Genomic DNA, 69,397 nt, shown 5'->3' on the forward strand with positions numbered 1-69,397 from the left:
GAGATTTCAGAGCCCACATCAAGGAGACCCCTGGTGATGATTCCAATGGAATCAGCAGCATCTCCCCAGTGCCATAGGAGTCTAAGGCTAGTGAAAGAGACAAAGCTCCTTCAATTAATTATTATTGGCTCATTATTTACACTTGTATGCCACTTTGCCATATAAATATGCTCAAAGGTTCAAAACAGAACAACAGCAAAAAAAGCAAATCAATGCATCATTACAATAACAACCAAATACTAAATTACTGCAAAACAGAACACAAAGATCCAACAAATGACTCAGTTGGATTATATGAATGTGATAATATTTTAAAGTCATCATAAAAGCCAAACTGTCCATCATACAACAAATAAAATAAGCATCCCAATGTTGCAGCAGGCCAGCAATAATATAACCACCACCAATGCCTGGCAGTACGAGACCAAACACTACAAAAACTAACAAAGCATATGATCATTTTCAGAGAGGCTAAAATTTTAAAGTGCACACTGGTCCTGGCAGTTTGATCACACAAAGAACAAAGTGTTATGTACTGAAGTTCTCACCCTGGGCTAGCAGGGGGATACTGTAGATAGTTCAGGTCCACATATGCAAATAAGGGATCGAAAGTGACGTTCAGTGATTGCATAGTTACAGAAGGTTGTTACAGTTACGTTGTACTGGAGCTCTATATAAGCAGGCTGGCTGAACCCTTCAGTTCAGTTCTGTTCTCGGTCCAGTATATCTGAAGGAGCGTCTCCTCCCCCATCGTTCAGCCCGGACACTGAGGTCCAGCTCTGAGAGCCTTCTGGCGGTTCCCTCACTGCGAGAGGCCAATTTACAGGGAACCAGGCAGAGGGCCTTCTTGGTAGTGGCGCCCGCCCTGTGGAACGCCCTCCCATCAGATGTCAAAGGGATAAACAACTACCTGACATTCAGAAGACATCTGAAGGCAGCCCTGTTCAGGGAAGTTTTTCACATGTGACATTTTAGAGTATTTTTCATCTTTGTTGGAAGCCGCCCAGAGTGGCTGGGGAACAAATAATAAATTATTATTATTATTATTACTGTTCTGGCCTGTGAATAAACAAGAGCTGTTTGAAGAATCGCTGTGTCGTCTGATATGTTCACCGACAACTTAACACAAAGCATATAATAAATCTATACAGTGGTACCTTGGGTTACAGATGCTTCAGGTTACAGACTCCACTAACCCAGAAATAGTACCTCAGATTAAGAACTTTGCTTCAGGATAAGAACAGAAATCGCATGGTGGCTGCGTGGTGGCAGTGGGAAGCCCCATTAGCTAAAATGGTACCTCAGGTTAAGAACAGTTTCAGGTTAAGAACGGCTCTCCAGGACAAATTAAGTTCTTAACCCAAGGTACCACTGTACTATAAAGGGCAACAAGAATTTGCAGAGGCTAAAAGATAAAATGCACACATTTCCTACAGGAGCGTCTCCCACTTGGGGAAGTGGGGCATGTAGACCCAGGACACATGCAGGTGGTTGTTTAATTGTCAATGTGTACACAACATGCAACTGATAAATTAATAGCACACCTGAAGTGGATTAAGGTCACATTCACCCCATACATTTAAAATACCGTGATGCCACTTTAAACAGTCATGGCTGCCCCAGAGTTCCCGGGGAAGAGGGGTTGCTCATTCTAGCATTCTGGAAATTGTAGCTCTGTGAGGGGAGAAGGGGTCTCGTAACAACTCTCGGCACCCTTAAACAAACTATAGTTTCCAGAATTCTTTGAGGGAAGCCATGGCTGTGAGAGAGTGTGAAACAACAGAGCAAGCTCCTTCTCTTACCCATTTTTCATTTTTACAGTCTTAAAGTTGTTTACGTTCAGGTAGCTCTGCTAAACCTTGGCTCGTTTTCGCCCCCACAAAAACCACAACCTAAAAAGTGATGTCTTTAATATTATAGGAATCTGTAAATGATGTTATTGCAATGACGGGGTTGTGTCTCCCCCCCCCCCTTATTCTCACATGGGTGACCTTTTATTCCTCCTTAAACCTCGTCCTTCTATCCTCTTCAGAGATTTTAAAAATATCTTGACACCTTTTTGTTGGAGGTAAACCACCATTTAATAAGAATTTTTTAAAAAGCCACCTACAACCTGTCAGACTCCTGGCAAGTGTTGAGAGTTAAACTAGCAATTTCAACAACCTTTTCAGATTTTGATGCCTCAGCTAAATGTGCTGGTGGCTTTCTCCCTGGCCTGGCTCTGGGGGAAAAAATTAGGAGTCCTTAACAATCTGCCTCAGGGGGAAAAAAACAAAACAACAGTATTTATTTATTTATTTATTTAATGAATATCCTGCTTTTCCTCCTAAAAGGAACCAGGGCTGCAAATAACAAACAATAACATCTTTAAAAACAATTGCAATTCAGATGCACAGTGTGAAAGATCTCTAATCAAAAGACTTATTGGAAGAGGAAAGCTTTCGACAGGTGCTTTTCCAAAGCCCCAAACTAAAATCTCAGCTGGAGAAAAATCCTGGCTTCCCTCTTTGAGACAAGAACTCAATCTCTCATGGGTCACTAGACACAAAAATGGCATCCTGATGTGCAGTGCAATAGAGAGCCAGCACACCCTCTCATGAGAACTCCAGGTTACTGAGCAGGGAAAGATGATGGAGAAGGGGGAAACCTGCCTCTATCTCCTTCTCCATACACACTTTTCTTTCTTAACTTATCGGGGTACATCAGAGTGGATGGTGCAGGGTATACCCTCAGTGTGTGCCGTTCTGTTTCTGTAACCTGAGATGGGGAAGGACATGAACTTCAAACAAAATTATTGTGAGATGCTTCTTTTTATCAGATCTGCCAGGAAGGAAAAATAAATACACAACTTCCTTCAGAACAAAATTAAAACGTAGCTTCTCCCAAGAAAGCTGCAACATTGGCACACATATAACTGAAACAGCTTTTCTCGTAAAAGCCCTTGCCTCTTCTAGCCTAGGTACCTGGTCAATCCTTGCTGTGTAAACATGGTCCACCTTCTGCTTCAAGGTTGTCCACAATTCAGAACCATCGGTTTCAGTGGTGCTTGAGCTTGCAAATTGTGTTGGACCACCATGACTTCATCATTGTTTAATTAGTTTTCAATCTGGTGCTCCCATTCCACCTGGACTTCCCCTCCTGCCTCCCTTTACCCCTGCTCCCTATTAATCAGAATTTTGATTAATTGTTGCATCGTGGTTTTCTTTATTCTGCATATAGGCATACTCTGTGTGTGTGTGTGTGTGTGTGAGAGAGAGAGAGAGAGAGAGAGAGAGAGAGAGAGAGAGAGAGACTTGTTGACCACCTTGGAATAATTTCTATCTTGAAAGGCAGACTAGAAATACTTGCCACAAATGCATAAAATAAACATATTGCCATAATACAGGAGCCAACAGTTGTGGTAACCTTTCTAGTTTATTTATTATTATTTTTTCACTCCAAGTCCCTTTTGAGGGTGCTAGCTGAGGCTGATGGGAGTTGGAGTCCAACAGCATTCAGAAGGACTGTCCATGCCATAAAAGGATATAACATGGAACAGAGTATCATCCTAAAGAGGCATATTAGGGGTGAAGGAGTTGCCTAAGGCAAGCTGGACCCAATCTGAATAAGTCTCCAAAGCAGGCAGGGAGAACCTATGATGATATTGGACTCGAACTATCCCCATCCCTGACAACTGGCAATGCTGGCTGATGGGAGCTGAGGTCCAATAATCAGTCAGTTTGGGGTCCAATAATATCTGGAAGGCCACAAGTTTCCCTGTTTTAGAGCCCTGCATATTGATAGCTAATGCTGTTGCACTGGAACTGACCTGATAAATTAATCATCTCATATTAGTTAACGACCAAGCTATATAGTTCTACAATAGCTGCAAAACTCACAACAAGGCCTTTGCAAAAGTGGAAATAAATTTAATAAATTCTACAATTTAATAAACCCAGGGCAGTTTAGGAGAATTTCCAGAGCAGCTCTGGGCTCCAACTCTGTCTTCTTCTGCCAGTCCTGGGCCCGAAACTTGACCACAGCCATTCCCACCCTGCTTAGATGTTCATCAAGGAGCCTGTATTAACCACCCAGTTGTGTTATCAGGAAATTAGTCCTCAGCCAGTGGAAACGTGCGCTGCCAAGTATAACACTCTTAAGTAAATATGGAAACAGAGATCATTGTTTATAGTCCACCTATTCACCCATCCGAGTTACAATGCCTTGCGGCTTCCAAAATGCTGGGAAGCTGGAGGTTAAAAGTACAGAGATTATACTTTTTGTTGTTCTTGTTCTTTCTCCTCTCAAGAAAGCCACATGCTGGATCAAACTCTCATTGAACTCTGAGCATCTCTGCATGAACTTCACCAATCATGGCTGTACATTGTTGTTGTTGTTGTTGTTGTTATAATATTAAGATACCGGAACTCACTCAGGCCTTTCTGAAGGAAAGGTTGGGTTTGGGGGCTCTGGGTCGACTGCTCTCATTGGGAGGAAACTCGAAAACAAGGAGGACACTACAGTAAGAGTCAACCAACAGTCCAGATACCTTCTGGATGTGGAATGGAGAAGGTGTCATCTTGTCCTTTGCCTCAGGCAACAAAATATCTTGGGTCAGCCCTGCTTACCCTCCATCCTTTTAAAACTGCAGCTTCTTAAATATTGGAAAACTTTGATGAACTTAGACTGTCCAAAATGAATACACAAACCTGGAATTGATTTAGAGTCCCAACCTGAAAATATGTATGCAATGCAGGGCTCTCTGAGTGATCTTAGCAGGTGCGTACGAAGCAAATCAGTAAATCAGAGAAGCTTTGCAGCTCTCCGCTTGCCTGCCTGTCTTCATAAAGGTTTCACCAGCTTCTCTGCTTAGTCATTGATTTGCAGAGCCAAGAGTTTCAGAAAGACCATTAGCCATTTCCATGGAGTGGAAGCTCTATTTTAAACTTATCCTATGCACAGTGACTGAAAACAAATGGCACTTCATGTTGTTGTCTGGTTTTGGTCATATTCTGCCAAACCTCACTGAGTCTTCATTTGCTCCTATTTGAAAGCCATCCACACATATCCGCTCATGAGAAATTGTTATGAATGAGAAACTTGTGATCACTTAAGAGTGCATGGCACTTTTCCAAAATGAGCCAACCCAGCCAGCTGCAATCCTAGTTTATTTTCTGTTTGTTTATTTATTACATTGATTTCCTACATTTTCTCCAAGGATCTTAAGGGGGTGTGCATGGTTCCCATTCTGCCTGTGCATCTTCACAACAACCCTGTTAGGTAGCTTAGGCTGAGAGGTGATGATCTAATGAACTTACTCAATGAGGAAAGTTTTTTCCTGGTGCTTAAAAGTACAACCAGATTTAGTGCTGACTCGCTGCTGTCTAGTAAAACAATAGGGAGACAAAGTTTAGAAGATGGTTTGAATAAACCACTAATACTGTATTATGAAGGCACCCATCTCCATAAGCATTGACAGTGGTCAGTGATCAAGATGGAACGCGGAGGACATAATCGCTGGGATTCTGGCACACAAACATCCAGCTGCTTCTTTGAAGGAATGTTGTTATTTTTCCTGTATTGGAGCAGGAAGATGACTCACTGGAACAATTTCATTTCCAAGCTGCATAACTCCTGAGCATGGCAGACTTCCCTTCATAGACACCATCGTTCCTAAGATCCATGATGAGAGGAGGGAAAATTAAAAGCAGGAGAAATATAATTTGTTGAGTGGATAATATACAGGCTACAGCACTGTGCAAACAGCCATTGATTTTCCTGTAATCTCCTGGTTTGAATAGCTCATGGCTGCAATCCCCAAACAGTTGCTTGAACTACCTACCTACATTCTGCACAGAATTTGTTTTTTAAAAAAACAACAGAGTTGTTGTTGACATTTTCTGTGGATAAGCTGCCCCCATGTAAAAGGAGAGAGGCACAATCTATTATTAGAGTGGAGAGATGGCTCTAAAAACAAAGACGTAAAGATACAGCCCCAATGAATGGTTGATAAAATTACTGGACTTAGCTATTATGGCAAAGTTAACGTGTTTAATTAGAGAAAAATCATTACTAGCATTTATTAAGGATTGGAAACTTCTTATTGACTTTTTGGTGGAAGAGAAAATGAACTTGCAATATCTGGATTTGAAGACTGAAAAAATATTGTCTTATATAAAATAGAATAGTTGTATGTGTGTGTATGAATGAATAGTACATTTAGCTGCAGGACAAAGAACCGGAGGACTTTTGATCTTTTTCCATTTCTCTCCCCCCCCCTTCATTCCCCCCTCCCTCTCTTTCCCTTTTCCCATCTTTCTTTTTTTTTAAAGATATTTATTAAAATTTTCAAAAATAATACAGTAAGAATATAAAAAGTCAAAAAGAAAAAGAAAAAAATACGAAAAAACAGAAAAAAATACATAAAAATTAAAAACACATTAAGTTCACCAAAATTTACTTTCATTGACATATTTTCCCGACCTCCTCATACCTCCCCTTTTTGTATTCCAATTCAAGTTATTGATTCAGCAAATCCTTAACCATAATTCTTAACCTAATAAATTAACATGTTATTATTTTACTTTTACTCTTTCATCCATTTCCTCAATTTATTTTTGCTAACCTTATTTTCCTTTAATTTAGTTCATTTTTTTTAAAAAAAACCCAATTTTACCTTATCCAAACTTAAACATCAATACTTATACATCAATACATATTCTTAAAACATTCTTTCTAAAATCGACCCAAATTCCCTTCCACGAATTTCCTAAATTTCATAAACATTACAAAAACAAAAATAAAAGCAAAACACATTATACTTATGTACCCTTTGGATTCCCAAACCCCACCCCACCCTTTCCCGGTTCCAGTCCCCAACAAATGTCCATCAGTCTTAATCTAATATTTAGCCTGGAGATCTCACATCCGAGGCTCTTAATTCTCTCTCAATTCCTCTCTGCTGGTTTTTTTGATAGTCCTTAAAATTAAATACCAACTCTCGGAGAAGCTCTGGCCCTTCAGGATCCATGTTTCTTTCAACCAGTCCTCCATACTTAAAGGTGGAACCCAAATCTTGTTTCTTACTCCTTTCAAGTCCAAATGTCCCCAATGCAGTTAGGTATTGTTTGAGCTTGTGACGGGGGAGGGGAGATGTGGCCATCACCTGCCCCTCCAAGCTTAAGGGTATTCTGTTAAAGGAATCCAGGAGTGTTGATCTTGTCCGAAGCCCAGGGTGGGGCTAGGGCCATGACATGACCCCGACGGGAACACCAGAGGGAGCTTGAGTTGCTCTGCATCAACAGGGCTCCCCCTTCTGGTGGTTTACCCTTACCGGACTTCCTGCGCATCGGGCAGGAGTCAGATATAGTCGGGTCCATTCAATGCCTAAGATAATACCGCTCGCATTCTGTAATCAATAAAGTTGTGGCCAAAATTTGCCCAATAACATTAACCTAATATCTGTGTCCTTGTGTGTGTTATTTCTCAACGAAATTGTGGCTTCAGGGTCTCGGCACGCAACCATCACCCATCCATCCAGTAAGGTACTACGGTTGTTTGTGTGACCATCATGATATGTCAGCAACTCTATGCCAGGACAAATTGTTGTGGTTGCTGTGCAATAGGCATCCACTGAGCAAGAGTCAGGAGACATGTCCAGGAGAAGCCAGGGATGAAGGATTTGATGCAATGGATAAACTAGAAATAAAATACTCCCAAAGAAGTGTATTTTGGAGCAGACGAAGAAAGTGAGAATAAAATGTTTATTCTTGGGGGGGGGGGATCTCAGTGAACAAAATATAGCATTTTTCATTAAGAGTGGTTGTATATAATGTGATCACCTGTCTTTAACATCCAAGTCATTTTTTAAAAAAGAAACACACTTATTGGCACACAGGGGACTGCACGGCAGGGGACAGTGGCTAATTTGGACAGTGACAAAGAGCCCTTTGTATTTCTTGACTCAAGTGCTTTCACACCTTAATGAAAAGCTGCTTGTAATGGACAAAGCTTTGAACCAAGCCCTTGCGCATTTGCCAAGGATGTTTTCTTAGAAGTGTTGTAACAAAAAACAGGAATCTACATCTTATAAAACAGCTGTATTTGCAGGCTTAATGAAGTAATTTGTTGAGTCACCTCTTCCTTCCCTTTTTGTCTGTTTTCACTAGTGACCCTTACTAATTTGCATACTAATGTAAGGTACTCCTGGCAGCCATATTTTATGGACAAAGAAAGCAACACACACATATTTGATAAAGTTTGATTTTTCTCCCCCAAATGGTTGCAATATGACAGGTCTTCTTGAGCCTGGGAAATAATTATAAACTGTTTTTGCCTGGGGGTAAAATTTTGCTGCGTTTGCTAGGAGAAACAGCAAAGAAATTCACTACAGCCAAACATGAAAATGGATTCATATAGCTATTATCAAATTTCATCCTCCTTCCTGTACTTTAATCTCTCTTGCTTATTGATCCACTAATCATGATGTCACAGTGAGAAGCCTCTTCTCCCACCCCCACCCCCGCACTACCCCCCACTCTCCCTTCCTAGGCTGTTGCTAGAATTAGATCTACTACGTTGAGGTCTAGTGCCTGGTTTGCCTACTGGAACAGGGTTGATTATTTAAGGAACTTTCAGGTCTTCTCTGAGATCTTCTCTGATTGCCCATTTGCTTCCAGGCCAAGGTCAAGGCGTTACTATTAGTGTATAAATCCCTTAACGGTTTTGGGCCACTTTACTTGCTGGATTGCCCTACCCCTTATTTGTCCACTGGACACACACACACCCCATTTCCCTGATTTAATTTCCTACATAAACCAATGAGACATCTTTCATCCCTTCTGGAGAGGTGGGCGAACGCAGGTGGCGCTGTGGTCTAAACCACTGAGCCTCTTGGGCTTGCCGATCAGAAGGTCAGCTGAAATATACTCTATTTGCACAATGGGCCCCACATGATTGGCTAATTCCGGGATTCTCCTGTAGGCCAATCAGGTTGCGGATTCACTTCCACCTGGAGCTGGATTGGGTGGCTCCTGTGGACCAATCAGACTGCTGCATTCTGGGTCCTATTGTTCTAGGACCAATCAGACTGCTGCATTCTGAATCCTATTCAACTCAGTACATAACATCAGCGGTTCGAATCTCTGTGATGGGGTGAGCTCCTGTTGCTCTGTCCCAGCTCCTGCCAACCTAGCAGTTCAAAAGCACGCCAGTGCAAGTAGATAAATAGATACCATTGTGGCGAGAAGGTAAACAGTGTTTCCGTGCACTCTGGCTTCTGTCATGGTGTTCCATTGTGCCAGTAGCGGTTTAGTCATGCTGGTCACATGACCCAGAAAGCTGTCTGTGGACCAATGCTGGCTCCCTCAGCCTGAAAGCAAGATGTGCACCACACCCCATAGTCACCTTTGACTGGACTTAACCATCCAGGGGTCCTTTACTTTTTTACCTCTACCTTCTGGAGGGGTGGGGGAATGCAGGCAGTAGCCAGCTGCCTGTAATATTTATTAATACCAGCTCAGCAACACAACTCGGTAAAGTTTTGGTTCAAGCGTTTAAAATCATGATGCTAACTATATTTGTGGATACATCTCAATAGGAAAAGAAGGGTGTTGACCTTGCAGTTTGTTCAATTCTTTTAACTGTTTATTGTGGCAGGAGAAACAGCATATGTGTGACTCAGTTAATTCATTTAACACAGAAATCATTGCTAGCTTGGCTTTTCTACTGCATTAAACCTCTCTTTGGGGGCATCCATCCATCCATCCTTTGTTAACTCATAAGCTTGACATGCTCGATGGATGAAGCTATTATGGAAGCTTCCCCAGCTCTTGTAATGACACATGATAGGCTCAGGTCTGTAATGTACTGTTATCATACTTACCTGAATGGATTAAATTATCCGTCTTTCAGAGCACAAGACACCCAGTTTCTAAAAGCCCAGCAAGAAGAATGATTGCAGATTGCAGAGGAGAATGTTCATTTTTTTGCTAAAACAATGTGAACTGAATTCAGAGCAATTATGATCCCAGTGTTTTGATGTGATTAAAAAGCTTGTTTTCCTCAAAATTACACCTTCATAAACATAAGATTTCTAACCACTGCTCATGCAGATGTGTATTTATTCCCGGATTTTGCAGGTCTGTGAATTACCCAGTCTTGTGAGGCATGGTGTGAAGAAGTTGGACAGAGATGGGGGGTTTTCTCCCTCCCTCAAAATACTCTGCATTACCTTCAGGTAACATGCCTCTGAACACCAGCCACTGAGGAACAAAAGCGGGAGAGGACTTTTGCCCTTATGACCTACTTATAGACTTTCCAGAGGCATCTAAATCATTGGTCGATGTGATCCAACAGTGCTCTTCAAATAGTCTCATGAAAATCTCAGTTTTTTGTTTTGATTTCCGAATTTGGTACGGTGAATGTGCAGTCACAATTGAATAAATGTTATTGCTTGCAGTCATAGGTCATTCCTTACAGTACAGATAGAAGAAAAATGTCTGAAACACAGGCATACAGCATGACCAGTTAAGCTACCAGGACAAAGTACGACGAAAACAACAGCTTCCAAAAGCTTTCTCTTTGATCAAATTAGTGAATCGCTTTTACAGCCCACTGCCACTTTTTGCAAAAGGCCTGCAGGGATTTTCTTTGCTCAATAAGATTTATCTGAGTGTTGATAAACCACTGCACAACTTATATTGGCCATACTAGTGCGCAGGGACATCAAGAAAGTCCGCTGCAGACTTGGCCAATGCTCTCCATTCATGGATACACATAAAATGTCTGAGTAATATAAGGATGTAAAGGATTTACAGTGCAGGCCTTCTACAGGACTATAAAGAAGAGAGTCCCATGAGTTAAATGGGATTTAATCCCAGGTAAATGTGATGGATCCATAGTTTATCTAGAATTAGCTTCCATTTCCACAAAATGGAATGAAATAACTTGCCCTCTGATACTCGTTTGCCCAGACAGGCGCATTATGTGACCCATGAGAGCAGCAAAATAACCAGACTGTACAACGGTGATGGGATAAAATCAGGCCAAATCTCTATTGACAGCAGCAGGCAGGGCAAGGGTTGGCATGGCACTGGGTCCCAGGATCAGTTCATCATTCCACAAGCCCCATGTTGATGGAATGGATCCGCTGGGTTTGGAGCGCTCCAAACCTGTACGATGGGAGTCAGTCAGTGTTGAACCTTGCCAAGCAAGGAAGGTGTCAGGTTCCAACCAAGGTGCAGATTCCAACCAGGCAAATGCCAAACCCACGCTTGGACGTGCAATGGTCAATCATCCCCTCAGGCCCCTTTTTTGGGGGGGGTCCCTATACTATGTTGATCCTGTCCAATGCCATTTCTGCCCTCATACAAACAACATTCTTCTGCCTAACAGAGGAAAGCCATAATTTCACTGAGGGAAAGGCGAAAACGCCCCCCAACCAATTGCCAATCAGGTTGAGAGAGAAAAAATTCTTTTCCAGCCCTGTCAACCAATGACCCAAAATTGCTCTAACTTGAGGGTGGGTGGGTGGAAAACTCTCAAAGCTCCAGGGGAAGTAGCCTTACATAGGCTTTCCCTCCCTCTCTTCAGCAAGGGTTCATGGGACAGGCTATTCCCATGAGCCCATCACATAGAGGAGAGTATATCTGAAGGAACATCTCCACCCCCATCGTTCTACCCGGACACTGAGGTCCAGCGCCGAGGGCCTTCTGGCGGTTCCCTCACTGTGAGAAGTCAAGTTGCAGGGAACCAGGCAGAGGGCCTTCTTGGTAGTGGTGCCCGCCCTGTGGAACGCCCTCCCACCAGATGTCAAAGAGAACAACAACTACCAGACTTTTAGAAGACATCTGAAGGCAGCCCTCTTTAGGGAAGCTTTTAATGTTTGAATTACGGTATTTTAATATTTTGTTGGAAGCCGCCCAGAGTGGCTGGGGAAGCCCAGCCAGATGGGTGGGGTATAAATAATAATAATAATAATAATTATTATTATTATTATTATTGGCAAAATCTTCCTTCCTTCCTTCCTTCCTTCCTTCCTTCCTTCCTTCCTTCCTTCCTTCCTTCCTTGCTTCTTTTACCCAGTAGCTTAGTTTAAAGGTTGTCTTCCAACCCTGGCTAGTTAGAAATGCCACAACAACAGATGAGTGCATGCTAGAATATACTGTTACGATGAAAAGCCCAGCAGTGTAATAAATTACTATAAGTGTGCATGTGTGAAAAATCGTCTCTACTTTCAACCTTTCTATGGGTAATTTGAAATATTGGCTTTCAGCAAGTTGCCCTGAACACTTTTGATTTTCTGCTGGTTACTTTACTGGCACAATTGATGGCTTTCCGTGGCATGGAAAATATTTCATCCTGCTTTATATGTCTTATATAAATTGGAAAGTGGAAACACAGACAGCAAGGGTGGGGGGAGGTGGGGTGGGGGAGGGGAGGTGTGATAGCTGGAAGGAAGCAGATACAAAGCTGATCACCAAGCAGCTGTAGTATCTGGGGTGTATTTTTTGAACACCGACAGAACTTCTGCCTATTGCTGTTATGTTTTCTGGGCCGATTTCCACAGTCACCAGTGTGTGGTAACTGCTAGAAATTTGTGGAACCTGCTGAATTATTATTATTATTATTATTATTATTATTATTATTATTATTATTATTATTTTACTATGCATGGTAAATTAAAATATTCATCTCACACACATATACACATTCTTTCAATCTGAGGGCCAAACGAGACACGACAAGTGCATATTTGCATTTATATGCCTTTTTTTAAATGCAAATGACATCAGCTGAAGGGGTGTGTATGTGATAATGATGAGGACTGCAGCAGGCATATGGAGGAATGTAACCTTTTCCTTCCCTGCTGGAGTCCTAAGGAAAATCCCTCCTCTGAAACTTTGCACTGGGAAGAAATCTGTAAACCCCACCCAGCACTAATGGGGCACTTGCTCCCAAGGCTAACACTTCATAGGAGGGAATTTCCTCATGATTTTAGCAGGGGAATTGAAGGCTTCAGTTCCCCATACACAAACTGTTGCGGCCCTAATAATTGCCACATACATTTTTTAAATGTGAATTTCATTTGAATTAAAATGCACCTTGATAAAATTTAAAGAGACAGAACGGCAATTTCAGAAAATAAGCTACTTCTTGCTTGCTTGCTTCCCTCCCCGCCATACCATCCTAATGCTACCAAGGTGGACTAATGATATAAGTACTTAATGAGTAGACCTGGCATCCAAAGTAAATTATTATTATTATTATTTATTTATTTTTATTTTTTTTTAAATAAATTTTTATTAATTTTCCAACACATATTAAATAACAATACAAAACAATACAAAAACAAACAAACATATAAACATGTATAATTTCTTAATCTTCTTTTCCTTAAACCTTCTTTCAACGACTTCCCCATACCTCCTTTTTCTGCATCCTTGTTTTAAATTTTTCCAGCAACCCCTAATTTTATTTACTTATGACACTTCCTTTAAATCCTTTTTCCCATGTCCAATTGTTTATCGCTGCAATTCTATTTTGCATTACTCAAAACATTTTAGCACTCATTAATTTTACAATAGTTCTTAAGGTAAACTTTAAATTTCTTCCAGTCTTCTTCCACCGTCTCTTTCCCTTGGTCGCGGATTCTGCCGGTCATCTCAGCCAGTCCCATGTAGTCAATCACCTTCGTCTGCCATTCTTCCAGTGTGGGTAGTTCTTGTGTCTTCCAGTACTTTGCTAAAAGTACTCTTGCTGCTGTTGTCGCATACATAAAAAACATCCTATCTTTCTTTGACACCAATTGGCCTACCATGCCCAAGAGAAAGGCCTCTGGTTTCTTCACAAAAGTGCATTTAAGCACCTTTTTCATTTCATTATAGATCCTTTCCCAGAAAGCCTTAATCTTTGGGCATGTCCACCAAAGGTGATAAAAAGTACCTTCAGTTTCCTTACATTTCCAGCATTTGTTATTGGGCAAATGGTAGATTTTTGCAAGCTTGACTGGGGTCATGTACCACCTATAAATCATTTTCATAATATTCTCTCTTAAGGCATTACATGCCGTAAACTTTATACCGGTGGTCCATAACTGTTCCCAGTCAGCAAACATAATGTCATGTCCAATGTCCTGTGCCCATTTAATCATAGCTGATTTAACCAACTCATCCTGTGTATTCCATTTCAACAGCAAGTTATACATTCTTGACAGATTCTTAGTACTGGGTTCCAAAAGCTCTGTTTCTAATTTCGACCTTTCCACCTGAAAGCCAATTTTCCTGTCCTGTTTAAAAACTTCATTTATCTGGTAATAATGAAGCCAATCTCTTACTTTGGACTTCAATTTCTCATAACTCTGCATTATTATTATTATTTATACCCCACCCATCTGGCTGGGTTTCCCCAGCCACTCTGGGCGGCTTCCAACAAAACAGTAAAAATACATTAAACGACCAAGCTTTTTCAATAGGTAGACCAGGAGTCTGAAAATCCCAAAGCATCTTGTACATGTGTATTTTTAGGGAAGGGAAGCTTAGTGTCTCATGTTGGGCATTGGGATGGAAGAATATATATCTCTATCTATCATAACTGTTTCCAACACTTCCTCCAAGGAACACAAGATAGTCATACACGAGATTTTCCTTACATAACATCGTTTCATTCCCCCCCCCCCCAACAACCTTGTGAGGATCTTTAGGCTGCAAAATAGTGACTGGTCCAAAGCCATTGCCTCAACGGGAACTGGAATCTAGGTATCCCAAATCCAAATCCATGTTTTGTTCACTGCCGCACCATGGCTTAGTCTTTGAGGTTCCAGGATAACTAGACTCCTCCTTCAAGGGGGAGGCAAAACAGCTAGGAAGCAACAGTCCAGAGCTCCATCCCAGATGGTTGGCCAGCCAGCTGGCTGATGCCTCAAGCCATCCCTGAAGAGTGTGTACTGGAATCAGGAACTGCTAACTAACCCATATGGTGATGGGACACTTGTGGAGAGCCATTGTGGTGTGGTGTGGTGCTTGGACTAAAACCTGGGAGACTAGGATTCTAGATCCCATTCAGCCACCTCACTGGGTGACTTTGGGCTGTCACTGTCTCTCTGTCTAACCTACCTGGCAGGGTCGGTGTAAGGCTAAAATGAGGAGAGGTAGAACCCTGTACTTTGAGCACCTTGGGGGAAAAGATGGGGTATTAATAAAACATCAAGTCATGCCTACTGATTGAACTCTGTGAAGTGTGAGATTCAAGAGGGGGTTGTTGTTGTGTGTGAAAGAAGCAAAGGCAAGAGATCCAATGATGCAATGATTTGCAGCTGTGGAAAAACAATTTAAGCCACTATCAATGTAAGCCTGGTTTGTGCACCAAAATAAAGGAGAGACAGCTGATAGGCACTGCTAACAATGTTAAACTGAAGGAAGTTGTACCTCTTTATCTACATCGCTAAGGCCTCTGCTCTATGACATAAACTTGGCTTTGACGGGTTTTGGCCCAGGGAAGGTGTTGGCTGTATTCTGAAGTGGAAAGCTACACCCAGTGAACTGAAACAAACAAACAAACAAACAGGAGTCTGGGCACACACACACACACACACACACAAAATGGCATAGAAGTCATTGCAGCAATAGAATGCACAAACTGTCATCAGGTTGGCTTGCTTAAAAAGGCAGACTGAATAAATCCTAGTGTCCGCTGAGCTGGATGAAGACTAAGGCTGCTAAACCAGTGCTAGAGTATCTCAACTCACAGGAAGCCCCAGATAGCTGAGGGGCTGCATATAAACTCCGTAACAGCCCTACCTCAGAAATATTTAGAGTGGTTAAAGCAAGTCACCCTTGGGGTGACCCTTGGGTGTGTAAAAGGTGCTGTGGCCAGGAGTGCTTTTGCCCAGCTTTGGCTAGGATGCCCCAGTTGTGCCCCTTCCTGGAGAATACAGATCTGGCCACGGTGATACATGCTTCTCATTTCGATTTGTGCAATACACTCTCATGGAGCTACCCTGGAAGACTGTTTGTAAACTTGAGGGGTTGTAAAATGCAGCCACCAGATGGTTGTCTGACGTGTGCTTTATGAACTATTGAAGAATTATCTTTTATCCACTGCACTGGCTTCCAAGTTGCTCATTCTTGCCTATAAGGCCTTAAATGGATTGGGACCAAGAAAGACCACCTCCGTCTCTTGCGAGCATGCCTTAAATGTATGATCTTCATCAGAAGCCCTGTTGTATGTCCCACACTTAGGAGAAGCTAGGCTCATTGGTACCTGGGACAGGGCCTTTTTGGTTGCAGCATCCCTCCACACTGTGGAACTTCCTCTCTAGGAAGTTCGAGTTGGCCTGAACTTGCAAAACTTTCAGCAGGCTATAAAAACTTTTTTTCTTTTGCCTGGCCTTTGATTCAAAACAATCTGCCCTCCAGTTCTGTTTCAATAAAGGGGTTGTCCTGTTTAAGTGGTGTGTTTTTAAAAAAAATCTGTGTTGTTGTTTTTGATTATTGTATATTGCCAGGTTGCGGGGGCGGGGGCTGTGTTCTTGTGAGCCAGAAGGCAATAAATAATCAATCAACTGCTTAGGTGCTTACATAAAAACGACATCAACTATCTCTTATTTCCCAAAAGCCACAGCACTGTCATGATTTTGTGATTTTATTCCACCACCACAAGGGCTGAAATGTTTACAAGATAACTGAGTTATCATCGCCCATGTCCATTTAGCTTAAATATTTTTTCACCCAACCGGTCCATCCTCTCCTCCCCATTTCCATTCCTGTTTTCATGTCGCATGTCATTTGCATTAGGATGTGATTTGTACTTAGATAGATAGAGGTTGAGCTTGCACAGTCTTTTGGAAAATTGAGGCCTGGCCCCGACACACAGCTTCTGTTTTGCTTCGTGCGAGACAGCCAAGAGTATAATCAGAGCATGCATTTTGAATAACAAAAGATGCCAAGGAGACTGACTCACTGTTTCCGATTTAATTAGCTTGGATCAGGATGTGGGGCTCATAAACACATATTGGGAAGGGGGACTTTATACGACACAATTATTCACAGAATCCATGGGCCTCAGTTTTGCTTTGCCTTGTCTCAGACTTCCAATCTCCTAAGCATGATGTTTTGTCTGGCTGCAGCCAACCAATAACCTTTTCCTTAATGGTGTATCAGGTTTTGCTTCTGATGAGCTGCTAAAGATGAACAAATCAACCTATTCCCATGTCAGCTCTGCGTGCTTTCAGTCGTAAGTCTGCTCTGCCCCCTTTTTTCTTTTTAAAAGACACAACATTTAAAATGTGTGTTTTAATTGCATGGAGCTTTCCCTTACGTATGCACTTTCCCTTAAAATATACATTTCATATGCATTTCCCTCCCTAAAAATAAGCACCTTTGAATGCATTTTCTGGGAGGAGAGTAGGATGAGGTTATTTCCTTAACCAAAACTATATCGCAAACTTTGGAGCAGTGCACAAAGTTAATTAAGAAGTGCATTCTGATTTGCAGATAAGTCTAGGGACTGCAAATTAGCTAAAAGGTAAAGGTACCCCTGCCCGTACGGGCCGGTCTTGACAGACTCTAGGGTTGTGCGCCCATCTCACTCAAGAGGCCGGGGGCCAGCGCTGTCCGCAGACACTTCCGGGTCACATGGCCAGCGTGACAAAGCTGCATCTGGCGAGCCAGCGCAGCACACGGAAACGCCGTTTACCTTCCCGCCAGTAAGCGGTCCCTATTTATCTACTTGCACCCGGGGGTGCTTTCGAACTGCTAGGTTGGCAGGCGCTGGGACCGAGCAGCGGGAGCGCACCCCGCCACGGGGATTCGAACCGCCGACCTTTCGATCGGCAAGCCCTAGGCGCTGAGGCTTTTACCCACAGCGCCACCCGCGTGGGTAGCAAATTAGCTAGGTGAGCATTAAAATATGGACTAAACTAAATTCTCCTCCAAACCTTACACATTGCAATGCCAAGAATACTGCTCTTTGCCTGATCCAAAGATGGATATGGGCTGGCACTTTCTCTTTTCAACAATGCATAGCTGTCAACGTTTCGCTTTTCTTGCGAGGAATCCTATTTGGGATAAGGTAATTTCCCTTAAAAAAAGAGAAACATTGACAGCTATGCAACAATGTATTATTTACTTCCTTACTTACAGACTTCTAGTCTGCCTTTCACACACACCCCACAAGACACCTTACAGATAATTGTCATAAAAACTATAAATTCATCAATATGAGCAAAACAGTATAAATAAATAAATAAATAACAGCACATCTTAAAACAGAACAAGCCCGTTGGCACACAGAGAAATGAACAATAACACCCTTCTGGACTAAGGTCACGACTACACCATACATTTAAAGCACATTTAGAGTACATAGCTCCCCCAAAAGAATCCCAGGAACTGTAAGTTTACCCCTCACACAGCTACAATTTCCATAACCCTTACCAAATTGCAGTTCCCAGAATCCTTTAGGGAAAGCAGGGGGAAATGAAATTTTTGAAATTGAAAAGTATGCAATTGTTTTTTCCAGCGCCGTTAGAGATTGAAAAGCATTTTGTTACTTTAGTAACAAAGTATTATGTATAACTTGACTAGCCATTAAATTATTATGTTTGATATTTTAAAAATACAATTAATTCAGTCAATAATTAAACATTGAATTTACTTTTTTTACAAAAATTTAAAATGTTTTTTTTGTTTGTTTGATTGATTATACTCTGTCTTTCCCCCAACAGGATTTATTTCTAGCTTTAATTAGAAATCCAAGTTAGTCATGATGATTAACTTAAGTGGGCCTACTCTCTGAGTAGAGTTAGCACTGAATACCACGCAATGTCTCCTACAGTCCTCTAGAGCAGGCATCCCCAAACTCGGCCCTCCAGCTGCTTTGGGACTACAACTCCCATCATCCCTGACCACTGGTCCAGTTAGCTAGGGATGATGGGAGTTGTAGTCCCAAAACAGCTGGAGGGCCAAGTTTGGGGATGCCTGCTCTAGAGTGTCAAGCAGACATCAAGCACTCATTTCCACAAAAAGAGCCGTGAAAACAAGCCAAGATCCAATTAATACGACTTGAAATGTAATCAATCCATGTTGCAACACATACTTCCCTGCTACTAAATTTGCATCTGACAAGGGAAGGCAACTGAGCTTTGAGCTCTTCTTGCCCATGATGTAAATTATTGCCAAGAAGGAGGATCGGGAATGGGCTGCGTTGAGGATTATGTGGAAGGGCTAAGGGGTTTCAGCAAGGTGGGGAATTACTCAGTCATGGGAGTGAAAATACATCATATGCTTGTCACCCTAGGAGAGATGATTGAGGAAGAAATAGCGTTGTTTGTGGCAGGCCATGAAGACAACAATGACTGCAATAACCAGCCAATCAGTTGCTTTGGCTGAAGATCACCTTTACTTTCTCCTGTGAACCTCCTCCAGCTAATCCTTAGATTACAGTGGTACCTCGGGTTACATATGCTTCAGGTTACATACGCTTCCGGTTACACACTCCGCTAACCCAGAAATAGTGCTTCAGGTTAAGAACTTTGCTTCAGGATGAGAACAGAAATTGTGCTCCGGCGGCACGGCGGCAGCAGGAGGCCCCATTAGCTAAAGAGGTGCTTCAGGTTAAGAACAGTTTCAGGTTAAGAACGGACCTCCAGAACAAATTAAGTACTTAACCCAAGGTACCACTGTGTCTGGTTCTGAAACTACATTTGCTCCCCTCTTCTCTAACCTCTTGGTTCAGTCCTCAGGACAGGGACTAAGGAAAGGAAGATGAAAAATTTGTCTGAAGGCAGGAAAGCAAACTGATGGCTTGTCTTTCATCACTTTATTTCCAGAAGTGCTCAGCTTATTTCTTCCTCTCGGTTGCTTTAATAAGCTGTTCCCCCAAAATGATAAAAAATAATATGAGGAGTGAAGAAAAATCAATTTGAAATTGCATGTTACCTGAATGAGGACATACTGAAGGTGTGTTAGAGCATAGGTAAACAGAGATATAGCTATAACTATAGCTATAGCTATAGATGAGAGAGAGAGAGAGAGAGAGAGAGAGAGAGAGAGAGAGAGATTGTAGATATATAAAAACTGTGAATCTGGTCCTCTTCTCAAGCAAGATCTGCTCCCTTTGGAACCTTTCCTGACCTCTGAGGCTGAAGAAGAACAAACTAAAGTAGTAACAAAAACACGATTGCCTGCCAAGGAAAAGGAGTTCCTGCTAAAGGGCTGAAACAATAAATCTGAATTCCCAGAGGGAGTCTGTCGTATTTCCTCCTGTTCTTTATCAAGCTCCCAAAAATAAGCAGGACTGGGCAGTGGCCATTCATATGGGGAAAGAGTTTGGTGCTTTACTGCCTTTGGAAAAGGAATGCCTGCAGCACAGAGAACAAGCACTATGGAGCTGTTGGGAAGAGTCCTCCTCTCTGTGGCTTTGTTGACCCTCTGCTGTGTCCACGGTAATGGTACATTTTCTGGCTTGCTTGCTTGCTTGCTCGCTCAAAGCAGCTGGGGACAAGTAGAGGTTCCTGGCTAGGAAAAGGTGTGCCTGCTATACTGCTTTTTCTTGGGCTATACTAGAGAGTGCTTCATTGCCACACATGCATGGACTGGCTGATTGCATGACTAGAGAAGGAAGGAAGAAGGTTATTTCTTATGGATCTCAGTGTATTCAGAGAATAATATCTCTTGCTGGTCAGCTCTTCTGGAGCTCTAGTATTTGAGAGTGGGCAGAAAAATCTGATTTATTTAGCTATTGCATAAGGCCCTTAGGCATGATCACTTAGCCTAATTCACCACAACTGGTAGCTCCTTGAACACATCATACCTCCTGGAGATTAACCCCATCAGACCTTTTATTACAAGCAAAGAATAAGGCTGCATTTCTAAGCACACTTACTAGGAACTAAGCGTCTTTGAAGGTAGTAGAAATTGCTTCTGAATACACATGCAGATATTTGTACTGTTAAGAGTGGTAAGTATTGTTCAAAGGAGATTGAAACAGGTAGAGGAGTAAAACTGAGAGGGGAGTGTTGCATTATTGCAGTGTCATTTTCTAATTTTGTTCTTTTTTAATTTTGAAGGAAAAGGGACATGGAGAATAAGAAATAAATACACAGATTAACAGAGAGATATCATTGGGACTATGCAGATCTAGGGTTCTTTCTTATTTTAACTTTGGATTCTAACCATTGTATATCATTCAATCAGTTTTTGCAGTCTGTAGTACAGAATTGTTGTGTTTTTTACAGTCTACAGTATTCAGTTTTAAAGCAAAACAAAGGCTGATAACCAGAGAACAACTGGAGCTGTTATTTGAAAAGACAGTAATTCCATTTGACGCTAGGAAATGTTGTTTTTGCAGAAGGTGCTGTTTTGTGCAGTTGTCTCCTTTAAAAAGATGCAAAGTCTATACCCTATCACAGATATATTATAAATAGACCAGTTGATTGAATGGTTACTAACCATGTAGCCGAATGCCTGCTGCTAAGTAATCACAAGTATTGGATCAAAGTCTTTTCCTCAGCTTACTCATTAGAATGGAAATAAACAGAAGCTTAGTGTGGCATAACCCATGTTGTTGGGCAGGCTCGCTGCTGTTCAAAATGCTGACAAGGAGGTTGGCACCAATGGTACCATCATTGAAAGATCTGCTTTCAAACCCATGTCATGTCAGCATACACTCTGAAAATCCTCATTGGAGCCCAATTGGTGTCCCTCAGCATTTAGAAGAAGGAGCCCTGATGCCATGGTTAAACTTTGAAGGGGTTGTATGACTTCTGCAATTCAAGATGGAAAGGAGTCAATAGCAGCAGAAAGAGCTCGGTCTCCTGGTTATGAGAAAGCAGGGGTGGGGAAATTGGTCAATTTCAGTTCTTCCAGTCTTCAGCTTTCGACATTTCCTCATCAGTTTGCAAACTCTTTTTTAAAAAAAGCAAAAGTCAAAGCATCGCAAGAGGTGTTGAAATTTTGGGAGGTTGGATAGTTACAGTGGAATGGTCTTGAGGGTGGGGTGCATATTCTTATTTTTATTTATCATTATTACTTTGTTAAAAAAAAATCAAAAATCAAAAGCATTTTAGTGCAAATTTATGCCAATATACATGTGTTTATATGCAAGTTTGCCTAATCCAGTGGTACCTCAGGTTAAGTACTTAATTCGTTCCGGAGGTCTGTTCTTAACCTGAAACTGTTCTTAACCTGAAGCACCACTTTAACTAATGGGGCTGCCGCCGCGCCGCCAGAGCACAATTTCTGTTCTCATCCTGAAGCAAAGTTCTTAACCCGAGGTACTATTTCTGGGTTAGCGGAGTCTGTAACCTGAAGCATATGTAACCCAAGGTACCACTGTATACCATTTTTGCTGAGCAATTCCCCCCATTATATGCACTTTTGTACATGTTACTTGGCTGCAGAACTGCATTGCAAAATTCAGAGAAGCATGGCTTTTGAAAGATGACTTGTGTTGGTTCATGTATTGTTTCAGCAAGTGCAAAGATAGGTTTACCTTTAAACACAAATGAAATCTAATTCCCACCACCACCCACCACTGCAACCTGGAAAGTGCCCCCTGTTGGTTCTTGATGTCTCTCCCCTGTTGTGGCCATGCTTCATTTTCTACGTATCTCTCTTCCTTCCAAATCAATGGCTGCACCTTTCCCCCCCCTCCCAAAAGTGGTGAGTAATTACTACAGGTTGGGGAGGTATATTTCAGCCTGGGCAGGCCTTCTCCATTAGAGCTTCTTCCTAATTGAGTTCAGAGTGGAAGGGTAGCCAAATGACAACTTTGGATAGTGACTTAACCCAAACTGCCTAATGCTGAGTTTCATGACACCCCACATCCAAAACGAACAGCCTACGCCAAGGATGGAGAACTTGGAACTCTTCAGTTGTTGACGGACTACAACATCCACCATCCCTGACCTTTAACCATGCTGACTGGATCTGATGGGAGTTGTTGTTCAACAGCATCAGTAGGACAACCAGTTCCCCACCCCTGTGCTATTATTTGAATGGAGGGGATTGCAGTTTCAAGCCCCTTCCCCTTTGCAAATACATAAAGGTAAAGGGACCCCTGACCATTAGGTCCAGTCGTGACCAACTCTGGGGTTGCGGCACTCATCTCGCTTTATTGGCCAAGGGAGCCAGCGTACAGCTTCTGGGTCATGTGGCCAGCATGACTAAGCCACTTCTTGGTTTAACCCACAGCACTACCCGCGTCCCTTGCAAATACATACCCCATCCCTAATTGTACATAAAGATATCTAAATTGTGTGGACAATGCCCCTAGCAATTAGTAACCATTGTCCTCAGTTCTTCTCTTCCTTGTTGGCATAAATTAGAGCAAGATTAAAACTACTTTAGAAATAATCCAGTCCTTAAGACATGCTTCTAATAAGCAAAACCATTCACACAATTACCCTAATCCTATTTGTGTTGACCTAGTAGCATCTTCCATATTTTTCATTAATTAGAGATTAAAATGACCTGACCTACTTAGGCATATTATCCAGCTCTTTGAAAGGCAGTATATATATATATAAATACACACATACATACACACATATTCCTCCTTTGACTATATTTTCCACAGCTTTGTCCAATCAAGGTTTTCAATTTATATGTCTTGAATGCCAAGGGATTTAGCTACTCTCACTCTCTCTCTCTTCATTGCAGGCTGATGTAATGGGGCTCACCGCATGGTTATTTTGGGTGATATTCCATTTAAATGAATGCTATGACTGTTTAACAAAAATAAAAACCCACCCCATTGCTCTGAGTAATGGTCATCCCATTTCCCTTTATCTAGTTTCCATCCTACTTTGGTTTTTGGCCTTCTGATGCTTTGTGGGGTTTTTTTGAAATTGTCATCCTTAGCTGGGCTTCTCAGCCCAGTCATATTGAGAAAGGGCACACCCTGCTAAGAATGGGTGACCCAACTGCATCCCCACAAGTCATTGCTTTTGATCATCAGTAATAGCCATGTGTGGTGCTGTGGGTTAAACAGGACTTGCCGATCAGACGGTCAGCAGTTCGAATCCCTGCGACGTCAAAGTGCAAGTAGATAAATAGGTACCACTCCGGCAGGAAGGTAAACGGTGTTTCCGTGCGCTGCTCTGGTTCATCAGAAGCGGCTTAGTCATGCTGGCCACATGACCTGGAAGCTGTACGCTGGCTCCCTCGGCCAATAAAGCAAGATGAGCGCCGCAACACCAGAGTCGACCACGACTGGACCTAATGGTCAGGGGTGCCTTTACCTTTTAATGGCCATGTGTAACATTCTACTAGATGCTTTTTACAAGCATGGGCTTCCTTTACAAAGCTCTGCATGCAGCAGGCTGTTATCTCTGCCATTTTATTCTAAGTGGCCGCATAAAAAATGTAGGAAGCTGCCTGATACCAAGTCCACACCTTCCAACGCGGCGCAGGGAAAAACCAGGATGCCATCTTCTGGGGCCGCATTCCCATGCAAGTCATGTGTCCTGTACGAGATCGTGGCCCTGGGAAAAGTACTTTTCGGGGATGAGATTGCATCCTGAAATCGCACAAGAGCACAGGGCCCAAAATGGGCATAATAATTTAAAATTCAGAATTAAAAACAGTTAAATTAGGTTACTGTCACAAGAATAGGCTGGGTCCTGAAAACACACGACTCCAGTGCACAAGAACGAGGCTAAATCCCAGGTTAGGGCATCTGGTGAGTTTGGTGTTGTTGTTTTTTCCCCTCAGCCTAAGTCTGCCTCTCCAGATATCACAAAAAAGAGCACTCCACAGCTTTTGAAATGGCTTTACCATAATCCTTTGGGCTGGCCAAAGTGTGCTCACCTGAACAAGTAGATCTTTTATACGAAAACAACAAGTGATTCTTTGCTGAGGGGACTAGTTGCACACAGAGAATGCTGTTCAGCGCAAGAGACTGTGGTGGAAGTGCCCCTTCTGCTCCTTCAACAAGGCTGCTCATCCCTGCTGCCCAAGAATTTCAGGCAGCTTATCTTTCTGCGAGTTTAATTAAGAAGAGAGAGCCCTGACAATCCATCAAAATAAATTTCAGTATAGGTCGTAGGAGTTCAGTGGGGGCGGGGGAGAGAGGGTGATAATGTCAAGAGTTTGGATTCATTATGCAATGGAACCCTTTTTCTTTCAGGAGGGCAAAGCAAAGCAATGTCAGGAGCTGCCTCATACTCTTTGTTCACCCAGCTCAATACAGCCTGCTCTGGCATCAGCTCTCCAGGGTCTCAAACATACACCTTCCCCTTCTTTGCTACTTGGTATTTTTCTGTGGCGGTATCAGAGACTGAACTTGCACCTTTGGTTTGCAAAGCATATGCTCTGTCACCAACCTGTGGTCCTTCCTACCGCATTGACATCCATCAGACATTACTTTGTTGCATCATTTAGCTATCTTCTACCAAAGGCTCCTCACATGTAATCATCATCTGGATGATTTGAAGTTCTAGGTGTGTATTTTCAGTGTCCTGTAACGTGCCATATTCCACATTTGTGTACATAGCTTTGGGGGACGGGACCCAGACTAACCTGGGTGATGGCTCAGTGGCAACACGTCTGGCTTGCATTCAGAAGGTCCCAGAAAAACTAGATAGAACAGTAGATGAACTCTTGTAAGGCAGGTTCCTACGTTCCTTTCTTTACAAGGGAAGGACCATGGTAGAGCATCTGCCTTGCTGCCGTCTTCCCTGTGGGTCCCTGCAGGAGTGCTGAGGTTTCCCATTGCAGATTAGCAGCCAGAACCTTTGATGTAACCTGTAGCTATGTACTTCATAAAAGTGTACAAGCAGAGATGCCGCCTGACAGTAACATTCCCTTCCCCTGATCTAGGATATTTTGACGCGTGATGCAGCTGTTCATACACACTCAGAGCACTTTGTACATACATTGTTCTTTTTTTAAAAAAATTATTTGGTTTTTCAAATTAAAATTTTACTGTCACATGTCCAACTTACAACATAAAAACAAGATTCCAAGGAATCTCCTTGACTTACCTCCTCCCCTTTGTGGGTCCTATTGTTAATCATTTCTTCCTGCATCTTTTATGATAATCCAGAATCTTTTACCTCTCCATTGTGTCCAAAACTCACCATTACACTACAAGTGATATTCCAATCCTACTAACGATTTTAACTGTTTACAATGGTTTCTAAGATAAGTTATGATTTTTTCCCATTCCTTATTAAAATCTTGGTCTTCCTGATTTCTGATTCTTCTGGTCATTTTGGCCATTTCGGCATAATCCATAAACTTGATCTGTCATTCTTCTCTGGTTGGGACTTCATCTTCTTTCCATCTCTGGGCCAATAACATCCATGCAGCCGTGGTCACATACATAAATAGTCTTATCTGCTCCCTTGGGATTTCGGCACCTAGAATTCCTAAAAGGAAGGCTTCGGGGGGGGGGGGTTAAAGGAAAGGTTACTTTAAACATTTTTTTCAACTCATTATATATCATTTCCCAAAATTCTTTTTACTACCTTACATTTCCACCACATATGATAAAAGGTACCTTCTTTTTCCTTACATTTCCAGCATACATTTGATCACGTTTTCTACTAATTTGCTAGGAGTTAAATACCAGTTAAATACATCATGTTCATAAAAAAATTCTTTCAACATGTAACATGCTGTGAATTTTAAATCCCAATTCCATAACTTCTCCCATGCTGTTAGTTGGATATTATACCCAAAGTCTCTTGCCCAGTATAGTACATATGTTGTTCAAAGACTCATTTTAATGGCAGTCACAGCAGGAGCCCAGACAGGGGTGCCATCTGGGGAGCCGAGAAGCTGAGGACCCTCCCAAAAAATTCAGGGAGAGGGCTGAGCCCCATCAATATTCCACGATGACTGTGCACATGCTGGGCATGCACAACATGCAACATGCTCACATCACTCACACACACTGCATGGCATGCTTGCGTCACTCACACAAGCCATGCAGCATGTGGACAACACATCAGCATGTCGCATGGCATACGTGAGTGATATCAGCATGTCACATGGCCTGGGCCCCCTCAATCATGGGGACAAGCCAGAACACTTGAGCCCAAAGATCACCTCTTTGTCCAAGCAGCCACTAAACTTTAGACTCAAGTTTTCACTTTCTGGAGAAAACTGAGCATAAATAAGTCTGTAAACAGGAGTGGGCAGCCATCTTGGGGAGGGGGGGGAATGCAGTTGGAACCACAGTAATAACTCCTGACATGCTACCTCAGTTCACACTAACTGTTCCTCATATGGAGAAAGGTTGCCTTATCCGCAAACATGTCTGTGTGATGGTGTGGAGGAATTCAGCAGAGAAGCTGTTAGGTAAAGGCAGCCCTATCATTTCTACTAACTGACACGTTCTGAAACCATTTGCCAATCAAAACACAGCCATCCTTTGAAATTCTCACTTCTCCAAATTTTGTACAAAAATGCATGATATAGGGCAACGTGTGCACAGAAATGTATATATTAGTGCAAACAACATGCAACATGCTTTGCTAAAATGTGTGCATGAGGCAAAAGTGCATTGAAAACATGTATATTAGGAAACGTTTGCACTAAAATGCGGTTGGAATTTCATGAGGAACTTTGGGGGGGGGAGAGTAAATGCCACAAACTGATGTAGAAATTTAGAACCTAGCTAAAGAGTGGGTTGGTGGGAGAAACGAAGAAGAACCAAAATGAACAGATTTGCACATGTAAGAGAAGTCAGCGGATGGGGTGGGGGAACAGCTCTTCTGTTGTGTAGCAAACGATGGGCGGTGTTCTTTTTACATTATTCGGTCATATCTCGGTGTGTTGCTAGCTTGACCTTGCAGCTGCGGCTGTAATGCTCATATTTTTAGCATATCCTGTTATCTTTCACACACTCCCTGCAGCCACACCCTCACCGCACTTCTCCCCCTGACACATTCCTGGAAGTGACTGCATTGGGATCAGGGAACAGAGACGGACTCCCACACGAAGCTTTCCGTGGGAATGTTGCTAGTCACTTCCACCAGGGATGGCAAATCCCTGCCGAATCCAGCCCAAGAGAGCCTTTCCTCTCAATGCTTGAAAAGATGAAGCTGTTGCAGCTAAAGGGATATCCGAAAAGCACAGGCTGGGGGAGAAATATCACTGTAACAAATAAGGGGAACAAATGAGGGGAAGGGCCATAGCTCAGTGGATAGAGCATCTGCCTTGCAAGTGGAAGGTCCCAAGTTCAATCCCCGGCATCTCCAGGTAGGGCTGGGGAGACCCCTATCTAAAACCCGGAATAGCTGCATCCAGTCAGTGTAGCTAGAGGACCATTGGTCTGACTCAGAATAAGACAGCGTCCTATATTCCTATGACAGCCTTCCCCAACATGAGCCTTCTAGATACATACATACATACATATGTACATACATACATACAGTCCAGCAACATCTGGGGGAACCACTCTTGAATTAAAGCAGGCATGAGGAGCCCTGGTCATCCCTGGTCATTGGCCATGCTTGCTGGGGCTGATGGGAGTTGCAGCTCAGCAACATCTGGAAGACCACAGGTTCCTCTCACCTGGATTAAAGGATTAGTCCCATCCCTAAGCAAAATAGCTGACTTGTTGGTAACCACTCTGTGAATGCTCCTAGACAGACATTCATTGTTGACTCTGCTGCTCATGTGTGCAATTGTTGTTGGGGTTTTGTGCAGCATCCACACAATACTGCTGACATCAAAATGCCAACCCTATTCCTCCCCAGACCATTCCATTCCAGATCTACCCTTTCCAGGGAAAATCTCTCTCTCTTTCTCTGTGAGTGTGTGTGTGTTGCCAACCACCCATTTACAATATGAAGCCCCTCTTGGAAGCCCCCTTCCCTCATCCTTGCTCTTTGTCATCTGCTTGCTCCTCATCATCCTTGCTCTTCATCATGGACGGAGAGCTTTATTTGGAGCTCTTGAGTGGACCAGAGGAGTAAAATTCTCCCTCTGGTCCACTCTGAGGCACCTAATCCAACTGGCACCACTGGGAGAGTAAATGGCTAGCTTTCACTTTCTTACTACTATTATTATTTATTAAATTTGCATACCGTCCTTCATCTGCAGATCTCATTGCACAGGATGTGTCCTGGCTGAAGTGGGGACCACGTTTTCGAAAGACCTGCCCATTTCTTCACTACCTATAGGAAAGGGCTACTGACATAAATAGTAATCCTGATAAGATAGGGAAACAGGGCAGAAAGCTTCAGGTAGAGATATCAGAGAATTATGCAAAAGAAAAAGACATTGCTGTAGTCTGTGTGTTCACATCTGCAGTTTACATTTGTAGTTAGAAATGGAAATCAGTCAAGTGGCTACGATTGATATTCATTGATATAATTGTTTTAAGTTCATACATAATTAACTAAGGGGTTTTTTCTACTTTGATGTTCTCTTTACATTGAAATTAATGTAAGTTATAGAATTTACATAGGGATGCGGGTGGCGCTGTGGGTTAAACCACAGAGCCTAGGACTTGCTGATCAGAAGGTCGGCGGTTTGAATCCCCACAACGGGGTGAGCTCCCGTTGCTTGATACCTGCTCCTGCCAACCTAGCAGTTCAAAAGCACGGCAAAGTGCAAGTAGAGAGGTACAGCTCCTGCGGGAAGGTAAACAGTGTTTCCGTGTGTTGCTCTAGTTCACCAGAAGCAGCTTAGTCACGCTGGCCACATGACCCAGAAGCTGTACGCTGGCTCCCTCGGCCAATAAAGCAAGATGAGCACCGCAACCCCAGAGTCGGTCACAACTGGACCTAATGGTCAGGGGTCCCTTTACCTTTATAGAAGTTACATAAATACTTAATTTATGTAATTTACATTACATAGTGGACAGTGAGATGAATAATGCAATATTGGAAGAAACTGAACTGCAGCAGACCAGAAACAGCACCGATTGTGATGAATATAGGTTGGAACAGGAATTGCTGCCTTCTTACATCTCTACCTCTAGGTTGCAATCCTGTCTACATTTACCAGAGAGCAACCCCCATCTTACTGAATGTGACTTTATCCAGAGAAATATACACAGGATTGCCCTACACATCATTTAAGAGTAAATAAGCTATTAAAATGTGAACTTAAAAATTGCCCCCCAACAAATCAGGGGCCTTAACAATAAACAAAGTCTCTGAAATGACACGCTCTTGAAGGGAGAGGTTCACAACTAAAGTTGCTTAAAATCCTATAAACTTCAGCTTCTTCTATAGATGCAAACCAGCCTTTTCATCCATTCATAAAGTAATAAGATGGTTCGAATGTCACATAATTTTCTCTGCCTATGTGATTTCCCCAAACATCTCCTCCTGTGCTGCTATATATTTTCTGCAATAAGGATTGCAATTTACATTGCACATTTGCACCGAAAAATTCAGACCTGTCATCACTGGCAATGGCTTTTTTCTGTGTCTGGGTTTGCTACTATAATTTGCTTTTCACACTGTAATAACTGCCATATAATTAAGCTTTTCATAGTGGATTGACCCCTTGCACAGCAAAGTCAATGTGTTGAGAACAGGGGCACTTAAGTCTATTTACTGGAAAGAAATTATACGAAGCCCAGCTCTCCATATATTTAGCCTAGCTTCTTTTGGCTATGCAGCCATGCTATCGACTTCTGCTTATAGGTGCAAGTCCAGGAAAAAGCTTCCACTTAAAGGCACCAGCCAATTCCTGTTCCTGCTTTGGAGAAGAAAAAGAGAGAGAGTACAATTTTCATAAAGAGGAAGCAAACTATTGCTCTTTCTGCAAACTGGTCTTTTCCTAAAATTACAAACCTGGTATCTCCTACTGTAGCTGTGAAATCATTATAATTTCAGTAAGGAATATCAGCAAAACACAACTAGTAACTGCCCACATTTTAACGAAAGGAGGATGGAAAAGATCAAAGTTGTAAAAATTTTCCCCCAAAATGAACAAGCTGCCCCAAACACATTCTAGTACTGGTAGATAACAGGGAAATGCATCCAAATGGTGATTGGAATGGTAGTGCCTTATACCATTAAATAAGTGATGAGCTATAACAGAAAAGGTTAATCAATAAACCATCAAAGGAAAGCATTACCAACTGTTCAAACAGCTGCTCAGCAGAATGACTTCTGCTTCCATGGCATTGCCTCTAAGTGCTAATTCTTCATTTGACAGAGATTGTTGAGAACAATGATTAACACTCATACTTATGTGTGTGTGTTTTTAAATCTTCAGGAGACATGAATACAACAACCAGCAAGGCCCAAACAACTCCTGGTAAGCAACAACCCTTTATTGTCTTATTTTTAACCATCTCTTGAGAACAGGCCCATACATTAGAGTGGCTTTGTTCCAGAAAAAGCAACTTCTTCCTTGTTGCTGTTTATCAGCAAAGCACATCATGGGTCCCTGCTGATTCTGGGCTTAACTATGATGGTGCATGAGAGCCAGTGCAGTCAGCTTAGTGGTTACAGTGTCAGGCTAAGATCAGAAAGATCTGGTTTAAATCGCTTCTCGTGCCCAGGGTGAGTATTCACTATCTCTTCCCAACCTACTTCAGAGAGTTGTTGTGGGGATAAAAGAGTGAGGAGAGAACCATATATACATCACCTTAAGCAGGGTATAATGTAAATAGCAGGAGTAATAGTAATAGTAAATATGTAATACCTTGCCTCCTCTGTCATTCCCAAGGATTGTCAGAACTCCAGGGGGTCACTAACTTTCAGAAACCCTTGTTCTTGCAACCTGGGGTGCTCATATCATCATTGATCCTGTCTGTTAGTTTGTTTTATTTCTCCAGGTATTCCTTTTACGCTCCCACAACCTTCCTTTAGCATAGGTCCCCTGCCTTATGAAATCCCTTCTCAACAATTATTATTAAGATGGCTGTTTAGTGTAACATTAATCTGAACTGCAAGATAAATCACCACAATGAATGCTTAATGTTATTTGTACAGGATCAACCACAACTATCTCAGCAACTGCAGGTAAGCTATATAATTGTATATAATCATCTGGAATTTTAAAGTCACGGCATATCATTTATACTAATTCATGTAAACAATCGTTTTTAGCTTACTTCAGTGTCCATTGAAGGATCCACTCGATTGGGTTAAACGCCTTTGCATTTGGTTTCCATTGCATACATTTGCAAGGACTTTGCTTCATGGTTTCCATTTCAGATCGAAATGGATATATGTGTGTGTGTGGAGAAGTTGGAGATTAGTGTTATAGTACATGTAAAAGGGAGGCTCCTTACTGTGTAGGTCAGAGGAATCCAATGCAAGAGGAGATATAATATTCAAAAGTGAAGCACGATAGGGCAATGGAGTCCATAAGGGCAAATGGGCACTGCCCCACTAACCTTGATTCCACGAAGCTCACTTGTCTGCCTTCTGACTTGCAACCAGTCCTTATCTCCAGATAAGGTCCAGGCAGAAGGTACTATTTGTAAATCTCTAGGTTATTTGTAGTTAATCACCAATAACATCTGACTCCCAGTGGTTCAAAAATAGCACCAGCCTTTCTCCCCAAATTAGGCTTCTAATTTGTGAGGTGGGGGACTAGGATTTTTTTGTGAAAGAACTATGACCTCATTTCTAGTACTGAAGACAAAGTCTTGGGCCAAGAGATGCTTTGTTCTTTCATTCTAAGTGTATATATGCCCTTTTTACATTTTGATACAGCTAGTATTTGGGTTTGTGGGTGGGAAGCTGATCTTATAGGTTGGCAGTTCACCCAACCCTGCTTTAGATAATGATCAAGAATCCAGAAGTGAATTTTGAAGCTTGCACTCACACCCACCATTCATATTTTCATAATAAAGCTGATACCAATTTGCAGTTAACTAGGATATCTTAGGGAACACTTTCTCTCAAATAGATCTGTCCAGTCACTAAGATCTTCTTCCTGGGGCTACTTTTCCAAATTTTAAAAAACCAGGTTCTCTACTTAAATCATGATTTGTGTGCAGGAATAGCTTGTCCCTCAAGTATCATGGTATGAAGACCTTTACTTCTCAAATAAAGTACAGCAAAATTGAAGGGTATTGTAACTTCAGAGGCCAATAAAAATTGTCAAATGCCTGGCTGAGCTCAGGAAGAGAATAGATTTTATTTTATTTTTTAAAAGGTATATTAAAGCAGTAAAGACAACGGTTTCATATACCAAAACCGCTCTCTTCATCTCCTAATACAAGCACAAAAGGGACAGGCAATGCTGCGAGATGGAACATTTGGCATGGTATATTTGAAATATGCTTTCAGGTAACTTTTATTTGAAATGCAGCATATATTGCCATGAGATATTACCATGTTCCAAAAGACCATCGGTCAACATATCTGAACCTTCTCCTTTCCCTCAAGCAGACTAGGTTGTTTTTAATAGTTAAACTCATTTTGCTTTACTTTACCCTTCCTCATAGCAAGCCAAGAAACCTCTTCCTCTTCCAGGACCACAAGCAAAGCTGAAACTGCAGGTAATTTCTTCAACATTTGAATTATTTTTTTGCATGTGATTTTCTTCTTCTAGCTTCTGCTCTTTGATTAATCCATATCAGATGCTTTCCGCATGGGGTGCTGTACATAAAACCCTGTTTGACTGTGAAAGTGAGTTACAGTGAAGTTTGAAGAACACATTCTATATCTTGGCCACATCTGCACCATACATTTAAAGCACTGCTATACCACTTTAACAGTTCCAAAGAATTATGGGAGCTGTAGCTCATTAAGGGTGCTAAGACCCCTCCTGTCCTACCAGAGGTATCATTTCCAGTTGTCTGGGAAGCAGGATTGATTGTTAAACCACTCTGGAAACTGTACACCTATTAAGAGAATAGGGTTTCCTAATGACTGTCATCATCTTTAGCAAACAGCAGCTTCCAGGATCCTTTGGGAGAAATCATGACTGTTTAAAGTAGCATAATACTGCTTCAAATGTAGGGTGTGGATGTGGAATTAGATTATGATTAATAATTATTATTGCTGCTGCTGTTGACCTACAACTCCCATCATTCCCATCCATGCTGGTTACAATGGTCAGGGCTGATGTGGGTTGTAGTTCAACAACATCTGTGGAGGGACCCAAGCTTAGACAGTTGTCAGGCTTTGGGGACTCGGCTCCCCCCCCCCTTGGCCGTAGATAAGCAGGACAAAGCAAAAAGAGTCACTTACCATTTAAAGAGTCTTTAATGATCACAGCAAAAAAAGAACACAGCCATTCTCGGAATGAAGGTGTTCCAATAAAGGTTTATACCCACTCCCCCCCTTGTCACTTCCGCTTCTTGCAACCTGATCTCACAACCACTGGGCTTTTTGTGTAGCCACATTATCTGCTCTCCTTGACCTTGGACTGATAGGCTGGACACCTTCCAGCGAAAGAGAGTGTGTTAGCTCTCTCTCTTCCTGTTTTTCTTCACTTAGCTGTTCAACCTCCCCCCACCCAAGTTCTTCCCAACTTTTGTCTTCAGAACTATGCCCCTCTGCAAACCACTGTTCCAAATCTGTACTGTTCCATTGCTCCTGGGCAGCTTCTGGATCCTGGGCAGGAGCAGTGGGGGGGGGGCAGATTCCCATGATTCCTCATCAGAGCTGTACTCCTCAGCCTGGTCTCTGACAACAGTATTGTAGGCAGTACTGTTCATGAGAGGCCTGTGGTCTGACTTGGAATAAGCTCGCTTCCTGAACTAAGCAGATCCGCGGCCGTCTGGGAAACCTACCTGAGAAAACCCAATGCATTATGGTTGAAAGGTAGGATATAATTGAGATGATGTATTTATTTACTAGTGTAAAACATGTTCATCCTGACTTTCGATATCGGGGTGGTGCAGAGCATTAAACAAAAACAAACAAACAACAGCAAACCAGCTAGAACATGCACAGTTAAGGCTGAAATCCTATGCAGACTTGCCTGGGAATAAGTCCCGCTTAGCTTATAGGATTGTACTGTAAATCAGTAAAATCTATTAAAATGTTTCAGTTTAATATCTAAATGATGGTGGGGTTGGTACTAGGTGAAGCCCTTTGGGGAGGCCATTCGGTAACTGGGCTACCACTGCTAATCAAGCCCTCTTCTTTTTAGATGATCTTCATACCTTTGATGGGAATATTTGGCTCAACCCTATCATTTTAGTTGACTTTCCCAGTATCTTATTCCCTTCTGAGTCTTAGACACTTAACGCTGCTAGCATAAGAAGGGAAGGGAACTGCATACATACACACACACACACACACCCCAGTTTAAAGGGAAAGCATGCACTGGCATCCGGAACAGTGTGGCAGTAAAAAAGCAAATCATGTTTGGAATGATTTCCTCAGAGTGCCATTTACTCTTCTTGAAGTGATTAATTCTGTGCCACTGTCTAGGAGTGAGGCTGTGTTTTCCCTTTGAAGAGCTGCACTCTGATGAAGGTGAACACTTTTTTCATTTTCAAAAACGCTTTAGCGGCATTTGCTAATTCATTTTTTGCAACTCCTCTGCAACATAAGTGGGTAATAATATCATCATTCCTGCTTTATAGAGAAGCCCAGAGCTATTGCAAGAGTCAGCGACAGAAAAGGAGGGCAAAAATGGAAGCTGTAGATGGAGGTAGCTTTCTCAGTAGCTCTGACTTCAAAGCTGCTCTACTGTTTATGTGGGTATTTAAAACAACAATTATTTTTTTAATCATGGGGGGGGATGCTATGAATCAATGAACACCCATGTAATATGGGCACAATTTACTGCACTTCCATGTTTCCCCCCTCAAATTAAAATCCCCATATGCTTTCTAGAACATGTAAACAGTGATTTCATCATGTGGAGTTGAAATCATAGAGCACCTGACTGTGCAAAGCTTTAATAGAAATGGGGATTTAGGAAAACAGCATTTTCCATTCCATTCTGTGATTGCCACATGCAGCACTGCTCCCATTTCACAGCAGTTCCATCTTCTGCCCAAAACTATGCTATTCATGTCAACTTAAGGGAAGAAGTCCCTGAGAAGCATCCTGAAACAGAAATAAAGTACGTCATCGACAAGGAGTGGGTGAAGTTGGTCCACTGTGGCAAAATTACATAACTTATGTGATTTACATTGGGTGGCATTCAGCTAAGTTTACGCAGGGAAGACCTATTGAAATGAATGAACATGACTAATGAAATAATGAACATGAATGTGTGGACACCGTCAATTTTCACTCCCAGTTTCATTTTCATGTGAATTTTCTGACATCCCTACAGGGCAACAAAAATTAGACCTGAATTCCTTGTTCTTTCTCTTTGGACAATATTTCTGTCTGTGACAGGGATGTTTATATAGTCTCAGGTATAGCCACAGGAAGTGAATAATCACACATCTGGATCAACAGGAGTGTCATTTACATATGCAGACAATGGCTTGGAGCTGCATCAGGAACACGGAAAGTAAACAGCATGGAATGCTGGGAGTTCTGTTGTCTTTTCATAAGCAGTGTTAGCAATAAACCATAAGTGTGTTGCAGATTGGCTATGTTTATTTGGCAGAAGAAGAGTAACAGAAAAAAAATGTGTGTGCATTGTTTCAGGTAATACGACAACTACTGCGAATTCTTCAGCAATAGTCCGACCAACACAGGCCTCTGCACATGGGTCACTATCAACACCCAACAACACAGCAAGCAGTAGGTATTGTGTTTCTCTGGCTCACTGGTGAATTCATTGTAAGCCATACCTGAGGGTGAGAAAGGGCCACCATGGCTGTGAAGCAGGGCATTGGTTTGTGGCGAAGGTCTTGACTCACTGATGGAGCACATACATTGGACGCTAAAACCTCCCAGGTTCAATCCCCAGAATTTGCAAGAGACTCCTATGTGAAATCTTGGAAATCTGCTACCAATAGACCATAAAAGGTAAAGGTAAAGGGACCCCTGACCATTAGGTCCAGTCGTGACCGACTCTGAGGTTGCTGCGCTCATCTCGCTTTATTGGCCAAGGGAGCTGGCGTACAGCTTCCGGGTCATGTGTCCAGCATGACTAAGCCACTTCTGGCAAAACCAGAGCAGCGCATGGAAACACCGTTTACCTTCCCACCGGAGCAGTACCTATTTATCTACTTGCACTTTTGACGTGCTTTCGAACTGCTAGGTTGGCAGGAGCAGGGACCGAGCAACAGCAGCTCACCCCGTCACAGGGATTCGAACCGCTAACCTTCTGATCGGCAAGCCCTAGGTTCTGTGGTTTAACCCACAGCGCCACCCGCGCCCCACCAATAGACCATACTGAGCTAGATTAACCAATGATCTAACTTGGTACAAGGCAGTTTTTGATGTGTGACCCAGCTTCTTACCCCTGTGTTGGTGAACATGGGAGTGAAGAGTACTGGCGTAAGAGTGTTGGCTAGTCTTCATGCAGCCACAGATGAAATAAAGGCTATGTACAAGCAGGGCCTGGAATCTGTAGATCCACACCAGCTTAAAGTCTGCCCACCCCTGCAGTAAACCAGCATATTAATTGATGATGCTATCATTCTACAATATTTCCAGAGGGGTAGCTATGGTAATCTGCTGCAGCAGGAACAACAAAGAGGTCTGTGGCACATTAGCAATAAATCTGTTAGATCCTTAACACACTGCAAGACTCTTTTTCATGGTAGGCAGAAAAATGATGATGACAGACAGACAGTGTTGTATCTGCTCGCAAACTGCTCTCTGCAATGTCTCCACTGAACACATCTTGAGGAATAAGGTCATAGACCTGCATATGTAATTTTACAATCTATTGATACTTCATATATTTCAAAATAAATAGAGGAGAAGGAGAAATACTGGACTGGATATTACTTTTGTAGGGCAGTTAGTGGCATAATTCATATGAAGAAATGTTGTGGAACCCCTCTGTCCCCTAGATTTTGGAGAAAGGTAAAATGGCAAGGGATCCAATTTCAAATCTCCACTGTCTCTTTTGTTTTTGGCCCTCAGTCTTGGGGCTCAAGTGATAATAAAACCCAATTTTCTTGCACATGGTGCATCAGGCTAGATGAAGACATTTTATTTGGCATCTGAGCAGTTCTTTTGGGTCCACAGCTCAACTTTCAACACCTAAGCCTCTCTGAATATGAAAGGCCCCTAAGGAAGGGGAAAGTCTGGCCCTTCGGTTCTTTGCAGAAGGTCATGCCAGTTGACTCTCGCATAACTCAAGCATGGCTACCATCAGCCTTCTGCATAAGGGTGTCTTATGGGGAAACTGTGGCTCTCCTGATTTTGTTGGACTCCAACTTCCATCAGCCCCAGTCAACAAAGCCAAATGTTCAGGGCTGAAGGGAGCAAGGCCGGCCCACTCATGAGGTAAGGTGAGGTGACTGCCTCAGGCGGCAGCATCCACCAGTGCAGCAAATCCTGATGTTGATTTTTCTTCCCCTCTTGTTCCTGATGTAAATATTCCCTCACCCCCTTCTTCCCTAGTGGGGAGGGGGTGCCATTTTCGGGATTGCCTCAGGTGCCAAAATGTCTTGGGCCTGCCTTTGATGGGAGATGTAGCCCAACCAAATCTGGAGGGCCACAGGTTCCCCATCCTGGCTTTAGTATGTGAATGTGTCCATTATTATGGAATACTGTAGACATTTTGAAAAAATGTACCCATAAATAATTGCACACAAAGGCATCTCAATTAACCATAGTCTTTGGATGCACATCTTTTATTTTATACTTACCTACAGCACTAAAATACTGAACTGTCTGTCTCTGCTGTTACTGCACCAAATGAAAATTTGCTGATGTAGAGCTGATGCTGTGGGCTATGAAGAAGCTTTAGCTTTTGTTTTGCTTTTGCCGTTCCACTTTATAGCAGAAGTCCTAATGGATAGAAACAAAACGAAACGAAAAGCCCACAATTGTGACTCCTTTCCTTTTAGGTCATGGTGAAGTTCCTCACTTGAGGGTATCCATAGAACACAACCACCTATAATTAACCTGTACTGAAAGCTAAAGCTTGTGGCATGTAGGGAAAAGCTAATAAGCAAAGGCAGGCCTGTCTCTACAGCTTAGTTCATGGTAGTGCCCTGAATGAATACTGGAAGTTGACTACTTTCTTCCCATAGTAGACCAACCTAGAACAATACCATTGATGGTGGTTTTTATGATCAGCTTCAAAGCTGACCTTCTCCACCCATTCCAAGTGACTTCCTCAAGGGGTTTTGAGAAGAGGACAATGGCAGACGAGGCCTACCATGCCCATGAACTGCTTGTGAGCTTCCCACTAGTATCTGGCTGGCCACTGGAGAAAAAGATGCTAGATAGGAATTTGGTCTAATCCAGCAGACCTTTTCCTGGGTTCTTCACATTTATTTTGCCCTAACATTGAGGAAAACAGCTGTAGAAAAGACCGGGGAGTACTGCAGCATTTGGATTAGGAGAGGCAGAAAAGCTGTTGCTCACAGAACTACACAGTTTCCAGCAACCATAAAAAAAGATAGCTCTCGGGATTCTTTGGGGAAAGCCATGTGTTTTACATGTACGGTGTATATGCAGCCTCAGTCAGCAATGTGCAAGTGTTGGGCAGCTGCTGACTATTCACCCTTTCTGGCATCAGCAAACCACCCCCACCCCCCCAGATCAGCTCACAGCAGTCAGTGGTTTCTTCTTTTAAAAAAATAACTGTGTCACTGCTAGTCGGGATAAACAGAACAGTCTATTTCTGGCCTTTAAGTTTCAGGTGGGTTCATTCATAAGACCTACTTCATACCAATCTGTGGCTCTTCTAAAAATGTACCAAAGCCATTTTTTAGATACATATCAATGCATTTTATCTCAATATATACCTTTCCATATGCATTTTATCCTAAAACACTTTTTAAAAATGAATTTGATACTTTTCGTTGTCTAGAACAGCATTGTGACAATCTGAAGAATAGTTGCATTCTTATCAGTGTATTAATCCAGATGAGGTGAATTAGGCCAGTATGCCCCATGATTGTAAGATGAAGGGCAGGATAAAAGTGTACCAACTAAATAATTAAATGGGCATCAAAGGAAATCCTCCTCCTTCCCTGCCTGCCCCCAATAGCTTGAGCACTCCCTCGGGTAATAAAAGTTACTGATAGTCTGAAGAGGGATTGGCAGATTTTGCTGTGGGAAGATGTGCTTTGCAGCATATCTAAATCTCTCCTCTGAAAATCAGAATTTCAAACCAAGGCATTCCTGGCCCTTTTTCCTTTTATATAACTTTATATTCTAGGCTTTATATTTTCTACGTTGGTCCTGCCAACCTAGCAGTTCGAAAGCACGTCAAAGTGCAAGTAGATAAATAGGTACTGCTCCGGCGGGAAGGTAAACGGCGTTTCCATGCGCTGTTCTGTTTCGCCAGAAGTGGCTCAGTCATGCTGGCCACATGACCCAGAAGCTGTACGCCGGCTCCCTTGGCCAATAAAGCGAGATGAGCGCAGCAACCCCAGAGTCGGTCACGACTGGACCTAATGGTCAGGGGTCCCTATGGAATGATGTTCTTCAGGTATTCAGACATTGCGGTGCTTAGAACAAAACACCCCAAAGATAATCCCACCCTCTGCACACCCAGCTGATCTCTGTATTCTGCCAAAGAGGGCATCATACAACTAGCATTTCATTGTGAGGTCCATTGTCAAGTGCCAGAATCAGGCCTTTATTGTGACGGCGCCTACTCTTTGAAATTCACACCATCGGATAACCTCCATCCCTATTGTCTGTCTGGGAACTTGTTGAAAATCTTCCTCTTTTAACATGATTTTTTCACATCATTCATTGTTTATTTAATTGATTTTCAAATTGTTGTTTAAATTGATTTTTTTTCTAAATTGCTTTTATATGTGTAATTGTTTCATGAATGTTTTTATTGTATTGTAAATCATCTCAAGAAGCCTCTTGGGAAGTGATTCGTAAATGAAATAAATAACTATTATTATTATTAAGAATAATAATATTAATAGGCACGGCTTTTAAAGAAAAAGATGCAGGGACCTAAGGATGTTGAGACAACAGCTCTGCAGGATTACTCTGGTTTTCCCCACACTTGCATACTGATTATTCCTTTGACAAATATGTTTTGAGAACAGCAGTTAACACACTGTCATTTATCTTATCAAAATATCAGCAGGGACAGCTGAATCACCAGCACTGAGCTCTGTGACTTCATCTCACTTGGCTCTAAGAACTCCTGGTAAGACATCCCCTTTATAATCTAATTCATAATCAACTGTTGACAACTGGCCCATTAAACAATTATATGACTGTATTATAGCAGCGGTTTTGCTTCTGTGCTGCGATGTTGAGTAAAGCTTCGGTTTCCTTGCAGTAGATGCAAGGCAGAGGTTTTTCGTGGTTGATTTTTCCCTGTAGCTTCTGGTTGTCGGGTAAACTTGATGAAAGGCTTGCAGGGGATGGGTCCAAGGAAAAGCATCGCCCAGCATGCTCCAGGGAACAAAAAGAATAACCTTTCAGGGGATGCTGTCCTTTCAGTCGGTTTTGGGGCATCCATGTGCCTTCCTTTGCAAAGGTGAGTGCTCTGCTTGAAAAGCCATCCAGTCCCAAGCCTGGTTTAAATTGCCCACCAGCAGTTGTCATCAGGACAGGGGACTAAATAGGCACCCAGGTCACTATCCTCCCTGCTGTGTTGAGATTTTTAAAAAAGACTATTTCTAACTTTGCACCCATAAAACAAAGCAGCATGTGCACAATTTATGAAAAGCTGTGCTTTTTTATGGATAATGCATTTTCTGATTCCCACCCCACCCCCAATGCATAAGCATCCATACTGGTTGACAGACCTAAACTATATAGAGACCAATGCTCTACCTTGGTATAAGGCAAGTTTCTTCTGCACATATGTCATCTTGCAGCAGCCCTTGGGAAGGCTACAGATCCCAAGGGTTACTGCACCTTTTGTCCTGGCATGTTGCTACAAAGCATGAAGAGGCAGGGAAGAGATAGGGCTATCTCCCCATCTTTTCTCCCCTCTCCCAATGTGCCATGGCTACTCCTACCAGCCAGGTAAGTAGAGGAAAATGTTCTACAGATGGGAGCTGGTGGGGAAGTTGTTTTAGGAAGGTGGTTGTGGCGTTTGCCCTCCTAGCTGTGTGACATCATACTGGGTTCATAAGGAAAGGGTTAACTGATTGTAAAATGACTAACCAATGGGAACCCAAGGGGCAGAGTTAACTGTGTATAAGGTTTAAGCACAGAGGGGGGTTTTGGAAGAGTTAGAGTCAGGGTGGTTGAGAAGACAGTCTGGAGTTAGAAGAGACAGAGAAGATAAGTCTGTGGGTTGGGCTAGTCTGGTGTGAGAGAGTGAGAGAATTTGTTAAGAGGAGTCAGTCAAGCAGTTGAGATAATCAGTCAGAAGCTATTAGGAAGGTATAGGTCGGTAAAGAAACTAAGGTTAATATACTGACAGGAATATTATCTGAGAAACCATAAACTTGTTAATGTTTGTACAATAAACTTGGTGTGTTTTTTTGGTTCACTTTTAACAACTGTCTGGACTCAGTGTTTTACCAGAGAGTAACTGGTTGGTGGCAGCAGGGAAGTGAGCACAGTGGTGGCACAGGGATCAATAGACCGTTAAACGTCTGGGGACCCTGTGTGATTGCCACAGTGGTGGACTGGCAAAGAGGGGATTCACCTCTACCCTGCCTCTCCAGATTCACTTCCACACTATCTCACCAGTTCTCTCAGTGTCTTATAAAAAGTCTGGAATGGGCACTCAGAAAGAGAGAGGGAGAGAAACTGCCTTTGTTTCTGACTGCAAGCAGTGCTTCCTACCTAGACAAGAGTCTAAACCTTAGGGTGGTGTTTGTGTTTAACATGAGATTTCCTTCCTTACAGATCAACATAACAAGACAGCGACGACAACAAGGGCACTGCCCAGCGAGAAGGCCACTCAGAGAAGCATACAAGACACGCTTCAAAAAGTAACTGAAGTTCCAACTGAAAGTAAGTAAAGATTGTCTCCTATTTTACCTCCAGACTGCCAGCATTTTGTGGAAGGGATTCCAGTGAATATGGAAAATTTAGCAATTGACGTGGGTTAAAGTGCTTTATCCCCCTGGTGCATCAAATTCACTTCAAAAAACCAGTTTTGCACGTAGGGAAAGTTGTGGGGTAAATGCATTAAAATGTGTGGAATTAATAAATGATTAACAGGAACACCATTCTCCCATTCACACTGTGATTCCACTCCCCTTCCCTTCTTGCTTTGTGGCAAACCATAATTTGATATTATATATACAAAGCAGCAAACTTTCAGCTTGCCCTACAAATCTGAGTTGATAATCGGGACTCATATAAATGAGTCACATACGGAGCAGCCAGTCTGTGCTTTAAGTTCTTGAGATCTTCTACTTTTGTCCTTTTTTCATTATTGAATTTCTATCCCACCCTTCCGCCCCCAGGAGCCCAGGGCAGAAAACAGAAACACAAAAACAAAGCAAAAACATTTTAACACTGTAAAAACAATTTAAAATCTGTTACAGTTTAAAACATCTAAAAATAGTTACAGTTAAAAATATTCTTCCATCCAACAGTCTTAGGGGTGCCACCAAATGCCGGGGTAAACAGGAATGTTTTCAAATGCCTCCTGAAAGCTCCAGGTGTTCAGGATAAAGGACCTTCCCCACAGTGGGTTCATTTGTAACCACTTTCAGCAGGTTTTATTTCTATAATTTGGAGAACTGGGAAGTTTAGAACAACATACGTATGTGTCATTTTTTAAAAATGAAAAAGTGTAGATCTTGTTTGAGCTCCTCCACCTCCAAATTACAAAAACATACTTTGTGTATTTTAGCATCCCCTTTGAGCAATCAGTCAGGAGCGTACTTGAGCTTAGCTTCATTTGGTTGCCATCCAAAAAGGAAGGGGGGAAAGAAACAAACGGAAGAAGACTGCAGTTGTTTAGTCAAAGGGCCATTTGAGAACACAATGGAGGGAGGTTGGTTTGGGGTCTCTGTCTCCCATGCCATCTGCTGGTCTGTTAACCACCTACTAGAATGAGGCAAGGCAGCGATGCAAAAAAGAAGGGAAAAATTAGGAGGCTTTCTCTCTCTCCGCTTCATAGCTCATTGCCCAACAACTTATTCCAGACAATATAGCCCTCCTCGTTTTTCAGTAATGAGTCTGGAAGTCTTCCCAGATTCTTTTTATAGGGCAGCTGCCCCTCTAAACTCACGGCCCCCAAAGGAGCATGAGGTTGACACGGAAGAGGCATAGAACAAGTTCAATAAGTCTGCCAGTCATTGTCAATTTCTTGGGCTTTCTATAGCGATGACTGATGCAGTGCAAATTGCTCCTTAAAGGCGAACTGAAAACCATGATACTGTTGACCAGATATGCCTAACAGCACAAGGATATAAGCAGCAGCTTGAGATTACTTGTCCATCTAGATAAGCACAGTAGTGCTTATTCTGACTGATGGCAACAGTCTGGTGGCTACAGGAGATCCTTTAGGTCAGGTCTGGAGAACCTTTGGACTTCCAGGTTGCTCAACTACAAACCAACTTCAGCCCTAGCAAGCATGGCTAATGTTGGGGGATGATGGGAACTCTGATTCAGCAACATCTGGAGGGCCAAATGTCCCCTTCACCTACTCTATGTGACCTTGGGAGATACCAACAATTTAACCTGTAGCTTTATAGCAAGGGTGGGGAGAGTTTTTGCAGCCCAAGGATTGGACTCCCCCCCCCCCTTCAGGGGAACATGGCAGTGGCCAAGACAACAGTGAATGTGGCCAATGTGAGCATTTTAGCTTTTTCCAAGCCTTGTTGCTGAAGGATGGTTACCCATTCCCTCCTCTGCTGCTTTTTCCAGGAAGACCTTCCTTTCCTCTGAAGCTATGAGTATCCTGAAAATGGCTCCATCACACTGCAGTTAGGCTTGGAAAAAGCCTTCCATTGGTTCCAACAGAAGGCTTTCTTCAAGCCTTGTTGCATCAGGGAGGGGCAGATGAGACTCTGTTGGCTGTGGGGGGAAGGGTGGCAGCAGGAGCTCTGTAAGGCCTGCAAGTTATATAATAATATAATAATAATAATTTATTATTTATACCCTACCCATCTGGCTGGGAAGACCCAGCCACCCTGGGAGGCTTCCAACAAAGTATTAAAATACAGTGGTTATGTATTTTAGTGATTCCACACCCTTGTTTTACAGGCCTTTGCAGACAAAGTTTATGTTCTGCTACCGTGCTATAGGGCATTCAATTCTCGGCCATATAGCAAACTTACCTTTCACAAATGGGGGGAAAGGAACCCTAGGAATAAATATAATGATCACGATTCACAACAGAATTTATAGTAAGCTTGCAGTCCTTTGATATGCCCTATTTTGGTAAATACTGACAAAAATATAGGAATTAAAGCATCTCAGAAACTTGAGGAGGTTAATATGTGGGCTTTTTATTTTTAAAAAAATTCACCTGGGATTCAGATAATAAGGTAAAGGTTAGTGTGGACTGAGAAATGCTATCACTCAGGAAAGAAAGTAAAACAGATGCATATGTTTAAGAGAATAACATCACCTAGAATGTAGGTTTCTTAAGTGTGTATGAAAATTCAAGAAAACATAATAATGGATGCCAGATTATTTTTCAAATAAATAGTATCACATAGTAGGGAGGCAGAAAACTGCTGACCAGCATAAGATTTTGGTTAATTCAATAAGGTTGAACCTGGATCAGCAAAAAATGTAATCTAGTTTTAATGAGACCAGCAATGTCAATGAAGAGGGCTATAACAAAATCCCTGAAAAGCATTAAATAAAACATATGCTATTGGGGGGGTGAGTGTGTGTGTGTGTGTGTGTGTGTGTGTGTGTGTGTGTGTGTAAGGGGGGAGAGATCTGTAAAGTTGAGGTACTTGGATTTAATTCAGTCTAAATCTCTTGGAAGCAAATTATATTTAGTTGGCTTAAATTCTAAGCACACAAAATGGAATCAGGGGAGTGAAATTGGGTTATATCCAAGTGGACTGGGCTAATATTTGAGTTATAGATCGTTCCTAGCTTGGGATGGAAAAGAAATTTGATTCAGTTCATATTTAGAGCCATATCTACCTGATTTGCTTTTTAAAACAACACATGAACTGAAGCACAGCCATCCTTCTCCAAATTTTTCAAGGAAGTTCATCGCTCAAGCAGTATATGTACACTTTAGGGTAAAATGTGCAGACCCATATATTACTGAAAATAACATGCAAAAATGGGAAAACAGATTTGCAAAAATGTGTACATTAAGCAAAACCAGGTTTTCAAAGTAGTGATGTACGGAAGTGAGAGCTGGACCATAAAGAAGGCTGATCGCCGAAGAATGGATGCTTTTGAATTATGGTGCTGGAGGAGACTCTTGAGAGTCCCATGGACTGCAAGAAGATCAAACGTATCCATTCTGAAGGAAATCAGCCCTGAGTGCTCACTGGAAGGACAGATCATGAAGCTGAGGCTCCAGTACTTTGGCCACCTCATGAGAAGAGAAGACTCCCTGGAAAAGACCCTGATGTTGGGAAAGATGGAGGGCACAAGGAGAAGGGGACGACAGAGGACGAGATGGTTGGACAGTGTTCTCAAAGCTACCAGCATGAGTTTGACCAAACTGCGGGAGGCAGTAGAAGACAGGAGTGCCTGGAGTGCTCTGGTTCATGGGGTCACGAAGAGTTGGACACGACTAAACGACTAAACAACAACAACAAAGCAAAACCAGGGCTTTTTTTCAGCCAGAACTCACTGAACGCAGTTCCGGCACCTCTCAAGTGGGCGCCGTTGTCATTCTAATAGAAGAAGGGAGGTGTTTATAGCGACTTACGGCACTTCCTTTTCTCAAAAAAATAGCACTAAGCAAAACTGCGTACAAAAAGGCGTCTTTTGGGAGAAATTTCTTACTAAAATGCTGGTGAATTTTCCAAAGACAAAAAAAAATAAAAAATCGCAAACTACTGTGGAAATGTGGAGAACTGACACTGGGAAAATGAGAAGGGAGAGAGGCGGAACCAAAGCAGCTTCTCTTGTCAGAATAGTATCATAATAATTGCTCTTAAGTCTACTGGTGACTTGGAACAGGACAGCAGTGGGATGTGGAGAGATAAAAAATTTGCAGTTGTGTTCAACTGCTAGCTGAATTCTTATTTTTAAAGCAGAAACCATGCAAGTGAATGTTTTACTTTAATCACTGTTTTTCTTTCTCTTAGGCAACACTGCAAATGCACACGCTGAAAAACAGGATCACCCCTCTTATACCAGTAAGTACACTGAGTGTGGTGGTTTTACGGCAGCTGCCGAAATAAATTTGTCAGCAACTTAACTTCAGTCCTAGATGGACAGTGAACCTAATTACAGAAAGCTGTCTACCTGCCTGCATAACAGCTATCTGCAAGAGAGACAGGCTCTAATGAGAGCAGAACTGACATCGCCTTTCACCCTCTGAGCCCTGAAATTATTCTTGAGGATGGAGGTCAAAGCCTCAATATCATGCAAGTGATAACCCTGGATCAGGTCATTCTTACAGAGAGCATGAACGGGGGGGGGGATATGTCTGCCCAATAACATCACAAATACAACATAAATCATAGAGAATAATTAACAAATCATCAGTAAAACAATGTGTGGCATTTGCCTCCTATCAAAGGCAGCAGTTCAGTCCTGGGCAAAGAAACCCACATACACACACACACAAACATAACGTAACAACATAACATAGCGTAACAACATAACATAACATGCACACACAATGCAATGCGCACACACAAATTGGAATTTTACTGCAGTTGCTGCTGACACTTTTTTGAAATCTCACCCTTAATTCCCCTAGGGAAAGTGTTATACACCTTTAGGCCTGTCAAGGAAGGGTATATACGGACTCAGGCCTCGCAGCAAGGATATTGCTGTTTACTGCAGAGGCCTTTGGAACCGGGGAGGAAGTCAGGTTATGGTCTTTCATAATGGCTGTAAGCCTGCCACCCAGTGGTTGCACTGGAAAATAGGGAAGCTGGGAGATTAGGTAAAAATTTCCACTGCAGGCACTGTGTAGAAAGTGGTCAGGGCGGAACATGTTTTGCGTGTTTTTATTCTTTTAAAAAAGAATCTAAGATGTTGGCATGTATGAATTAAAACAGTTTTTCTCCATTGCATGCAGCCATTATTTTGCCGGTCATCATTGCCTTGATAGTCATATCCCTTTCCGTATTCCTTCTGGTGACTTTGTACAGAATGTGCTTGAAGACAACTCCAGGTATCTATTCAACTTTTAACCAAAAAATAAATAAATATTATTTTTTTTGAAAAATATATAAAACGGGTTTGAATTATATTTCCCGTTGTAATTTCAGCTGCAGCATATTTGTTAGAATATTTTTGAACTGATTAGGATTTTTTTGCGATGCCTTGCTTTATTTGTAATCATGATGTCCAACATGTCATCAACCAACCTCCTTGCCACAAGAGGGAGCTGTCAGCAGGATTTTGGACACCCCACGGTTTGCAGAAGAACAGGAAACGAGTCCAATGAAGACTGAGCATGCTCAGTCTTTGTAGAGTAATGACTGATTGCAGAGGGTAGCTGTACTGCAGAGGGTAGCTAGAACATCAGCTCTATTCACAGCAATATTAAATTGCAGATCAACATACCCATGGCTAAAGAAATAACGCTTTGGTCTCCCTTCCCTGGGGGGGTTGTCTATATGAGTTTGTATTTTATTCTGTATCTATGTTATGGGTCATTGGACCGTAATAAAGATTATACATATATATATATATATATATACACACACACACACACACATATATATATATATATATATATATTCAGAGTTGCAAGGGGGAATAGGGGGGATTCAATTCAGTTCACATTTAAAGACGTTTCTGCCTAATTCACACTTTCTGAAACAACATGCAAACCAAAACAGAGCCAGCCTTCAAAATTTACACTTCTCAGAATTTTGTGATGCAGTTCTCCTGCCAAGTAATGTGTACAACAATACATATGTTAGGGTAAAGTGTGTGACAACATGCATAGATTAGGGAAGATAACATACAAAAATGCACTATAAGTATTAGGGGAAATATACTTTGCAACTAATATGTATATTAGGCAAAAGTACATACCAGAAAACAGAAAATAAGGGTGTAACTATTTAGATTTGTTTTAACCCACTCTGGGGCTTACTGCTGAAGGCCGGTAATATTTTCACAAAAATGTTTTCATGAGGGCTTTTACAAATCACATTTGTTAACTAATATGGAAAGGTAGAGAACTGAAGTTTTGAAACCTGAGGGATTGTGAGAAACTGTAATTCACATATTTACTCATCCGTACTCATAAAAGAGACGGTAGTTAGGCTCCCATTCTTATTGCTCCAGAAATGGCTTACAACTGTATAACCCTAGCAAGTAAATCATTCCTTATTGCCAAATTCAGTGAAAGCTCACATTGCATGATTATTCTGATATGCAAGAAAGAGAAAATCCTGGCATGTGAAAGAGTTACATGTGATGGAGAAGACTAGGTAGGAATCTTACTCCCTGACAATTAGCGTTGGGATATCCGTATCATGTGAATTTCCTTCTCCTTTCAGAGAGACAAGAAAACGGAACTGAACAGTAAGTTGTTTTCCTTTTTCCTTTCCTCCCATCCTATGTTAATATAAAGGTGCCTTATGGAAGCAGTCCCTTGAAGGCAGCGAGAGCCAGGATGGTACCCTCCAGATGCTGTGGGGCTCCCCACACCCATCAGCCCCAGCCAGCATGATGAGAGTCGTAGCCTCGTGTTGGCTACCTCTGCTATAATGGTCCAGGTTTTGAAAATAACTAGGCCATTCTGCCACTAGTTCAGCTATCTTGCAATTCCTGTCCCTGCAACCCAGTCGTGCATGTTCTTCAAATTCAGAAGAACCCCACTGTGGCACTGGCTTTCTGACAGTTTCTTTTGAGATACACATCCGTACTTATCAAGAAGGTCTTGACATCTCTACAGTACATGGTCAGGGTCATTCCCATAAATGAGAGAGAGACGAGAGATTTGCAGAAGTCCGTTCACAAAAATACACTCTGACACGGTCCTTCTTGATCTGTGTGCATTGCCTCTTCATATTTGTCACTGTGTGAGAACAAAACACACCTGATGTCTGCACAGATTCATGCAGCTTTATCAGCGTGTCTCCTCTATTCAGTAGCTATCAGCCTCTGTAATAACCAGTGTGGGCTTGTTTGGGAGATAAAACTTCAGAATGAGGGCAGCTGGGAAGATTGATTTCTATCACTCCCCTGACAACACAGAGCCAGGCAACATCATTCTTCCATAACTGCTTCATGGAATCATGGAGTTGGGATGGTCAACTGCAAATGCAGAAAATTGGCTGCTACAGAATCCCTCATAGCCTTTTAAAAGGTTATTAAGCCTCTGCTTGAAAACTTCTACCACTTTCAGTGCTATTCAGTCCCACTGCTGAGCACTCTATATACTCTGTGGTAGCCAGTCTCCATTTGGATTGGTAGGGCAGAAGACAAGGAGACCGACAGTAGGTGGCGCCAGAGCCAACAACAGATTTGTTGTTGTTTAATCATTTAGTCATGTCCGACTCTTCATGACCCCATGGACCAGAGCACACCAGGCACTCCTGTCTTCCACTGCCTCCCACAGTTTGGCCAAACTCATGTTGGTCCCTTCGAGAACACTGTCCAACCATCTCGTCCTCTGTCGTCCCCTTCTCCTTGTGCCCTCCATCTTTCCCAACCTCAGGGTCTTTTCCAGGGAGTCTTTTCTTCTTATGAGGTGGCCAAAGTATTGGAGCCTCAGCTTCAGGATCTGTCCTTCCAGTGAGCACTCAGGGCTCATTTCCTTCAGAATGGATAGGTTTGGTCTTCTTGCAGACCATGGGACTCTCAAGAGTCTCCTCCAGCACCATAATTCAAAAGCATCAATTCTTCGGTGATCAGCCTTCTTTATGGTCCAGCTCTCACTTCCTACAACAGATAGTGCCAGCTTGTTCTCACTTTGACCCCTATTGATCTGTGTGAATCTTCCTCCCTGTTGAGTTCTAGAAGGCTAAGGAGGAGGAAGCTGACAGCCAGGACCTCCCAACCACCTCACCCTTCCCACCCTCCCTTTCTCCCTCCCAGTAAGCAGCAGTAACTCTGCTGCCAGGAGGTCATGTGAGCACCACCCTCACAGTCTGCTACAGCAGCCTCAGGACCACTCCTTGGAATGGGAGTAAGTAAGAGGGCAGGCAGAAGGGCATATTGAAGTTATTGGAACAGTGTCCCATTTGCCCTAACAGACATGCCTTTGCTGTTCATTCTGCCAGGAAGTCCTTCCTCACATTAATACAAATTGTGTCCTCCCTAAAAGAGGGCATGTGTTGCGGTGAGACCTGGAGACCAACCACCTGTGTTGTGGGTGGGTAAGATTGGTCAGCCACAACACCCAATTGGTAGGTCCCTTAATGTTGGGTTCAATCTGGCCAATGGGGCGCAGTCTAAACGGATCAAGGGACCTATATGCACGTGACCCAGAGCTTCCTCTTTTGGCGTGTGCATTCGGAACACCCACCCACATCACCCTACTTTTAGGGCATTTTGCGATTGACCTTGCTATGCCGTCGTGTGTCATCTGTTGTTGGGTCAGGGGCACGGCAGAAATTTCCCCACTTGGCTGATTGGCAGTTGCCATTTGGGTTTCACCTGCCACATAGCAAATCGTCACAACTTGTAAGGTTGTGGATAGGCACTGGTTCAGGTGTTAGGGATGGGAGAACGGTCTCGCCATCCCTTTGTGAAAGGTATTCCGTTAAAGGAATCCAGGGACTCAGCTGGTTTGGTCAATCCCCAAGAGGGGGTTGTGCCAGTGTCTGAGTCCAGGGGGGCATCTGGGTGGTGAACATAGTCTGTTCCTGGCTTTTCACCTACCCAGGTGTTCACCCTAGGCTGACCTATGCTGGTGCCCTGGGTCAGCGCTGCAGGGAGCTAGTCGAACCAGAGCCTATGCAACCACTCACCTTCTGTAATCAATAAAGCTGTGGCCTAAATTCTGCCAAAAACCAAAACTAAAATTTGAGTCAAGTGTGTCCTTATTTAGGGGGGAGGTGTCTGGGTCTGAACATGCAAAATCCCCTTTCTTATAATTTGAATGACTTTTGTGTTGTAAATGTATTTGGCAGAAAGAGTCCCAGGTAGCTTACTATCGCCAATACACACCTAAATTCTGTAGCAGCAGTGACTGTTCCCAGTTCTCAAATGGCCCATACCTTGTCCATCCTTGTTTATATTGTTGTTTTTTTTAGAAATCAATTATGTGCAGGAAGAAGTTGCCTTTTTCTTTATTAAGTCCTTTATTTGCTGATTCAGGTGGACTTCCTGGAGAGGTTTGGCACATTCCTCTGCTGCTGACCCAAATACCAAGCTATACTCTCTAACTACAATAAAATTCTTGACAACTTTTTTCAGCTCCCTGTTACCTCTGGAAGATCTTTTTCAAACTTTTTCAAACAGTATTTGCCAAATAGTATTACGAATTTAGTCCATTTGGCTATTCTTTCAGACAGAGTTGGTTTTTCCAAAACTCTACTGTCCCTATCTGGTTCAGAGAGTGCAGTTGCTGCTTACAGTAACTTAGAGTATTCATCTTGAAAATGCATTGATACAGAACCTGTTTCCTTCACAAGGGGTACTTCTAGACTCTTGCTATTTGGGGGCTACAGTATTCAGCCATAGATTGGCAGATTAAGGTTGCACAATTAAAGTTGATTCCATGCTTTTGAGCAACAAATCTATCCCTCCCTCCCCCCAAAATTGATTTTTTTTTCTGATAAGGAAAAATACACTGAAAAGTGTGAGATAACTATTGTTTGATGCAACATCCAGCTCTGTCCCAGAAGTTGCAGGTGTCCTCAGTGGCCAGGAGTTTCTTTTACCAACTTCAGTTGGTAAGACAGTCCTGGCCATTCCTGCATTGAAATAACTTGACCACAGTCTTATTTATTTAAATACAGTATTTATGTACTGCTTGGATCGGCTAAATTGAATCTCTTCTAGAAATGTACTCTTTCCCCCTCATGATTTAAATGTCTCCAAACACCTTCAACATCTCCCAACAGAGCCCCATCGGATAAAGAGAATGTGAAGCTTATTTCCGTGAAGACAACTTCTCCAGAAAATGGTAAGTCATGATTGCTCATCACTGCCTATACTGGGAACTAGCAAGAAGTAAAGGGTGGGTTTCTTTAAAAATGGTTAAGTTTAAAGGAAACATCTTTTTTCTATTACCATTTCTATTTGACTTCATAGTTGGCCTGTGGCACTCGGGGCAGAGACCCATGTGACACAAATTTGCATTAAATTTGCATATTCTAAATTATGTGTGTAAGTGCCTCTGCTGGGTGAATTGAGTCTCACCCAGTAAGTTTCTCAAAAGCTACAGAATGGGGCAAGAGGTTTGGAGCCCAGCTCAAAAAACCTGAAGCTCAGCCCCTCTAACAATGCCCACAGCACATCCTCACCATGCCCAGCACACCTCTGAGGCTCCCCAGAGCAGTCATACTTTTCTCTATTTACTTACCGTTACAATCCTTCCCCTCTATGGCTGGCCCTACCATGAGGCAGAGTGAGTCTGCTGCCTCAGGTGGGCGGATGCTGTGGGAGGCGACAAAATATATTGGGTCAGCCCTGCTCCTTCCTTCCATTACAGAATTCAAGTAGGTATATAACAGGAGCAAGCCAGCAGTAAACCATGTCACGCAAGTTGGAGTTCACTCTTTATGAGCAAAAACACGACCTGCACAGGAGTGTTAGGCCTCATGAGCACAGCAACTCATATTCAGTAGGTCTTGCCCCCATGAAGCGGTTGCTAAGACTGAAGGTCCCTGTCTCCCCACAGCTGCCTCCCTTCCTCACTAGGATTTTTTCCAAGCAATCAGAGACTCCACCCTTTTCATGGCACTCCTGGTTCTGGGAGACAAGGGGGAAGGGGAGACACCTGTGACTCTTCACCAGCCTGATTCATTTCTGCCTTTTGGCCTCTCTCCTCCCATCCTCCTGCTTCAGCTTCTGCCTCTGATTCAGGGTCTCTTTCTGCCACAAACTTTCCCAGCTCACTAAGCCCTGTTGCCTCCTCAGCTTCCAACACCTGCTCCGAGTCTTCTCACCTCTTTGTTGTCCCACCAGCACTCCCCAGGCTCTGAGCCTTCTTCCCTTGGGGGTTCCCCAGCTGGTTCCTCCTACCATTCCTCTGTGTCCAACCAGTACAAGACAGTATACCTGTGGTTCTCAGGGACTCACTCATCCCTGCACTGACCAGACCCACACCTGAGCGCCAGCAAGATGGTTCCTTCAGACCAGACCCTAAGATTGATTATCCCACTGAAAAATCCCTAATAAAGCCTTCCCAAAATTCTAGGACTCAGTAGAACGCAGTTCAAAAACCACTACTATAGAGTTATCAAAGTATTCCTCTTAGCCTTGGTGATGTCTAACTTGCAGCAACAGGAGAATCACACTGACAGATTCTTTATTTTTTTAGGAAATTGGGAATGAGCTTCTAATGCCTCTGGGAGCTTCTGAATCTTCCACCTTGGCTCTGAGTCCTCTTTTTGCAGAGCAAAAGCTTGATAAACTCGTTACTGAACAATGTTGTGTGCATACTATATTTGGAAGAGAACTGAGTCATAACCACTCGAGAAACATTATTTTTCCCCGCTTCCCTCTCACACTCCAGCTAATTTGATTCATATTTAATAAACTTTGCAGCTGAATTTTCAGAAGTTTAATACCTTTTCAGCTCACACACATTTCCATAAGTATAAAATCCACTTTTGCCTTTCAGGTCATGTGGAATGTTCAGGGTTTTTTTCCAGGAAAAGGGCTTGAAAGTAAAGGTTCTTCTCCCTCTAAATCCTCCTTGGACGTTCCTTTTTCATATGTGTAATCACATTCACCTTTATCTGTGTCTTCTGAAGGAGCGAGGCTAATTTTTTGAGATCTGTACACAACCCAGGTCAAAGCAGTTCCATAACAGCAGCAAATGCACAGAAAGATGGGCAGCTGCCCAAAAGGTACAGCTTAGTTCTGTGTCGAAGTGTAGATTTAACAAATAACCATGGTTTAAGAAAACTTAACCATGGTTATGGGTTATCTCTGCTCTGGTTCACACAGTTGCTGCTTGACTTGGGATGCGAATGAAATTCGATTCAGTTCTCATGCAAAGGTGATCTTTACATCCACATTTCCCAAAGCAAAGCATGAACCAAAACACAACCATGCTTTGAAATTCGCACTTCTCTGAATTTGGCAGTGCTATTCTCCCACCAAGTAATATACATGGGTAAATAAGCACAACAACATGCATGTATTTGTGAAAATAGAACACACAAATGTTAGGAGAAATTGCTCTGCAAAATATATTAGGCAAAATTGCATATTAGGAGAAATTAGCATAAAAATTATGGTGAATTTTCGTGATGACTTAAAAAAAAATCACTAACTGACGTGGTAATGTGGTGAACTGAACTTCAGATTAGAGGTATTAGAAATGAAGAGAAAAATTACAGATTTGCCCATCCCTATTTTTGGCAAAAAATAACATAGGCTATTGACCCCATCAGTCATCTCTGAGTGGTGGCACATCTAGTACCTGTTTTATATTCAAGACAGTGAATTAACTGTGCACTGTCCCCTGAACCAAAGCACAACCCATCCTCTCTCTTTTTTCCTTGATCTGGGGGATGGGGAGAACTCTTGCAGGTCTGCATTAAAAGCCCTGCCAGAAAGCTCCATAAAACCTTGTTAATACACCAGTGATGTTACCAATATCTGTTTGGGGCCTGAATTCCTTAACTGTGATTCAAGAGACAGCGCAATACCTATGTAAGCATAATAAGCACCCCACTGGATCAGACCAAAGACCTATCTAGGCCAGCATTCTGTTTTCACCATGGCCAACCAGATGCGTCTATAAGCAGGATGTTAGCACAATAACACTTTCCTGCTCATGATCTGTAGCCTCTGGCATTCTGTATGCTGATGGTGCTAAGCAGATTTGGTTTTCACCTAATATAGTTTAGTAAGATTTCGTATTATGCTTTACATCTCCGATATATATCTACTCCCCATTAACATTTATTTTCCTTCTGGGCCAGGAATGTCCAGTTTCTTGAATCTTTCCTCATACGACTTGCCTTTAGGCATGTCATTACCTTTGGAGCCCTTCAAACCAATGTGAGTACTCCCATTGGTTACAAGATTTCAAGCAAGGTCCATGCATTTGACTGTGTGCTTAGAAATTTGGTCTAAATTGATGCCATGAAGGTTGAGCTTAAGTTACTTCCAGAAGACACTTACCGTGGTGGTGGAATATATATGTGTGTGTGTAGAGCTACATCAGGGAAAGCCAATGTGGTGAGACCTCCAGATGCAGTGGACTACAACTCCCATCAGCCCCAGCTAGCATCACAAACTATAAGTGATGATGGGAGTTGTAGTCCAAAACATATCTCTGAGCTACCTATACTTGGGAAAAGATTAACCTTCGCCCCCCCCCCCCCATTTTTTTAGAACTACAAATGAGTAGCTGAACTCATTTCTAATTATGCATCCATATGCAATGCAGACATACTAGATTAATATGTGGGCCATATTTCTCTGGATAGCTCTCATTTCTGTGGCTCTCCTCCACTGACTGCAATTGCCCATGGCTAATACAGCAAACTCTGTTGTGATTACGTCTTTGTGCCCAACTAATTGACATGCACTTCCTCTTTCTTAGGCGATCAGGCTTCTCAAGGGAAGAATAGAACTCGGCAGCAGAATGATTCGTCTTCTTCACACCTTGGCAACAAACGGGTATGTTCAAGACCTTCCATTCGCTAAACATGGCCTTGATATTTCTTCTTGTCAGTACTAATCAAATGTTTTTTGCTGAGAAAGGCAGAGATTCCTTTTCTTAGATAAACCTTCAAAGGGTTTGGAGCAAATTCTGCTATGGGTTCCTGAACTACAATGGCAAAGTGGATATGGTGCCGTTTGGAGCTTTGACGCATTGGGGCTTACAAGCCCTGGAGAGAGAAAATGGAAGGTTGTTTATGGAAGTTTTAGGTAGAAGCTGGGCAGAATTGAACTTGGGCCTCATAAGACACTGCATAAAGGTAACATGGCACCTCCCAGCTGTATCATGAAGCAGAATACTTCATCAGCTGAGACCATCAAACAATGAGTTTCTTCACTCCCACTGGCAATGACATGGGTGTGAATCACAGGTGGAGGAATTCAAAGTGTGATGACCCACCCAACTTAAATGCAATGAACTATTTGAAGTACAACCAGGAGGTAGAAAACTTGCCACCAGAATAGTTTGTCATGGTGTAGGTCAGGGATGTCCAACCGATCAACCATGATCGATAGGTCGATCCCTGGATGATCACGGTCGATCTTGGTCGATCATGGGATCTCTATCGATTGGTGAAAGAGAAAAACAATAGATTTAAAGCCCTGCCCCCCTGCACTTTGTTCCTCCATTGCATCAAATGGGCAGTCTTCAATCATCTGTTGCCGACGAGTTTGCATATGGAAGTAGTCATTACTGCTGCATTGTGGTTTAAATTTGACTTCCCCCCCCCCAAAAAAATGGTCAACTACTTTGGCCTCTCCCCCCCCCCATGGGTAGATGACTTCCAGTATTTTTATACTGGGAGTAGATCACACTCTCTTGGGAGCTGGACGTGCCTAGTGTAGGTAATGTCTCAACTTGTTCTTAGGTTGTGGTTAGGAAGGACTTGGCTTCTACATTCACGTGTCCTAGAGATGTTAAGATAAGATAGAGTGGTGGGAATTTACATCTCTCCAAAGTACTGCCCATATCTGCAAATGAACCAGCTCCATCTAAGAATTTGAGCTTTATAACTGCAGCTTGATACAACAGGGCTCATTTTGTTTTAGCACACTAAAAGCAGCCTAGCTGCCCTTCCTTTTATGGACCCAGAATAATCTTTCTGGAATAAATAACCCTGTGTAACATTGCCGTGTTTCAGGCGTGAAGCCATCCAGTTTCATGAATTCCTCCTGGAAGGAGTCACTCACCAAAGCGGACATTCCAATGGAGCAGGGTGGATTCATGGTGTCTCCACATCTACAGACAGAATGTGCACACTTACTTCATAATAGTTTTATCTACAAATTGCCACTTTCCCCCCTTATATGCCTGCTGTTTTTATATTTTTTTATAGTGGCTCTGTTAACTGGTGTATAGTACATATTTATTGATTTCCCCGTATGTAAAAGCACTGAAATGTTCACATTTTATAATACTAATGTTAAATCGATATTTGACTGTTGGTGAGAAATTCTGTATAAATAAAAAATGTTCTGCCTGTAAAGGGGGGGAAAGTTAATACATTTTCTTGTACTTCCAGTTTTTCAAAAATACTCATACCACATGGAGGGCTTTGTGCAGGCAGAACTGCACACTGGTGTCCTAACTTTCCATCCATAAAAGGAAGGAGTTTGTGGAATGGAGCTTTCCAACCACTCCCTTCCCTTTGCAGTTCCCCGTGCCCCCAGAAAACTCTGCTCCCAGTGGTTGGGGAAGAGGCAGTGTGGTGTAGTGGTTAAGAGCGGTAGACTCGTAATCTGGTGAACCGGGTTCGCATCTCCGCTCCTCCACATGCAGCTGCTGGGTGACCTTGGGCTAGTCACACTTCTTTGAAGTCTCTCAGCCTCACTCACCTCACAGTGTTTGTTGTGGGGGAGGAAGGGAAAGGAGAATGTTAGCCGCTTTGAGACTCCTTCAAGTGGTGATAAAGCGGGATATCAAATCCAAACTACTACTACTACTACTACTCCTCCTCCTCTTCTTCTTCTTCTTCTTCTTCTTCTTCTTCTTCTTCTTCTTCTTCTTCTTCAGAAAGCTGTGTGATTTGGGGCAGAGTACCACATACGGAGTGTGTGTTTGCAGGGGAGAATTCCCCCCTGCTTTACTTGAACCGTTCTTTAAGCACATATCTAATTCTTCAGATAATGACCTGCTTCACATATCACATAAACCGGAGTTTAAAAACAAGCCATGGTTTATTGTGAACTAGCAACATGCCGGGAGCACGCTACTCCAAAGTTTCCATGGCATTCCTCTCCCACTGCTGCTATGCTGTGGATGAAGCAGGCCAAATTCTGCCTTATTGTGTCATCCATACCTGTACTCATGGTTAGTTTCCCCTCAAACAAACCATGAGTGGTAACCAAGGTTCATAGTTTGTTTGGAGGAAACAAAGTATGAGCTCAGGTTTTGATAACACAACAAGCCAGACTATGGCTTGGTTTATCTGTGGCATGGCAGCAGCAGGAGTGAGGAAGAACTTCCACAAGGAAAGAGCATGCTGCCTCGTCGCATGAAACCATTGTTTACAGTATTTAAAACTATGGCACAATGCAGGATTGGAGATCCTGCGGCCATCATTATGTTGCTGGACCACAACTCCCATCATCCTTCATTGTTGGCCATGGTGGCTGCAGTGGCTGAGGTTGATGGCAGTTGGAGCCTAACAACAACTTGAGGGTTACTGTTACCTCAGTCCAGGTTTTACATGATTTGTCAGCTGTGCCAATATCACAAATGGTTCCAGTTCCTTCGATAAAGCTTTCCAAAGCTCGAGCTCATTAAAACTTATCTGTTCCCAGTGGCTGATGAGAGATTGACATTCCTTGCTATTTGATCGAATGAAAATGCCACAGGCAAGTCTTTGGATCTCAGCGATGCTGTGCTTCATTTTCCAAGGGCAAAGGTGGAAAAATGACCTTTTGAACTAATAGACCCAGGCATGCTGGATTCTAAAGCTGTCATCTGCTGTGTCTGCCCCACCCAGAGGAGGTGCACAGTTCCTGGTGTTACCACATTTGTTATTCTTTAAAATTATAAAGTTTCTGTAAGCTTGGGGGTAATACATTAGTTTTATTTACTTATATATGGCAGGAACAAAAAAAAGATGTACAGAGATCCATGTGAATGCAATAAATCAAATGTGCAAATTGTGCATCAAAGCCATGAGATGGGATATAAATGCATTAAAAATAAAGTATTGGAGAAATGGAGGAGGTGCTGAGTATGCTCCTAAGCTTGGGTTCCACTTGGGGCTTTCCTAAATTAACAGCATTATTTAGCTATTTATACCATATTTCCCCCATATGAATTAGACCAGAGTAGTTCACACCCAGGGACGCAGGTGGCGCTGTGGGTTAAACCACAGAGCCTAGGACTTGCCAATCAGAAGGCCGGCAGATCAAATCCCCATGACAGGGTGAGCTCCCGTTGCTCGGTCCCTGCTCCTGCCAACCTAGCAGTTCGAAAGCACATCAAAGTGCCGGTAGATAAATAGGTACCACTCCGGCAGGAAGGTAAACAGCGTTTCCATGTGCTGCTCTAGTTCGCCAGAAGCGGCTTAGTCATGCTGGCCACATGACCCGGAAGCTGTACGCTGGCTTCCTCGGCCAGTAAAGCGAGATGAGCATCGCAACCCCAGAGTCGGCCACGACTGGACCTAACAGTCAGGGGTCCCTTTACCTTTTAGTTCACACCCACACATATTTGAATTTGTTCATGAGGAGCACATTTGGTTGCTGATTTTAAATATGGACCGGGCATATGTAGTAGTGGGGATGGAAAGGGGAGCAGAAGGACCAGAGGTGACTAGCATTAGATGAAGGTTGAATTCTTCATGTGTCTATCTACTTAAATAAAAGATAGGGCACTTTGGACGACTGGTGTGTGTGGAAAGTTTCTTCTGCATCTCCCCCCTTATCAGTTCATGAGGGGGGGATTGCATTTGAACATTAGCAGGGGGGGGGGGAGAAAATCCTGAAGCAAATCTCATGGGCAAGGTACCTAGGCTTTGTTGTTCTTATTTTACATTTGAGGCTGGTGAGGAGATTTTCGTCAGTGCCCTGAGAAACAGGAGGGGAAACATAGGCTTATTTGCAGAGGATTTGGGGTGTTTATATTGTTGAGAACTGCCCTGAGACCTGAGGCTATAGGGTGGTATACAAATTTAAATAATAACAGCAGCAATTTATGAGGGCAGCTTTCGGCACAGCACCACCCCTGAAAATCCTGGTAATCTTCTTCAGCCATCCCACTTGTGGAATTTTAAACCTGGATCCAAATTCTGCAATGCAGGTAAATATTTGATAATGAGTGCTGTATGGGAGGCAGAACTGGTTAAGACTTCAACTCTCTTGTTATTATGAGAAAGGTTAAGCCTCCTGGTTTTATAATCGCCCAAACCTGCCTCAGTGCTTTCGAAATTGAGAAGTGAGGATGATTTATTGTGCTGGAAATTCCTTATCCTCTGTTGCTTTTCAGCTTAGTTGTCACTGAGCTTCTTACAAATCTCACATAAAGGGCATGGATGTGGCAATTTGCAAATGCTTGAAGGTAATCCCTATAGTTTTATCTACACTTTCAGCTAACTTTGTTGTCTACTGCAAGCATTATGCAAACAAGGATACAAAATCGGAAAGATTTCTCACTCAGAACTGAACAGATTATCTCAACAGAAGCCAAACCTTATTTAAGGGATTATACTTGAAGAAGGATAAATAAATATTAGATGTTTTTAAATAGAGCTGCTCCAGAAAGCCAGCAACCATTGTGTTCAGGTAGGATATTGGGAGTTTTCTGTTGTATCTAAATATTGCAAAAAAATTCTGGTATACTTAATCCAATCCGCAATACTTTCCTTGTAAGCATCTCAAAGTTTTTCAATAGGTTCATGTTGTAGCAATACCATTCTCTGCTATTATGGTAAATTTTTTTACTCTGTACTAGAATCCTTTCAAACCAGCCTATCCTCTCCCATTATACCGAACCCTGCTGTGTTATTTTTACCTTAACATTGCACATGCACTTATAAAGACATCACATCACAAACCCAGGAAGGTACTATACCAAATAATATTACTGGGTTATGGTAATTCAGTACACTAGGCAAAAGCAGGGCTTTAAAGGATCAGAAGGAGATTTTGGCCCCTGTTGCACTACACATTTAAAGCATCATCATATTGCATTAAACAGGCATGGCTTCCCCCAAAGAATTATGGGAACTGTAGCTTGCTAAGGGAACTGAACATTGATAAGAGACCCCTATTCCTTCAAAGTAATTTCTGCCATTTGGAGAATTTGCACAAACATCCCATTCTCACTTTTTCTACTCAGACACACACACACACCCAAAAAAACCCCCAAACATCCCAGAAAATGTTTCTGTACATGTGCAGCGGCAAAGTTTATGTTGTTAATTCATTTTTCCAGGGCTGAGTGTCATATAAAGAGGCACCAGGATAAGGCCCTCAGTTCAAATTAATCCCTGGCTGTGTATGACAATGACCTAAGCTGATCATATTTCCTAGAGCAGAGGTCAGCAAACTTTTTCAGCAGGGAGCCGGTCCACTGTCCCTCAGACTTTGGGTGCGGAGAGGATGAACAAATTCCTATGCGCAACAAAGAACCCAGAGATGCATTTTAAATAAAAGGACACATTCTACTCATGTAAAAACACGCCGATTCCCGGACTGTGCATGGGCCAGATTTAGCAGCCCTTAGTTTGCCTACCCATGTCCTAGAGTAACTCTAGAAGGAAAAAGTAAATGCTTTACCTTTCCAATTCTGCATACATGTCCTTTGGTTCACAAAGGTGAACCACCCCAATATGAATATGCCCTCCACAGCAGCCTTCCCTGCACCAGACATCCTACAAGGCTTAGCTGTTGAACCAAGATACAGACATCTAAATTAAGTCAATAAAATCCCCATTATTGCTGTCGGGGTGCGAAAACGGAAATGGGAAATTATGAAGTCTTATTAAATGTTTGCTCAGGCAAACTCACTTTGCTGCACATTTGCATACCATTTTCATCCCAAGGTGCCAGGCATTTTGCAGATATGCAAAACCTGCATGCTAAATGTCTGTGTCATGCCAGATATATAAAAAAGACAGGGCAGTATTTTTTAAAGAGCAACCATGACAGCGAAATTCATTGCTTTCTGTGCAATTGCTTGCCAACTTCCTGCACATACTTTTTTCCTAGCCATAAAAGTAGCAGCCGTTTGCAGTCTTTTGATGCAGGACCCAAAATGGATTACAGAATGTGTTTTTTAAAAAAATATATTTATTAAGATTTTCAAATTTAATACAATAAAAAAGAATCAAAAAGGAAAAAGCAAAAAAGATTAAAAACACATAAAGTTCACAATACCTATTTTTCAATAACATATTTCCCTGACCTCCTCATACCTCCCTTTCTTGTATTCCAGTTCAAATTGTTAATTCAGCAAATCCTTATCCATAATTTTTAACCTATTTCTATACTTAATTTAACATATTATTATTTTACTTTTTCTCTTTCATCCATTTCCTCAATTTATTTTTGCTAACCTTATTTTCATTTAATTTAGTTCATTTAAAAAAACCAATTTTACCTTATCCAAACTTAAACATCAATACTTATACATCAATACACATTCTTAAAACATTCTTTCTAAAGTCGACCCAAATTCCCTTCCACGAATTTCCCAATTTTCATACACATTACAAAAACAAAATAAAAACAAAACACATTATAATTATGTACCCTTTGGATTCCCAAACCCCACCCCCCCTTTCCCAGTTTCAGTCCCCAACAAATGTCCATCAGTCTTAATCTAGTATTAGCCTGGAGATCTCACATCCGAGGCTCTTAATTCTCTCTCAATTCCTCTCTGCCGGTTTTTTTGATAGTCCTTAAAATTAAACAACAAATCTCGGAGAAGCTCTGGCCCTTCAGGATCCATGTTTCTTCCAACCAGTCCTCCATACTTAAAAGTGGAGCCCAAATCTTGTTTCTTACTCCTTTCAAGTCCAAATGTCCCTGAGGCTCCAACCTCCACCTTAAGCAAATTTGTAATCCTTAGGTCTTCAGATCTCCACATAAGGAGGTCTCTCCTTTTTTCAATCTCCAATTCAGGCCAGATTTTCCACATCAAGTTCTTATTTTCCTTCATTACCATCATGTCAGACCTCAAGTGCTCCTTCATCATCTGCAGAATTACAGCTCCTCCTTCCTTTTCTTCAGGGACAACATATGTCTCCTTCTCCAAATTCTCAAAGTTTTCAAGTTTCTCTTTCTGTTCAGTTGAATAAACTTCCTGATTCAAATCCTTATCAGATTCAATGATATTGTTTACAGTTGAGTCCAGAGTTGTAACATTTATAGCCAAAACATCAATTTGGCCTTGTAACTTTCCCAAGAGAACAAAGACTCTGTCCAATTCAGCCTGAATTCTCCCTCCTCCAGCCATTCTTGTAATGTCCCAAAACCCCCTCTAGAGGGATTTTGGTTTCTTAATATTCATTCCAGTTCAAATCCAAAAATCCAGTTAGTTTGTATCAGTTCTTCCTTGTTTTCAACAAATTGTAACAAAATTGTAACAGATATAACCAGCAGAAGCAACAGAAACAAAGTTCTCTTTTTCCGTCTTGACAGCTAATTTGACAGCTGTCAAACTCTTTAGTACCTCATCAACAGGCTCTCTCGCGGAACACTCCCGGGTCCGGGAGGGTGGCACTTCAGCTCCCAAAATTAGCTCTTTATCCTCCAGCAAGATTTCTTATACTGCCAAACCGTGAAATTAAAGTCTTTTACCAAAGAAGGAAAAAAAGAGGCTCTCTCGACCTTAGTTAGCAGGTCCTTGCTTTAACTTGTTTACAAGACGGGGAGGCAGACTTCCTTTTTACACCTTCCCCGATTGTGCCTAATTCTTAAAAAAAAAATTCTTTACAGTTCCAATTTCCGTAGTACTCATGGGTTGTTACTTTTAGAATCCAATTGTTCACAAGAAGAAGTCAGCGCTCTCCGACCATGGCAATGCAGCTTCACTCTGCAGGAGAAGCAGTCGACTCTCAGCACCGCGCCGCTCACCCCGTCCCCCGTTCCGAAGCCTTTAAAAAGGCTCCTTCACAGGTTGGGGGGGCGCAGATGGTGCCCGCCGAGTCACCAGGTTCACAGGCTTCACCGCCTGTGATTTTTGAGGGTCCCCGCGTCACCACAGCGGCAAGACCCAATCCTGCGGAGCCGATTCCCTCCGGAGCTCAGAGGGAATCCGCCATTAGCCGATGGCGCTAACCCGGAAGTCGGATTACAGAATGTGTATTGTTCATGCTCCTTCCTTCATTCTCTTTCTTAACAGGCCTAAGCCATCAGTCTCATTAGTACCTCCTCCTCAACCCTGCCATATAACAATACTAAAAGCTTATTGACAGTCTCATTAACAGATGGGTTAAGGAGTGTGTGTGTGTGTGTGTGTTCATTTCATGGTGAAGTGAAAGGCTTGTAATGGCCTTGAACGTATTTTCTGGTGTGTCGTTTTCCTCTCTTGCCTTCTGCATTGATAACATTCAGAAAGACACAGGGCAATCTGCTGTTTCCAAGTGAATACTGGTGACAGCCTTATGTTCATGTCAGTTAATCTTCCAATGAATGAGAACCTGCAATCTCAGCAGGGCATTGGCTTTCTTTGAAAACTGAGTTATTGGCGGGCCAACCTGAAGATGCTCTTGCTAAACACTAGATGGTGCAGTGTGCAGGCTCTGACCTTTAGTTTGCAGGAACTGCTGGTAACTGCCGCAGCTGGTAAGGTTACTGGAACTGAGCATTTTGCCATTATTTCTATCTAAGCATATTCTAGCCTTGTGCCAAGGGAGATGTGATTATTTCTAATTTGTCATTCATCATATTTATGCATTTGAGGTAATTTGATGAATGGCAATATTGGTGAAGAACCTGCCTTATAATGAGTCAGATGAACAGTCCCTTCTAGTTTGGTAATGCGTACAACAAGCAGCAAATTTGCAGGGTTACAGGCAGTGGGGGAGACCTTTGTTTCAGCAGCACCTTGCTGCTAGCAAAGTCCTTTGAAGCTGCAAGTTTGGGCATTCAAAGCACCAAATGGTGCCATCATTGTGAGATCAGGTGATTGACAGATGGTGGTCCCACATTCTATCAAGGCTAATCCTGATAAGGATCTGGCCCACGGAGTCAAAGGGTTTTCCCACTCCTGCAACAGATGCTCGAGAACCAACATAAGTAAATAAATTTTCTTTTTGTGTGCATAATATCTGCATGAAATCCCAGGATCATAGAGTTGGAAAGGCTCCAAAAGGTCAAGTAGTTCACTCCTCTACTTATGCAGGATATCCCTTACTACAAGAGTGACCATCCAGCCTCTGCTTCAAAATCTCGAGAGAAATATGTACAAATACTCAAGCTGAATAGGGAGATGCACACTGACAACAACAAGGTAGACAACACTGAATTCCCTAAAAGCAATAGCATTTAGCCCTCCTAAGAATCTATTTGACTGCTAGGTACACTAAAGCAGGCTTCTACAACCTCGGTCCTCCAGAGACTACAATTCCCATCATCCCTGACCACTGGTCCTGCTAGCTAGGGATCATGCGAGTTGTAGGCCAAAAACATCTGGAGGGCTGAGGTTGAGGAAGCCTGCACTAAAGGGTAACTTCTTCCTCCTTCCTCTTTCCTCCTTCCCTAGCTGAAATCAAATTTCATATTTCATATTTTGTAAAATATTTCTATTCTGCTTTATGTCAACCAATATCCGTGCAGAGTACCTATTCCAGAAAATAGTTAATACAATGCAACTGAGCCACATGAAATTACGATCGACAATAATATCAGCTACCAGGAAGATTAGAAATCAGCTACCAAGCAGAAGGGATTTGCTTAGCTATTCCTTTTGGCAGCCATCCAAAAAAGCAGTAGGGCATCTTATATCTAATAGCCGCCAGCCATCAAATACTATTAATCAAGCGATCAACCTTGACACAAGAGGTCTGCCATAAAGCCACAGCTCTATATGCATGCATCCTTGGAAGTATGCACCACAGGACAAATGGCGATGACTTGCACATGAATATGCTTGGGATCATGGTTGCATACAGACTGAATGTGCAGTAAGCATACTTTTTTTCCTATCAAAAGTTACATGTAGTGCAAATAAGGTCTTTCTCCATTAATCATCCTTTACTCAGTTCAGCTTACTTGATTCATTCAGGGGTTTTTTTAAATATGCCGTTCCAGAAAGTATTTCCTGATCTTAAGAAGTACCCTATTGCTAAGATCGCTTCAGAGAAAGGTCTTTGCAATAATAAGGCATCTGCTTCAGGGATATGTTCCGCTATCTCGGTGACATCTGTTGCAAACCGATAATCCTGTTTTATAGCGCACACTGACTTCTCCACATTAGTTGATTCTCCCCCTTTGGTTTTGAATTTTATTTTATTTTTACAGTCAGGCAAAAGAAAAATGTTCAAGCCTCCAATGAGCTTAAGCTCCATGCTTAACGCATGGAGGCCTGGCCTCCAGCATTTGTTTGTCAACCTCAGAAAGAACATTTATAGGGCAATCCTATCACCGTTGACTCAGAAATGAGTACCATTGAATTAAATGGGGCTGACTCACAGGGAAGCTACTGTCTTATTCTCCAGCAGACCTCTCCTGTCTTTGTAAATAAGCTGTAACCATTGTGTGATAATAAGCAAATGGTATAAAGCTGGTCTTTGTCTCACTTGCATGCTACCTGGAAATATGAAGTACCTGAAAGAGGCAACCCCCTACCATTATGCATCTCTATAACGTATTTAAAGTAATTGCTAATCCTGTCCCCAAATATTACTCATTTCCAGTATGTCAATGATTTCACTTAGGGCAAGCCCTTCCAAGGCACCTCATGTACAATGTTAAAAACAGAGGGAGGTAAACAACACCACACCTGCTCAGAGTAGACCCATTGAAGTTAATAGGTATTACCAACTTAGGTTCATTCTGTTATGTATTAAGATTAGTGGCAGTTCTCACTCAGGACCACCAGTATGTAAATGAAGGATTGAAAGCTGTCGCTCCTGATTGGTTAGCTAGTTGTGAGTTGTTACTGTTTCAAGTTACTTAGTATTCTATAAAGCAGCCAGCTAGGTTGCAGTCAATCTGATTCCAGGAGCAGTTCTAACTGCTGCAATAAAGAGCTGTGAATCCAACAGAGCTGTGTCCTTCGTCCATCTTTCCTACTATTCAAATCATTCACTTCAATGGGTCTAATCCGAGTAGGATATAGTTGAATACAACCCATTACAATTTAAACAGTATCTTCGTCATTTTTTACAAGAGGATAGAACCTGGATGAGTACCGTATTTTTCGCACCATAGGACGCACTTTTTCCCCTCCAAAAATGAAGGGGAAATGTGTGTGCGTCCTATGGTGCGAATGCAGGCTTTCGCTGAAGCCTGGAGAGCGAGAGGCATCGGTGCACACCGACCCCTCTCGCTCTCCAGGCTTTAGGAAGCTATCCGCAAGCCTCGCGCGCCCGTCGGGACCTCCCGCCGGGCGCGCAAGGCTTGCGGGCAGCAGCCTGCAGCCCCGGCAAGTGTCCGCAAGCCTTGCGTGCCGGCGGGAGGTCCCGACGGGCGCGCGAGGCTTGGGGTGGCAGCCTGTCGCCCAAAGCACGGGGAGGCCTCCGGAGGGCTCTCCGTGCTTGGGGCGACAGGCTGCAAGCCTTGCGCGCCCGGCGGGAGGTCCCGACGGGCGCGCGAGGCTTGGGGCGGCAGCCTGTCACCCGAAGCACGGGGAGGCCTCCGGAGGGCTCTCCGTGCTTCGGGCGACAGGCTGCAAGCCTTGCGCGCCCGGCGGGAGGTCCCGACGGGTGCGCGAGGCTTGGGGCGGCAGCCTGTCGCCCGAAGCACGGGGAGCCCTCCGGAGGGCTCTCTGTGCTTCGGGCGAGTGTCTGCAAGCCTTGCGCGCCCGGCGGGAGGTCCCGACGGGCGCGCGAGGCTTGGGGCGGCAGCCTGTCACCCGAAGCTTCGGGCGAGTGTCTGCAAGCCTTGCGCGCCCGGCGGGAGGTCCCGACGGGCGCGCGAGGCTTGGGGCGGCAGCCTGTCACCCGAAGCACGGGGAGCCCCCCGAGGGCTCTCCGTGCTTCGGGCGAGTGTCTGCAAGCCTTGCGCGCCCGGCGGGAGGTCCCGATGGGCGCGCGAGGCTTGGGGCGGCAGCCTGTCACCCGAAGCACGGGGAGCCCCCCGAGGGCTCTCCGTGCTTCGGGCGAGTGTCTGCAAGCCTCGCGCGCCCGGCGGGAGGTCCCGACGGGCGCGCGAGGCTTGGGGCGGCAGCCTGTCGCCCGAAGCACGGGGAGGCCTCCGGAGGGCTCTCCGTGCTTGGGGCGACAGGCTGCAAGCCTTGCGCGCCCGGCGGGAGGTCCCGACGGGCGCGCGAGGCTTGGGGCGGCAGCCTGTCACCCGAAGCACGGGGAGGCCTCCGGAGGGCTCTCCGTGCTTCGGGCGAGTGTCTGCAAGCCTTGCGCGCCCGGCGGGAGGTCCCGACGGGCGCGTGAGGCTTGGGGCGGCAGCCTGTCGCCCGAAGCACAGGGAGCCCTCCGGAGGGCTCTCCGTGCTTCGGGCGAGTGTCTGCAAGCCTTGCGCGCCCGGCGGGAGGTC

The 69,397-nt window shown here is 42.9% G+C and overlaps 1 protein-coding gene across 2 annotated transcripts; it reads left to right on the forward strand.

Annotated features, from left to right (window-relative positions):
* The first annotated feature begins 20,271 nt into the window (after positions 1-20,271).
* On the forward strand, positions 20,272-58,267 carry EMCN (endomucin). 2 transcript variants are annotated; one of them, XM_053403966.1, is made up of 13 exons: positions 20,272-20,428; positions 31,167-31,208; positions 31,889-31,918; positions 33,355-33,408; positions 36,473-36,568; positions 41,010-41,075; positions 42,740-42,847; positions 47,083-47,133; positions 48,027-48,122; positions 49,465-49,489; positions 52,981-53,042; positions 56,643-56,719; positions 57,904-58,267. In XM_053403966.1, exons 1-13 carry the CDS (start codon positions 20,335-20,337, stop codon positions 57,907-57,909), a joined length of 807 nt encoding a protein of 268 aa, XP_053259941.1. In that variant the 5' UTR covers positions 20,272-20,334; the 3' UTR covers positions 57,910-58,267. The 2 variants fall into 2 exon arrangements, with proteins under 2 accessions (XP_053259941.1, XP_053259942.1); XM_053403967.1 differs by lacking the exons at positions 20,272-20,428; positions 31,167-31,208 and adding an exon at positions 56,017-56,095 and having other exon boundaries at positions 31,867-31,918.
* Positions 58,268-69,397: the final 11,130 nt, after the last annotated feature.

This window comes from Podarcis raffonei, chromosome 9 (assembly GCF_027172205.1).
Source record: "Podarcis raffonei isolate rPodRaf1 chromosome 9, rPodRaf1.pri, whole genome shotgun sequence".
NCBI classification, from domain to species: Eukaryota; Metazoa; Chordata; class Lepidosauria; order Squamata; family Lacertidae; genus Podarcis; species Podarcis raffonei.

Excerpts from the sequence above, each read along its gene's own strand:
- EMCN (XM_053403966.1), top strand. The coding sequence starts at position 20,335 with ATGCCTGCAGCACAGAGAACAAGCACTATGGAGCTGTTGGGAAGAGTC. Across the intron at positions 41,076-42,739 it reads CTTGGCTCTAAGAACTCCTG|ATCAACATAACAAGACAGCG; the intron begins GTAAGACATCCC and ends CCTTCCTTACAG. Across the intron at positions 48,123-49,464 it reads GTGCTTGAAGACAACTCCAG|AGAGACAAGAAAACGGAACT; the intron begins GTATCTATTCAA and ends TTCTCCTTTCAG.